Source organism: Carassius auratus, unplaced genomic scaffold (assembly GCF_003368295.1).
Source record: "Carassius auratus strain Wakin unplaced genomic scaffold, ASM336829v1 scaf_tig00008237, whole genome shotgun sequence".
Taxonomy (NCBI): Eukaryota; Metazoa; Chordata; class Actinopteri; order Cypriniformes; family Cyprinidae; genus Carassius; species Carassius auratus.
Genome location: NW_020523922.1, coordinates 62297 through 129839, shown reverse-complemented (window position 1 = coordinate 129839; position 67543 = coordinate 62297). Strand labels below are relative to the sequence as shown.

At 38.8% G+C, this 67543-nt stretch overlaps 1 protein-coding gene across 1 annotated transcript; it reads left to right on the top strand.

Annotated features, from left to right (window-relative positions):
- Positions 1–7121: 7121 nt before the first annotated feature.
- Positions 7122–32542, top strand: LOC113071828 (uncharacterized protein C14orf132-like). Its single transcript, XM_026245135.1, has 2 exons — positions 7122–7204; positions 32161–32542. The coding sequence occupies exons 1-2, from the start codon at positions 7178–7180 to the stop codon at positions 32389–32391; spliced, it is 258 nt and encodes an 85-aa protein (XP_026100920.1). The 5' UTR covers positions 7122–7177; the 3' UTR covers positions 32392–32542.
- Positions 32543–67543: the final 35001 nt, after the last annotated feature.

Genomic DNA, 67543 nt, shown 5'->3' with positions numbered 1-67543 from the left:
TATACAGTATTGTTCAAAATAATAGCAGTACAATGTGACTAACCAGAAATAATCAAGGTTTTTCGTATATTTTTTTATTGCTACGTGGCAAACAAGTTACCAGTAGGTTCAGCAGATTCTCAGAAAACAAATGAGACCCAGCATTCATGATATGCACGCTCTTAAGGCTGTGCAATTGGGCCAATTAGTTGAATTAGTTGAAAGGGGTGTGTTCAAAAAAATAGCAGTGTGGCATTTCAATCACTGAGGTCATCAATTTTGTGAAGAAACAGGTGTGAATCAGGTGGCCCCTATTTAGGATGAAGCCAACACTTGTTGAACATGCATTTGAAAGCTGAGGAAAATGGGTCGTTCAAGACATTGTTCAGAAGAACAGCGTACTTTTATTAAAAAGTTGATTAGAGAGGGGAAAACCTATAAAGAGGTGCAAAAAATGATAGGCTGTTCAGCTAAAATGATCTCCAATGCCTTAAAATGGAGAGCAAAACCAGAGAGACGTGGAAGAAAACGGAAGACAACCATCAAAATGGATAGAAGAATAACCAGAATGGCAAAGGCTCAGCCAATGATCACCTCCAGGATGATCAAAGACAGTCTGGAGTTACCTGTAAGTACTGTGACAGTTAGAAGACGTCTGTGTGAAGCTAATCTATTTTCAAGATCCTCCGCAAAGTCCCTCTGTTAAAAAAAAGGCATGTGCAGAAGAGGTTACAATTTGCCAAAGAACACATCAACTGGCCCTAAAGAGAAATGGAGGAACATTTTGTGGACTGATGAGAGTAAAATTGTTCTTTTTGGGTCCAAGGGCCACAGGCAGTTTGTGAGACGACCCCCAAACTCTGAATTCAAGCCACAGTACACCGTGAAGACAGTGAAGCATGGAGGTGCAAGCATCATGATATGGGCATGTTTCTCCTACTATGGTGTTGGGCCTATTTATCGCATACCAGGGATCATGGATCAGTTTGCATATGTTAAAATACTTGAAGAGGTCATGTTGCCCTATGCTGAAGAGGACATGCCCTTGAAATGGTTGTTTCAACAAGACAATGACCCAAAACACACTAGTAAACGGGCAAAGTCTTGGTTCCAAACCAACAAAATTAATGTTATGGAGTGGCCAGCCCAATCTCCAGGCCTTAATCCAATTGAGAACTTGTGGGGTGATATCAAAAATGCTGTTTCTGAAGCAAAACCAAGAAATGTGAATGAATTGTGGAATGTTGTTAAAGAATCATGGAGTGGAATAACAGCTGAGAGGTGCCACAAGTTGGTTGACTCCATGCCACACAGATGTCAAGCAGTTTTAAAAAACTGTGGACATACAACTAAATATTAGTTTAGTGATTCACAGGATTGCTAAATCCCAGAAAAAAAAAATGTTTGTACAAAATAGTTTTGAGTTTGTACAGTCAAAGGTAGACACTGCTATTTTTTTGAACACACCCCTTTCAACTAATTGCCCAATTGCACAGCCTTAAGAGCGTGCATATCATGAATGCTGGGTCTTGTTTGTTTTCTGACAATCTACTGAACCTACTTGTAACTTGTTTGCCACGTAGCAATAAAAATATACTAAAAACCTTGATTATTCTGGTAAGTCACATTGTACTGCTATTATTTTAAACAATACTGTATGTGCCATCAAGTCAATGAAATCACTGGAAATTAAGTGTCCCCAACTAAGAAAGCCAGAGGCGACAGCTGCAAGGAACCAACACTCCATCAGAGACAGAATGGAGGAAAAAACCTTGGGAGAAACCAGACTAAACCAGCAGTTCCAGGCTGTAGAAATGTCAGATTGTGCAGAATAATTATCTGTTTCCTGTGGTCTTGTCCTGGTGGGGACATGGGGACAGGGGATCTGTATCTGGGTCATCTAGTTGTCCTGGTCTCCACTGTCTTTCAGGGCTGTAGAGCTTCTTTTTAGGTGCTGATCCACCATCTGGTCTGGATACGTACTGAATCCGGGTGACTGCAGTGACCATCTGATCTGGATACAGACTGTATATGGTGGCTACGGTGACATCGGAATAAAAGAGAAACAGACTAATATTAGCGTAGATGCCATTCTTCTAATTATGTAGCAAGTACAGTGTATGTTATGGTTTTCCTAATTAATGCAGCCTAAAAATCCTTTTGAATATTAGAAATGTGTTATGTGTAAGCCAGGTTAGAGAGGTGGGTCTTTAATCTAGATTTAAACTGACAGACATGTGTCTGTCTCCTGAACAATGGTAGGTTATTCCAGAGTTTGGGAGCTAAGTAGGAAAAGGATCTGCCACCTGAATTTGATTTTGATATTCTTGGTATTATCAAATTGCCAGAGTTTGAGAATGCAGCAGAGGTCTGTTGTTCAATAAGAGCTTGTTCAGATACTGAGGTGCTAAACCATTCAGGGCTTTATAGGTAATAAGCAAGATTTTAAAATCTATACAATGTTTGATAGGAAATCAGTGCAGTGTTGACAGAACCGGGCTAATATGGTCATACTTCCTGGTTGTAGTAAGAACTCTAGCTGTTGCATTTTGGACTAGCGGGAGTTTGTTTATTAAGTGTATAGAAAACAAACCAAATAAAGCATTACAATAATCTAACCTTCAGATCATGAACTTTCTGCATCTGACTTTGAGAGCATAGGTCGTAATTTAGATATATATTTTTGAGATGGTAAAATGTAGTTTTTCAAATGCTAGAAATGTGGCTTTCAAAGGAATACTGCTATCAAATAACACACCTAGGTTCCTAAATGATGACAAAGAATTGACATAGCAGCCATCAAGTCTTAGACAGCGTTCTAGGTTATTACATGCAGAGTTTTTAGGTTCTATGATTTACACCTCTGTTTTTTTCAGAATCTAGTTACTATTACTTTTCATTCAGGTTTTTATATTGACTATGCATTCCATTAATTTTTCAAATTGGTATATTTCTCTGGGCCTCAAAAAAATATAGAGCTGAGCATCCTCACCAGAACAGTGAAAGCTAACACCGTGCTTCCTCATGATATCTCCCAAGGGCAACATGTAAAGCATGAAAAGTAACAGCCCTAGTACTGAGCCTTGAGGTACTCCATTCTGCACTTGTGATCGATATGATACCCCTTCATTAACGGCAATGAACTGATGGTGGTCAGATAATTACTATTTGAACCATGCTAAAGCACTTAATGCCATTAAAGTTTTCTAGTCTATTCAAGAGAAAGTTGTGATCAATAGTGTTGAACAAAGCACTGAGATCCAATGGCCCTAATAGTGACTGGCATCTGTCGCTGCAATGTGAATCAGCCTCAACTAGCTTTAGATAAAAGTGTTGAAAATTTTGGGAAGTAAAATTGCAACTGGGAGACATTAAGCCACATAGCATTGTTTTTTCCATAAATAAATAACTGATAAACAATGTACAGACAGTTTTAAATTGGGTCATGGAGCATTACAAAGGGATGATATATATTCAGGAGTTTAGAAAGGACAAGAGCTCATCTCCATTGTTTCTAACTATGCATCATCTGGTCAGCATCATAATGGCTTTTGTTATATGGGCTGAGAATAGGTTTTATCAGCTGTCTGGGAAAGGGATTACACTTCACAAAATAGGGCCATGATTAATTTAAAAGTACATTTGGAATTATATAAAGTATCAAATAAATCAGAATGAATCAAGCAATCAGACTGTGCATAAATATTCACATTTATATGTACGTGTATATAAAATGTGTTAGAAAACTGGCACACAAATAGGTAGTCACTATTCCTATAGCCTGAGGAGTCTGTTTAGCATGATTTTTTATTTGTCTAAGCACTCACTTCATTGTGCTTTGTTTTTCACACTTAATAGTCATCATGAACATCAAGAACTGCATGACCTACACCACAATCACACCAAATGGCTGGAGGGTGAATAGTCGACATATTAAAAACACTGGATCTCATTACCCAGAAACAAGGATGCAGTCAAAGTCATATTTGTTTCCTTTGTTAGTGGTTTATATTTTGCTAGGTTCTATTTTATAATATAATATAATATAATATAATATAATATAATATAATATAATATAATATAATATAATATAATATAATATAATCCAGTTTTCAGGCTTACATTAACATCTACTCACCTCAGATAACACTAATGAGCAGCATCGTCTCTAAATACTTCTTTCTTGGAGGTCTGCTGCTATGAAATAAACATTTAAACAGTAAATGTGGCCTAACCTTTATCGATGGCTTAAGGGATTTCCGGTTTAGACATTAATAATTGATGTGCTGTGACCTGTTGTTCTGAGGACAGTTGCTGTGGGCGTTATGCGCCTGATTCTCAGCTCAAATGTTTCAGCTCAAGAATGTATTTCTTCAAAAAGATACACCTACCTCTTCTTTTCCGCAGTTGCACTTCAGGGCACATTATGTAACTGTTTTGCAAGTGAATCCATGTATTATTTTTTTTTCTTGCATTCTGTTCTGACAGAGTTTGTTTGAGAGTTCAACAACTGTCTGCTTTGATGAACCTTCTCCATCTCAATGTGATTGTTTGTTTGTGTATATTGTAGTGTAGTGCTAAACAAAAATTCCTCTGGAGGATTTAACATCCATCAATATTTGTTGTCATAATATAGAAAACTGCTTTTGCATCTAATGGTGTTTTTGTATTAAATAAAGATAAAGGGTGAAACTGATTTTTTTTTAACACACTTTCTCCTCAGCCATATTTCAGACATTTGAGTATAATTACCATTCTGATATCAAATGTGGACCTATTACTGTATGTTATTATATGCATTCAACGACAAGACACTCTTGTGAAACAAATAATAAACTTTAGCACCTCATAATGCTAAAAATCCACCTTCTTGTTTGTTTGTTTATTTAATCCCCATAAATGATAAGCAGTGTCTCAGAACAAGCCATTCACAGAATCCATAAAATGTGATGTCACATTTTAAAGGCACCACCCACCACTGACACTATCGCATTAGCAGAGACCTTAGTGAGCCACATACAACCTGTCATGTTTATCTTCACGCTAGAGCATTTAAAAGCAGCATTCAATTAAAAAAAAAAAAATATATATATATATATATATATATATATATATATATATATATATATATATATATATATATATATATATATATATATATATTCTTATTAAAGCTGTAGACATTATTCAGTCCAGAGCAGTGAGTGATTGTCTGCCTTTATTTTATTGTTCGGGACATATTTTTTTAGTATAGACAGCTGTATACTGTATATTATGTTGCTGTCACTTAATAAGCAGATTACATGTTAATGTTAACATTAACATGATTTCTTTCCCAACTATTTACCTTCACAGAAATGACCAATTGTGTTTATGTTTTCACATAAACTTGTTTTTATTTGACAGTTTAGGTGCAATAAGATATGAAATTGAATTTAGATTTAGTTTAGTACTTGCCGAATTATAGCAGCTTTCTTATCTTCTCCTATGTATTTCTTTTTTTTTATTTTGTTTTCACAAATATTCTTCAAAATATCTTCTTCTTCAACAGAAGAAAGAGACTCATGCAGGCTTGGAAGTGGTAGCTGAGTAAACAATGGCAGAATTTATATTTTTCATAAGCAAGCACATCTAAATGTGTGTTTGCTTATCACATGTCAATGCATTGTTAAAAGGTAATGCTAAACGCATTCCGAACTCTGTGGTCAAATGTGCGAGGGTTAATCAAAAGTACAGCGATTCTGTCCTCTAAACCCCATTAACCTGCCAGTAAAGTGGCATTTTTGTGCTCACAGACTAGAATGGCGATTACCTTTCGCATTTGCAATTCAGATTATTGTCATGCACAAAAGAGAAAGTGTGGCAGCTCAATAATCTTCCATTAACAGATTGTGGATATGTGTGTCAAGTATCGACTCTGTTTCACCTCGACACCATCCTCTTCAAAAGTATTTGTGGTTAGAATTGTGAATCACATAGAGAGTTGTTTATTTATGTGACATCTCATAAATTATGTGACACACACACACACACACACACACACACACACACACACACACACACACATATATATATATATATATATATATATATATATATATATATATATATATATATATATATATATATATATATATATATATATATATAATCAGCTTGGATCCATATTGCCTTATTAACTATCAGTGATGGTGCAAGACAGACAAGCAAAAACTAGGCTTTTTCCTAGACAATTTCCTCAAACATGATGCCAGATTAGTATCCCATAACAGCAGCAATATCTCACCCTTGCTGATTATTTGCAAACCTTTTGGAGGTTTTGACACATTATATTTTATGGCAGCCTATTATTCATAACATAATGGATCTGGATACATTAAATATTTGTCACATTCTGACTCCCTTATTAATTATAAAAGGTTTTACCGCATTTGGCTTCATATTATTCAAGTCTCGTTCCTGAGCACTCCATCATGGACAGCAAGCCTTATACGTTTTCCTTTATACAAGTATGTCTTCCTTTATCTCAATTATATTAATATGTTAACATGCTTGTTTACCTATTCAGTGTTTTATTATACATATATACGTTTTTTATGCAAAAAAATACTGTATACATTTTTTTTTTTTTTTTTTTTTTTGCAAATCCATAAGTACGTTATCACGAATATATATTTTATTCTTATTCTTCTTCTTCTTATTATTATTATTATTATTATTATTATTATTATTATTATTTTCTTTCTGGATTGCTTTTATTTATGGCTATGGAAATAAACATATTTTTGGTGTCGATAAATGGGACAAAAGTGGCTTTTAAAGAGCATTTCCTAGCAAATATTTCGAGCTCATGTGGCGCATCTAAAAAAGCTTTGTATAAAAATCTTTCCGAGACGTTCTCCAGGTCGGCGTCACAAAAACAAATGAATATGAATAAGACAGGCACGCTCTCTCTCTCTCTCTCTCTCTCTCTCGTGTCCTCTCTTCTGGTCCGTCTCATCCTCCTCTCGCTGTTGATCCGTAAAATGATCGCAGACGCTCATCAGATGTTGAGGATTCATGTACCTGTAGGCTGGAGCTGAACTCGACGATGTCATTTCGATGTAAATAGGTTACCTTGGTGGACTGAGACGACACAGACATCTAGCTTACCTGACCTTCCCGAAGCTTTAGTTATTGTTCTTATAAGCACATCGTCATGGATCTGTCATTTATGGCCGCGCAGGTAAGGCATTTAACGTTTTTTGTCTTGACTATCGCGCTATAGAGATACATAGAGTCATAAAGTCAGCTTGAACTTCACATGGAACTCAGCTTGTTGAAGTCAGAATGTACGAACTTCAGCTTAATCATATCAGCAAACAATTTTACATAGGCAGGCTAGTCTACTATATAAACTTTTGATTCAAAAAGTCTAAATTCAAAACTCTGCAGATGACAATTAAAATACTGGAATTAATTGTATATAGGAAACTTATGTTTCTGCACATATAAGGTTACTAATCAAATATTTTATGCACAATTGTATGATGAACAGCTTTGTACAAAATGTTGTGTGTTCTTTTTTCCATTGAAGCACAAGATGCTCTTTGTGACATTTTCAAATCATGCTGGAGAACATGTATCAACAGTTTTTTTTTTCTTCACAAACTTGTGGATTCCACGATAAGGCAAATTAGATATTCTTCTTATATCCACCCTTTAAAAAAATCAACCTGTATGCATGTTACAGCTATTGATTGATTCAACTATATTTTACTTCAAAATATTTTACTTACTCGGAATAAGTGAAGCAATCAGCAAGCAACTATCAGCTTTCTGGATGCAGATTGTGACAACCAGTAGAAATTAAATCAGTCCTAATCACATGTATTTGCAATTTTAATAGTCTTAAAATAATCAATAATTATTTGCATGTATTAGACTTTGAGACTGTTTGTGCAGCCTGCATGATTCAGAGAGTAATACAATTAAGAAATGATAGGAACAACTGCAGCCTTTGTAATGAGCTGTAGAGCAATTATTGGTGGAAGGCTAATGGGAGAGAACAGCAGTGCTCAAGCTTTATAGCGATGTTCATTTCCTTTTGTTTCATTAACTTGGCAGAAAAAAATAACAAAAATCAAAAGTGTAAAGTGTTTCAACACTGCAGCAGAAGAAACTGAAAAGGAAAATAATAATTTCTGCCTATGGCAACCACTTTGCTGTAGTTTGATTAAAAAAAAAGAAAAATGCTCTTTTATTTGCCAAAACTTGTGCTTGTTTTGAATGGGGATTTTCTTGTAGGCAGACGAGCAAGATGAGTTCTGCTTGGAGCGACGTCAGAAAATTGCACTGACAGAGTAATTTAAAAGGATGTAGCTAAGTGAAGTGAACAACGTCATTGCAACATCAGCCGGGGTGCAACTAAACAGCCTTTCCCTCTTACTGGATGAGCTATAGAAATAACTTTAGGTGTGTGTCACAGACTAGATTTTGCTCCGTATGGATTTGATCCAAGGACAGACAGAGATAGGTTACAGGGCGTCAAAGAGTGATCTCTCCATTAGTGCTGTGTCTTCTCTCGATGTCATTTATCTTGACAGCCAAGAGGCAGAAGCTTTGATTTTAGACCTAACTTAGAGCCAAGTCAGGGTTCAAACTATAGCCTGTCAGCACAGTGCTGTTCCCAAAGAATAGACATTACCCTCATAAAGTCAAGTCTGATAGGTAAGTTTTGGTTTGACTGATTTCTGATGCCAACTCTGATCTATTTCAGAATGGTCGAACTGGACTGAGTTCTTAATTTCTATATGCTTGGGATTCTCGGTGGAGAGTTTTAGAGTCAAACCAGATCGTAATAAGTGGCAGTTCAAGTCTAAATTATTATTATTATAATTATTATTATTTTATTATTATTATTATTAATATTTTTTTTTGGTTTCATCCCTCATTTGTGCCCTTAATGCAATTGACTCTTTTGCTTCATGTGTTTCGACAGGTGCTAAAAGATGGCCATGGTTTCTCACCATGGCCCTGATTGCTGGCAAGATTTTCATTAATTCTCCAACTTCCCTCATTAATCTCATATAGTGTTGGCTCTCTGGATTTAATTGAATTGCTCCAATCTGTTCAAATGGTGCAGAATAGTGAGCTTTACAAGATAATCATATGAGTGAAGTTGCAAAAAAGTTAGGAAACTTTTTAGAATACAATTGTAAGGGAAACAGGTCAATTTAGCTCAAAGGGAATCATTTAAGAATTTAAAGGGAATTTGAACAGAATCACTGTTTCACAGCTGACCACTAAGGTGCCCTGCGATTCACTGAACGAGCAGTTTAACATCAAATCTGCACTGGATATTAATATCCAAAATATAGTGAAAACACTATCAATTAGCACAGTAACAAGATCGGCAGTTTAAGACATTAACTTGTAAGCACAAAAAACAAAATATGTGAAACAGCATTGACATGAACAGCCATCAATCACTTAATTAACCCTTGCATTGAGTTCCTTAATGAGGTCAAAATTATATTAGATACACCAGTACAAATATCTGGGGGAGTTACTTACGTCTCCTGTGTAAAGAGGGTTCCCTTTATTGTTATTGAAAGGGGGTTTCCCGATGTCGCTGATTGGATGGAAGTTCAGTAGTTGCTGAAGTGACGTCTTGGGAAGCCCGTGGTTGGGCGTTGGCTGAAAATGTGGAGTTGTGGGATGACTGAAGTTGAACGGGCACTCGAGGTCAGACTCGGAGACACAGCGTTACAAGACTTAACTCAGAACATGAAACTCTCAAAGCAAAAGAAACTAAAGTAAAAGAGCAGAAGTAAAGTTTGACGAGACTAGGTGGTGTTTCTTCTCATCGTGGCTAAGTAGCAGCAGGCGTGCAGGCCAATGCATGCTGGAACCGCACTCAAAGAACGCTTACAGTGATGAATAAAAACATGGCTAAAAGCAAAAGCTAGGAAGCAAAGCTACAAGCTAAAAGCAAACTAAAAGCATACTAAAAGCAGGCTAAAAAGCAAGATTTTATGGTGTCCTAAGTATTTAAACTGGCCTGTTGGCCGCACCTCAAATGTTGTCTTGACCAATTAGATATTGTCTTTGCTCAGGGTATCATAAATCATATGTTATCTTATCAAGCATGTGGTCCGAATTTTTTTTTCTTGCAGGGTCAAATTTTGGACATGATTCCTATAACAAGAATATGATACATTTGACAAATAACTGATGGACAGGACTGTTTCAAGCTAACAGATTCAAACATGTACATACTAAACATGAATATGTATCCTTAAGCTATCTAATAGTTATTAAAAGGCATACACAATAAGTGATTATAAACATGATAGTCAAATGTGTGGGTTACATATAAATGAATACGGAGTAAAGCAGTGGACTGATATCCATTTATAAGTCTTTTTGAGTTCATTAAAAGACAGTTCTTGTGCCATTCTCTGACAAAAGATGTTCTGTCTCTGGTAATGTTTGTTTATGGTTCAGTGAGGCTTTGCAACCCCTTTATATGGGTAATTAATCCTGGTATCACTTACAGTACATAAAGAGCTTTTTAACTTGTGTGATGCACCCTAATTATCTCTTCTCTCTCATGCTTGGTCTTTCACAAACACAGTAAAGTTAGGCTGGTTATCACCACCATCCATGGAAATACCATGAATACACCATCTTCCTGCAAAAAATCATTGTTGGTCTCAACACTCCGAAACACTTTAATGTGCAACATCCAGATGTTGTTTTTATAGACTGTGACAAAGTGTACACTTTTACAGTCATTATTATCTACACTCAGCTTTGGGATTGTTTCCCCATCATCTAAATCCTTTCTGCATTGTCAAAAATCTAATTGTGACTGTGCACCATTTCGTCACCCTTTGAACCTCATCACATGCATATTAGCTTATTTTATTTCCCCACTGGCTCATGGCTGCTTTTTGATTCTTTACCTGTTTGTGTGAAGGCTTTGCCGAGATCTTTTCTTGGGTCTAACTGTAGACTCTCCAATTTTCTCTCGTGAATCCCTAATGTACACTAAAGGATTGTGGGCAGTTCTCCTGTGGGACAATTCTGTCCTAGCAATACTCTACAGTGATAATAAATGCTTTAGCTTTTTCACCTGGCTCTGATTATTTTTTATTGATTTATTCCAGTTTCATGTGTGTTTCCTTGATGGTGTTTAGTGTTTGTGTGAATGAGACTGTGCACCTTCTATAGTATATATTATACTAACTATCTGTTTGTATTTAAAGGCTGCTTGTGATAGGCTTTGGTTCATCATGTGACTTTCTCATCACCACCTGCATTTGGTGGTTATCAGTGTATTACAAAAGGTACAAAACAGATTTCAGTACTTCAATAGATTTGTATATTAACATTATTTTAGTTAATGAAATTAATGAATCACCGCTTGGCATAAGCTTCTTCTGGCCGGAGGCCTCAGTGCACCGTGGAGGAAACATGTAATCAGAGGGTGTTTGCCCACTGACTGGCCACCAAGAGGGGTGTGGTAGGCCACAATGGCTGCCAAGTAGACATTCAGAGTGGAGTGGGTCAACCCTGCAGAGAGAAAGGACTGCAGAAACTCCACAACTGTACCAACTGGGCAGTTAACTTAGTCAAGCTGGCAGTCTCCTCACTAGGAGGTGAAAAGTTTCCACCTCAAAACATACAGTTTCCTCGTGGAGGGAGCTCTGGATTGGAGGATGGTCTCAACAACCTCGGTTGAGAGACCGGAAGCTACGAGGTTCCCCATTAGGGGGGAACCCATAACTTCCTACTCCGAGCGGGAGCACACCCTCCGTCTTTGAGAGGAGGTCCCTCCTGATGGGAATCTACCCTGGAGAGCCAACTAGGAGGGAAATCAGGTCCGAGAACCATACTCTGCTGGCCTGATCGGGGCTACTAACAGCAGATGGACCCCATCCCGGCGCACTCTTTCCAGAACTCCCGGGAGCAGAGCAATCATAGGAAAGGCATACACACAAAGCCTCGGCCATGTCTGTAACATGGAGCTGGATGAGTCAGAAAGAGAACCAGAGGAGACCCGAGTCACAAACAGGTCCACCTGAGCCTGTCCAAAAATTCTCCATATCTGCTTCACCTTTTCGGGGAAAAGCATGCGTTCCCTGGCCACTAATGATTGCAGCCCAACCGTTGAGGGACACATCCATCGCTAGTGTTACCAGGCGATAAGGAGCACCCAACACCATGCCCTGAGACAAGGTGACTGATGCACCATGGAAAACCGGCAGGGTTGGCAGTTTGATCTCCTGAGGGCACTGAGGAGAGGTGGGCACTATGTAATGCGGTGTACACCGCTCCTCCCCAGAGGGAGCTGGCCCTCAAACAGTCCTAGGCCTTTGGCGTCAAGATGTTTACAATGAAGACTATCCAATGAGAATTATTGTCCTTTAACTAGAAGCCTTCAGCCTGGGAGCACCACTCTTACTCTAGACTCTGCAGAGTATGAGAGGTTATACCCCCAGAATGAGGGGCAGGAACAAGGTAGGTTGGGACTGCTCCCATGTAGCAACCCTTTCTGACCACCTCAACCTAGGACGAGAGGTAAACACATTATCTTACTAACGAGTTTTTATTTTTTAAGAGCCCCTGTATATCTAACTTCTCATAGTCAGATAAATATGTCATTTTATTCCTCAGAATTAAATGTAGTCACACAACCTGACATGAACCAATCTTTCCTCCACATGTCTAAGGCATGTAGGCACCTCTGCATGACCTTGAGCATGCAAAGTGGTTTTCCCTTTGGGGAGAACCCCTTGGTCTTGAGCCACCACTGTAGGGGTCTCATGAACAGTAGGTCAAGAGTTATCATGTTGGACGGAGTCTGGAACTGCTTGACAGTGAGTGTCCTGCCTTCTTTGATTCTTGTGACTGCTGTGAGGATCGACTTGATCCGAGCAGGAGACATATGTGCCCACATCGTGGTCAGATCCCACACCACACCCAGATAAGTGATTCTCTGTACTGTAGAAAGCACAATTTTCTTGGCTTTAAACCGATATCTAGATGTTGAAATGCCATCTGCTCTAATTGAGCTAATATCAACAAATCATCAATCAGGTTGAGTCGTGAAAGTGTGGGGTGAAAGTGCAAGGCCAAAGGAAGAACCAGTATCAGTAAGCTTTTGCCCCCAAAAACAAACCTCAGGAACTGCCCATTATGAAAAAGGATGGAGATATTTGCATCTTTTAGATCGATAATGACACATCAGTCCTCTGAAACGTTTTTGAGTATGAGCATGCTGAACATCAGTCCCCTGACTGAGTGGTTCAAAAGAAGCAGATCTAAAATAGGACGCAACCCTTCCTCAGAACTGTGAAGTACTGACTGTAGGATCTGGTCTCTGCTATGCAAGGACGTACCACCTCGATGGCCTCCATCTTCAGATAGTGTCTACTTCTGTTCCATTACCAGAACTTCAGAATTGAGATGGAGGAGAACCAAACTGGATTCTGTGGCCTATCACTTCAGTGTGAAAGACCCACTGAGACATGTTTGGCAGTAGTTTTCATGCTGCCAGATAGTCTACTAAGGGAATCAGCCTCTCGAGACTTATCTCTGTTGTCATCAGAGCAGTTAGCTCGGTGCCCTGAAGCGGCACACCAGCAGGAGATGGTCGAACTAGATGCTTTGGAAACCTCTGTGGAGTTCGCAAACCTCTTAGCACCGCTGTGTTTCCAGACAGTAAATGAGAGAAGCACTCACCAAAGATCGCTGCACCCTGGAACACCGTTAGGGTTGGTAGATTGACCTCCTGAGGGCACTAAGAAGAGCCAGGCACCTTGTAATGTGGTGTACACCGCTCTTCCCAAGAGGGAGCTGTCCCTTAAACAGTCCTAGCCCTTTGGCGTCAGGATGTCTACAATGAAAACTCTACAACGAGAACGACGGACCTTCCACTAGAAGCATTTAACCTAGAAGCACCATTCTGACTCTAGACTATGCAGATTATGAGAGGTTATACCCCCAGAATGAGGGGCTGGAACAAGGTAGGTTGGGACTGCTCCCATCCAGCAACCCATGCTGAACACCTCAACCTCCTCAGAGGAAGAGAGGTAAACACGTTCTCTCACTAACAAGTTTTTTTTTTTTTTTAAGAGCCCCTATATCAGGGTTCTTCAAATTTTACCCTGGAGGGCCAATGCACTGCAGAGTTTGGCTCCAACCCTAATAAAACTCACCTACCTCTGATCTTCTTATGATCCTGAAGACATTGATTAGCATGCTCAGGTGTGTTTGATTAGTATCAGAGCTAAACTCTGCAGGAAAGTGGATCTCGTGGATCAGATTTGAGGATCCCTGCCCTGTATATTTAACTTCTCATACTACAGAGGTAGGCAAGTGCAGTCCTAGAGAGCCGCACTCCTGCACAGTTCAGCTCCAACCCTGAAAAAAAAAAAAAAACTAACCTGCATGTACCTTAATAATCCTGAGTGGCTTGATAAGCTTGTTCAGGTGTGTTTGATTAGGGTTGAAGCTGAACTTTGCAGGTCTGTGGCTCTCTAGGACCGAAGTTGCCTACCCCTGTCATAGTCAGATAAATATTTAATTTTATTCCTTAGAATTAAATGTAGTCAAACAACCTAATGAGAAAACATGGTCTGGTGTAGGAAGATTCACATCAAAAACCAAAATTATATAATATACACATTGCCTCAGTAGCACGCGAGATGCTCAGTCACACAAACAACATCAGTCTCCTCAGAGAAAGATGGCCGCAGCAGCGAGCTCTCACTCAGAGGGGGAAGAAACTGCAGTGCGGACTTCTAAGCCTCAAGAATGAGCTCTAGATCTAGGGAACACGGTCGGGGATAGGAAGCGCTGTCTCCTGCCAGATCATGTGCGATCGCTGCGATCCTTGCAATCTCGCGACCGCAACATAAGGTTCTAATCGCTGAAAATAATATCTATTATCGCTGTCATATCTCATTCTAAAGATACTACTATACTTTTAGCATGACGCAATCGGTCACGAGACACATAAGAGCCTGATGTAATGCTTCTTCTGGCATATTTGTTTTTTATTTGTGCACAGACTGTTTAGGTTAAGGGTTACATGCTCAGAAATGTGTAAATAGTGTAATGTAGCATAATAAAATTGTTGCGACTGTTTAATTTGAAAATCACATCCAAGCATGTACGCAATAGTGATAAAATTGTTACTTCATTTGTAATTTAATAATGACGATAAAATTTTCATTCTCTTTGTGTCTGCATATTGACGCCAATGGTATGTTATTTAAAGCAGCGGAGTACCCTGCATGTGAAAAAATGACCAAGCATCAATATATGTGCCTATAGACTGAACATATGCATGACAGCATTATTTTCACAAATTTTTGATTTTGTAGTATAGAGATGATAACACTGTTGCTTTCAAAAACTTTTAAACTCTTTTTTAAAAGTTTGTATTTTCAGGCCCCAAAAAGTTTGTTACTGTGTAAATGAATGACCAAAACAGATAAAAGTGTTAAATTTGAGTGAAAAACTGTTTTGTGCGGACACCCCTTCCAACCCTGATTAAACACATCTGAACCAACTAGTCAAGAACTACAGACTCACTAGAAACTTTGGTGCAAGTGTGTTGGAACTTGCTGAAGCTACAGTAAACTCTGCAGGATGTTGGCCACATTAAAGTAGTAGTTTTTTCAGGAGTTAGTTAGGATGGCTATTGTGGATTAATAAGGTTTGGGAACCTACACAAACATTTACATTGCTAAGCTCCCAACTAGTCAACAAGAATGATTGCCAAGTCAATCTGAAATATTTCCTTTAGAGAAAGTTACAAAAGCAGCTTGCCAAAGTTAAGATATTTTTATAATGATGAATCATATAGCTTCAATTGAATCAAATATATTGTCATATTTTGAGTTTCCATTTGTTGCAGTAAGCACCCCAAACATTTCCCTCTGTGTGACGCAAGCAGATTAAAAAACAAAACAAAACTTATTTTTTGTGTTTTGTTGTAATATGAAAATGTCTTTACCTACATTCGCAAGCTGCACATGCAGGTGTTGAACCTAATAAAGACCCTGCTACTATTTATGCAGAGTGAGAAAACACTCAAAACAAATCGGTGTGTGAGTGACCTATCAGAATGATTCAGTTTGATTTGTTAATCAGTTTACTAGATAGGGCTGACTAAATGATAATTTATTAATTTGGCTTTGCTTTAGTTGTGATTCTAATCAGCTAACAGAACATATATTCATATGGTGTGTCATATATTTTCAAGGAAAACTATAGTTTGTGTCAATACTACCCAGCTACTTAATCAATAAAATAGCTTCACTACTGAAAAGGACTCGTCCACCTCAACACTGAGAAAGGCATATTGGCTGTTTGAGGTGAAGCTACTGCAGAACCCTGCAAGAGATATTATTTTAATTAAGGTCAATTCAGGTTATTTAACAAGAACAGTCTGCGACTCTATAACTGTGAGCCAAAATAAGTTCACAAATTGCTGATGGGGAAGTTCACAGCATTTCAGCCAGCTGAACAGACGCCACATCACAATCCGGATCCTCCCCCTTAGAGACGCGAGTGTCATTCCCCGCTAACTGAGGACAGCAATGCCTGGATGGATAAATATGTGACCATAAGGACAATGAAGGCAGCGGGACAAGGGCTGGAAGCTTGTTCAGCACTGCGGTGAATGGAAATAGCACTTCAGTATAGATAATGCCCTTTAGTTCATTAGACACTGATTCATTTGCTCTAGCCAGAGGATACCTGTCTCAGAGGTACAAGCTGATGGCTCACATAAGGTATTTTTCTTCCATCTGTTTCGTGAGCAGCTCTCCTACATGTGGTTATACTCTTATGCAAGACGTCACAGTTATGAGTGAATTTTATTTGAGCTCAGTTTTTTAACTGGGCTTATTTTGGATTCATCGCAACTTATGTGAGAATAAATTTCAAACACATGTTGGTTGTGCTGTAATATCCTTTATACTTTGTACTGTTATTTGTATGGACCCCAAGAGACACATAAGAAGCTCATAAAACAAAGAGAAACATAAAGCAGTAATAATGTTGTCTATAATGACACTAAACACTTTAAAGGATAGTTCACCAAAGAATTTAAATTCTGTCATTAATTACTCACCCTCATGTCATTTCAAACACGTAAGACCTTTGTTCATCTGTAGGACACCAATTACAATATTTTTGATGAAATCCAAGAGCTTTCTGACACTGCATAGACAGCAACACAATTGAAACTTTTTATGGCTCAGAAAGGTATAAGGACAATTTTTGTGTGCAAAGAAAAACTAATTCTTCTCTCCCAGGTCAGTCTCCACTCCCATTCACTAGAGTACCACAACGAATGTGTTTGCAACTTCCTCTGCATGTAAATAGGGAACATCACATCTGGGTTCAACATCAGAACGCCGGCTCCTGCATCAGCAGCATCACAAGCATGTGTCATGATTCTCTTGTGAACACGCAGCAGAGACTGACATGGAAGAGTAGTAATTGTCGAATAAAGTTGATATTTTTGTTTTCTTTGCACACAACAAAATATTCTCGTAGTTTCATAAAATTAAGGCTAATGTCACATGGATTATTTGAATGATGTTCTTACTATGTTTCTGGGCTTTGAATGTGTCAGTTAATGTTGCTTTCTATGGAGGGTCAGAAATCTCTCAGATTTAATTAATTTGTGTTCCAAAGTTGGAATGACACGAGGGTGATTAATTAATTACCACATTTTCCTTTTTGGGTCAACTATACCTTTAATTATACTAAAAAATAATTACAATTAAAAAATGAATTTTTGATGAAAAAAAAAAATTATGAATTGTGTCCCTTGGTCATTTATTTTATTGTGAATACCTAACGTGTCAGTGATAAAAATAAAATAAAAAATAAATTGTGGAGGAAGAAAGTATAATAAAAAAATAAAAATAAAAAAAAAACACCATCATCATTTCAGCCATGATTGCATATCATGAACTAATGAATATCAATTAAATGTTAATGGTTATATTAATGCAGAGCCACACTCTTACAATTTATAAAATATTAATATATTCACTGGCATGCAGATCATGTGGAAAAAAAAATTTCATGAGGCAAACAATTATAAATATAAATGTACATAATATATTTTTTTTCTACAGCACACAGAGAACAAAACATTAAACAAAAGGCTATTTTTTTGAGTTCTAGGAAAACTTTGTGAAGCTTAAACTAATGCATTGTCTAGTGTATAAATGTGTCCATCCCTGTTGTTTTTCAGTTTTATATAAATCTGCACTAATTGTGGGCCTTTCGCTGTTTTTACATTTAAAAGTACATCTAGAAGACCTTTTTTTTTCTACACATGTTTACTGAAACATTAAAAACTCAAAGTTAACTCAAATGTTTTTATTTTGTTTTTGCAAGCATTTGTCACATTATCAGACCGCCTACACAAAAATGCTACAATTATTTTGTCAGGAAACCTACAGGCACCTTTTAATCAGAAATGACTGCTAAAAAATATGATTTAGTTTGAAGTTATCTTTATTTTGTCAGAATTATTTGATTATCTACCACCCCTTAAACCACAAGTCACATTAGATGAAATAATTCCTTGATATATATATATATAATTTTTTTTTTTTACCTTTTTGTTCAGCTACAAATGTACATTTCTAAAATTTCTGTTAAAGAGCACTTCATCTAAAAGAGGATCTTGTGTACAAACATCTGATTAATATCTAAAAAGCAGGTTCATGTACTTTCTAAATTAAAATATGTCTGTCATTTAAGCTAATATGCAAAATACGTCCATCAAACCTAAATATGTCAACAAAGACCATTCATTGCCATTCAGTTCCTACCAAATCCCAAGAGACAAACCGAGTCATGTTGCATAACTTAGTCTGGTCAAGTCACTGATAGCTTGAATACATTATCAGACTGAGAATGATGAATTATGAATCATAATTTGCATTAAAACAGATCAAACTTAGCAAAGCAGACTCTGATGTTGGCCAATCTTTTCATCTTTCTAAAAAATATCATTACAAAGCTATTTAGTGGTTCCTTTATCTCTGCATTTCTCATTTTTTATCTTGATGCTATGTGTAACAGACACTTGTGGCAAATGCTTTTATCTATTCACGACATAGAGGCTATCAGCCTCTGAAAAGATTTCATTTCTACCATGCAGAAACTCATTAGTCAGCATCAATGCATGTTATCTTTGCTCGGCTGAATGACTGAGGTCCTTCTTTCAGTTTTAGATCTCTTCCCAATTTAACTGTGATGCTTAAGTTGACAGAGTCAACTGGTCACACCTCATTCCATCTCCAACAACCAAATTTTCATGTCTGCTTTTTTTGAGTAAGTGGGTTATTATAGTGTATATGAATATTGTCAGCTTGAATATATTAACATCAAATACTTATCTTCAAAATTGCCTTTCTTTTCAGTGTTCCCTTAAGATTCAGGGCTTACGTAATTTGAAAGCTCCCCTTTGTCTCCAGAATTAACTAAATATGATATCAGTCCAAACCAACACTAGGTCCTCTGGAAATTGGCCCAGCCTTTTCTTAATTTTGCAGTCCTTTCTCTGGAAGATGAAGAGTAATTGTTATTCTGTGATAGAAGAGCTTTGGTTTGACAGCATGACCCTTGGCATAGATAGATGAGGACTGTGTTGTGTCTTACAACATAATGTAAAACAACTTTTAGAAGTTACAGTAACACAAGGCTGAATTAGTTTCTGTCCTTCTATATGATTTATAGTAATATAGCGTGAAAGGCTGCAAGCTGTATCATAAGACAGATTTTAACTATTAAATGGATATCCACGATGTTCTTTTCCTGGACTTACTGAACTCATAAAAGTTAAGTGTATGTGGAATAATAAAATTCAACATGCTAGATACATGTTTAAATATCATTTAAAATTTTATTTTCTGTAAATGAACATGGAAATTAAGTAGACATACTTTAAAACCTTTTGAAAGTTTATTTCAATAAATTTTACATTTTAACAAACTGTGCCAGAATTGGTGATAATAAAAGCTGCAAAATAACCACTATTATTTATAGTTTTGGGCCAAATGTTGATATTCTAAACTTATAGAACTACTATTCAAATAACTATACAGTATTGTTCAAAATAATAGCAGTACAATGTGACTAACCAGAATAATCAAGGTTTTTAGTATATTTTTTATTGCTACGTGGCAAACAAGTTACCAGTAGGTTCAGTAGATTCTCAGAAAACAAACAAGACCCAGCATTCATGATATGCACGCTCTTAAGGCTGTGCAATTGGGCAATTAGTTGAAAGGGGTGTGTTAAAAAAAATAGCAGTGTCTACCTTTGACTGTACAAACTCAAAACTATTTTGTACAAACATTTTTTTTTTCTGGGATTTAGCAATCCTGTGAATCACTAAACTAATATTTAGTTGTATGACCACAGTTTTTTAAAACTGCTTGACATCTGTGTGGCATGGAGTCAACCAACTTGTGGCACCTCTCAGCTGTTATTCCACTCCATGATTCTTTAACAACATTCCACAATTCATTCACATTTATTGGTTTTGCTTCAGAAACAGCATTTTTGATATCACCCCACAAGTTCTCAATTGGATTGAGGTCTGGAGATTGGGCTGGCCACTCCATAACATTAATTTTGTTGGTTTGGAACCAAGACTTTGCCCGTTTACTAGTGTGTTTTGGGTCATTGTCTTGTTGAAACAACCATTTCAAGGGCATGTCCTCTTCAGCATAGGGCAACATGACCTCTTCAAGTATTTTAACATATGCAAACTGATCCATGATCCCTGGTATGCGATAAATAGGCCCAACACCATAGTAGGAGAAACATGCCCATATCATGATGCTTGCACCTCCATGCTTCACTGTCTTCACGGTGTACTGTGGCTTGAATTCAGAGTTTGGGGGTCGTCTCACAAACTGCCTGTGGCCCTTGGACCCAAAAAGAACAATTTTACTCTCATCAGTCCACAAAATGTTCCTCCATTTCTCTTTAGGCCAGTTGATGTGTTCTTTGGCAAATTGTAACCTCTTCTGCACATGTCTTTTTTTAACAGAGGGACTTTGCGGGGGATTCTTGAAAATAGATTAGCTTCACACAGACGTCTTCTAACTGTCACAGTACTTACAGGTAACTCCAGACTGTCTTTGATCATCCTGGAGGTGATCATTGGCTGAGCCTTTGCCATTCTGGTTATTCTTCTATCCATTTTGATGGTTGTCTTCCGTTTTCTTCCACGTCTCTCTGGTTTTGCTCTCCATTTTAAGGCATTGGAGATCATTTTAGCTGAACAGCCTATCATTTTTTGCACCTCTTTATAGGTTTTCCCCTCTCTAATCAACTTTTTAATCAAAGTACGCTGTTCTTCTGAACAATGTCTTGAACGACCCATTTTCCCCAGCTTTCAAATGCATGTTCAACAAGTGTTGGCTTCATCTTTAAATAGGGGCCACCTGATTCACACCTGTTTCTTCACAAAATTGATGACCTCAGTGATTGAATGCCACACTGCTATTTTTTTGAACACACCCCTTTCAACTAATTCAACTAATTGCCCAATTGCACAGCCTTAAGAGCGTGCATATCATGAATGCTGGGTCTCATTTGTTTTCTGAGAATCTACTGAACCTACTGGTAACTTGTTTGCCACGTAGCAATAAAAAAATATACGAAAAACCTTGATTATTCTGGTTAGTCACATTGTACTGCTATTATTTTGAACAATACTGTATATGAGATATATTTAAAATATATGATTTATTTTGGTAACACTTTACCATCAGGTCAATTAGTTAATGCTAATTAATGTGTTAACTAATATTAACTAACAATGAGCAATATATTTGTTACAGTATTTACAGTATTATTAGTCATTCAAAGCTAAATTTCATGGCCCTGACAGAGACCTGGATCAAACCAGAGGACACTGCTACACCTGCAGCACTCTCAAATAATTTCTCATTTTCCCACTCCCCCCTTTTGACTAGAAGAGGTGTAGGTACTGGTCTGCTTATCTCTAATGATTGGAAATGTAATGCTTTAACATCTTTGGGAATCAACAGCTCCTTTGAATCTCATTCAGTTACTATTACCTACCCTCTTAAAATCCATTTTGATTGGATTTTGTCATCCACCAGGACCACTAGGTAATTTTTGGATGACTTAGATGTGCTGCTCTCAATCTTTCCTGAGGATGGTACTCTTCTAGTTATACTTGGACACTTCAACATCCACCTAGATTACACCAACATTCCACATTCTGCTTGCCTCTTTTGATCTCAACTGAGTGTCAACTATGGCTGCTCACAAATCAGGCAATCAACTGGACCTTTTTTACACATGACACTGCTACACTGGTCATGTACTGGTTACTCCACTAGACACTTCGGATCACTTCCTCCTCACTATTAACCTCAACATGACTCCTGCCACAACACATACCCCTCCACATGTCATATTTTATGTAATATGATTTAATGTATTTTATGTTTAACCCTCCCGGCTATCTATCATGGTTTCATCTTCGCTTCCTTCCCCTAAACTGTTAGCATCTTTTGATGCTAACTGTGCTACTGATACTTTCTGCTCCACTTTTAAATCTTGTTTAGACACTGTTTGCCCCTTGTCTTCCAGGCCAGGCCGTACCACCCCTTCTGCCCCTTGGTTATCTGATGTTCTCCGCGAACATTGTTCTAAGTTCAGAGCTGCTGAAAGGATGTGACACAAATACAAAAATACTACTGACCTTAATGTGTATCAGTCACTCCTCTCTTTCTTCTCTGCTAATGTCTCTACTGCTTAAAGGACATACTACCTGTGACGAGTGGGGCGGGGCCGAGAGACGTGGGCACGAGGAGTGAGGCCAGGTGTAGTGATTGGAGATGCGCTGCACCTGCGCCCCACCACCTGTCACCTGCCGCTGCCCAAAATCGGAGGAGCCGTCGCCGTCCATCGGGCGGCGGAGGAGTGTCGTGCCGTCCGCCGAGGGCCGTCCAGTGCCACCGCCAGGCACCGCAGAGGAGATCACCCAGCTGGTGGAGGGTCGAGCAGCAGTGTGTCTGGGAACCGGATTTTTTTTTTTTTCCTCTCTCCCCTCTCTCGTCCCTGTCGCTCCTCCTTCCATCTCCTTTTCTCTCGCCTCGTCTGTCCTACCCCCAGGTTCCTGCAGGTCCCCGTGAGCGCCCCCCCCCCGGAGAGAAGGGGGGGGGGGAGTAGAGCGCAGTCTCGAGGGTACCCCCCGGCCTGCGAGGGGCGATGGGGGTATGTGACGAGTGGGGCGGGGCCGAGAGACGTGGGCACGAGGAGTGAGGCCAGGTGTAGTGATTGGAGATGCGCTGCACCTGCGCCCCACCACCTGTCTCGAGTCCCACGTAGGAGATGGAAGGATATAAAACTGGAGCGACTATAGTGAAGGACGAGAGAGGACCAGGCCTGGGACATTATTTTATGTTTTGCTTTTTATTTATGCTCACCAGTCGGCCGTGAGGGGCTGGTGCGCTAGTTTGTGTTTATTTTGTTATTATTAAAATGTTTTGATTGTGCGCCGGTTCCCGCCTCCTTCTTCCCGGTGATTATGGAGTTGATTTATTACACTACCATAACAAAATTAACAATTTGTTGAACTCTCCTTGGTCCTCCATCCCCCCCTCCCCCGCATCAACTCTAATAGCTGACGACTTTGCCATGTTTTTCGTTAATATCAGTGCACAATTTTCCACACTACAATCTGTCTAGCAAACATCTTATCTTAACATCAGTCTCCAAAATTGTCCTTCCTCCTACTACTTGTCTGCTTGATCCTATTCCATCTCATGTCCTTCAATCCATATCTCCTGCAGTTGTACCTGCACTCACTCACATCATTAACATATGCCTCCACACTGGTGTTTTCCACTCAACATTTAGGCAGGCTCGTATAATCCCACTACTTAAGAAACCCACCCTCAACCCATCTCTTTTAGAGAACTACAGACCAGTTTCCCTTCTTCCTTTCATTACAAAATCACTTGAACGAGCTGTGTTCAACCAAGTCTCTGCCTTTCTCAAACAGAACATCCTCCTTGACAGCAACCAATCTGGCTTCAGAAGTGGACATTCAACCGAGATTGCCTTGCTCTCAGTTGTTGAAGCCCTAAGAATGGCAAGTGCTGAATCCAAATCTAAAACACTTATCTTGCTTGCTCTGTCTGCTGCTTGTGACACGGTTAACCACCAGATCCTCCTGTCAACCCTGTCGTAACAGCTAACTACTGAGGTGCCTCAGGGTTCAGTTCTTGGACAATTTTTCTTCTCTGTCTACATGGCATCATTAGGTTCTGTCATTCAGCAACATGGCTTTTCATACCACTGCTATGCTGATGGTACTCAACTCTATCTCTCATTCCATCCTGATGACCCAACGATAGCTGCTGGCATTTCAGCTTGTCTAACAGACATTTCTTGCTAGGTGAAGGACCATCACCTTCAACTCAACCTTGTCTTGCATAGTTAAATATTATGTTTTTGGTATTGAAATTGCTTTGAAATCACATAAATAAATTCACAGAAATTTAACAGTTTATGTTAAAAGTGAGTACAAAATTCTGTAATTTGTAAAATCCAAAAGAAATCCAAATATCTCATATATCCAATCATTAGTTTAAAGGAAACGTCCTTTCTTGCCCCATCCTAGAATGGTGCTTTATCATTCTGAACTTTCATTCAAAGTTTGAATGCATATTTGGATAAATAAATAACCTTGGCAATTAGTCATTGGTAGTGATGGATTGCCACTCTTAATCAAATCTCACACTCTGCCAGTAGTTTGGAATTCAACTGGATAGTTTTCTGGCAGGCAAAAGCACTTCAGAAGATACTATATATCACCACAGTGAGTCAATCCAAAACTATGACACAAAAAAATAAATAAAAATAAAAATCATCCATTGTCCTCTGGCTCTGGAAATTTATGAAGTCAGATCTTTTCCTGAACCCTATATTCTCCTGCTCGACTAGGATTCGCTATTCTCTCTATCTTTCTTTAATTTGTGGGTGCCTTGAAGGCCAAAGTGCCAGTGAAACACTGACTGCACCTCAACTAATAATAAAGTAGAGGTTCATAAAGAAGTTGCTGAAGGAGGTTTTCTAAGACTGGAATCAAGAACAAAGAGCTGTGGCTGTGAACAGAAAAGAGGATTTTGTCTTAAAATTGTGACATTTGAATGGAAGAAGGGGGCAAAAATAGCTGTGAGGCCTGCTGTACAGAGAGCGCTCTGTCTTTGGCACAGCGATAACACCCGTCTGCATGGGCAACCAAGCTTCATCATACTGACAATGATCCGTTCTCAGTACAATAATCCCCTATCAGTGTAGTGAGGCATTGATATTGTCATACCTTACATTATTCAGAAACTGAGAATAGTCTAGGGAATCTAAATTGTTATTTTACCCAACTAAGGGGGAGCATGGTAAGCTTTTTTATTTTTTATTTTTTTCCTTCAGTCAGTGAACAATGACAAATGATGATGAAGGAAAACTTTTCTACACACATACAGCTATAGGAACATGAAATGCAGAAATGCATATTGCCAAATGATATTTAGGCCTAAATAAGATTTATATCTGAATTGCATATCAAATTGTCTTCCATTTGAATTATTTAGTTTTAATATAAACTAATAAACTCCTATTTGCAGCTATTAAACATTATTTATCACAAAAACAAATAAAAATCCACAGAAAACCGGGAAGTCTTTGGGTAAGCATGACCTTATCGTCAGGTTCCTTAGAGGGGCAGGGAGGTTAAATCCTTCCCGGCCCCCCTCTATACCCTCTTGGGACCTGACTCTAGTGCTTAAATCACTACAGCAGGGCCCATTCCAGAAGGTGAGTCCCGTCTCTAAGCAGAGGATGGCCCACTGGATTGTGGATGCCATAGCCCTGGCTTATCAGGCTCAAGGTGAGCCCTGCCTGTTCAGGTTGCTAGTTCACTCACTAGAAGTGTTTTATCCTCCTGGGCACTGGCTCGTGGCACCTCGCTGTCAGATATGTGTAGAGCTGCGGGCTGGGTGACCCCTAACATGTTAGCAAGGTTCTATAGCCTCCGTGCAGAGCCGGTATCTTCCTGTGTTCTCACCTCAAATGGGTAGTGGCACTGAGAGGCCCCGGTTAGTGTCGGCTTGCTTAAACTGCTCCAGAGTGTCCGTACTGTAGAGCCTGTTGAGATCCTCCATCCCCCTTGGCAGCTGGACGCAGTGGAACGTCCGGCACCAGGCCTTCATGATGAATCCGTGAGAACCATGGAAGGATGGGTTCCATATTGAGACCTAAGCAGTACTCGCATGTGTATAGTCCACAGTATAGCCTTTAGAGCCCGTGTTTCCCCGGCAGACTTCTGCCTTCCCAAGAGGGTTTTAATCACCTCAAATTTCTCCATATACTCCTAAACGGATACTATCTGTGTATTTGCCCCCCGAGACCTCCTACTTGAAGGATGGAGCTTCCGCAGCGTCCCTGTTCCAAACGGAACGGGTAAGTTTTCCCAGTGTTATCCAATCTCAACCAGTGAGGTAGTGTCATGACAATGGTCAGTGGAACTACTTGTTCTGAGCCCCGGCCTTCAACTAATAGGGGCGCAGGCGGCTCGCACAGGGCACTGGAAGAGTAGAGTAGATCCCATTTTGCGTCGGTCACCGACGTGGCGTCTCGGTTACGTATGGTTACCCTCGTTCCCTGAAGGAGGGAACGGAGACACCATGTCCCATCGCCATGGTTGCTGTACCGCCACTGAGCTGCCGGGTCTCCAGCTCGGCTCCTCAGCGAAAACCTGGTATGCATTGCACCTGCTGCCTTCTTATACTCACGCTATGATCAGCGGCAGCTGGATACAATAATTGCATGGCAATATGCATTGGCTCGTTTAGTTTACACTTAAAGTAGATTGGTCTACCGATGCGATATCCCATTTTGCGTCAGTCACCGAAGTGGCGTCTTCATTCCCTCCTTCAGTAAACGAGGGTTACCATACTTGACCGAGAGTTTTTTTTTTTTTTTTTTCATGCGACCAAGATTGCATGAGAAAGCTTGGACATCTACAGATATTATACTGTTGAAGTATGTATACATTTGTATGAATTTGTTATCTCATTTTTATTAGGTGTCCCAAAGTGCCTATTCACTAGTACTGTGAGTCATTGGGCTCTTAGCAGTTGTTCCTTCATATTTGAGCTCAGAGTTGAGGCAACAAGAAGCATGGGAATCATTAAGACTTAATGCAGATCTCTGAATGGTATTAAGCTCCAGGCAACTCATTTCAACCGCTGCCCATGCGATGAACAGATACTGAGTTCATTTGACAGTTGCATTGCATGAAAGCATTTGTCTTGAATTAAGGGTTGATATTGTTATAGTGTTTCTGTTTCTCTGAATATTTGTATTTATTTATTTATTTTTATGTAAATCCATCCATCAGTGATTGCTATTAAAAGTTAAAAACCAGGTCATGAGAATGTTGAGAACCTTTGAATGCGACTGATTTGAACAGCTTCATTTGACAGTGAAGAGCTCTGGTTTAGAGTTATTAGGAATCAGGGTTTAATCTATTCAAATATTACTTTTGAGAGATGTTACTTGGGAATTGTGAAGGAGAATATTTCAGAAAAACTAAATATGTAAATATTTTAATTATATTTCAATCCAAAAAGTAAAAACCTAACAACAAAGCTGAATTTGAACTGAAGCTGGAAAAGGTTGAAAAGCACAATCATAAATGTAGTCCATATGATAATCCGTGCACTATATTCCAAGGTCTTTCAAACTATAGCAATATGTGTGACAAACAAAATTCACTGACACTGTTTTAATATTGTAAAAGGTTTAAGTATGATTTTTTTTTTTTTTGCCAAATTAGTCTGATTAATTCCCAAATCATTCAGGCTGGTTTTATGCATTGAGCAACTTATTCATTGAAAATAATAAATTCAGAATAACAGTGTGTTCACAAATCAGATAAAGCTTTTTCTAATTGAACACACCAGGGGAATGAGAAGGTTAATATCATATTGTCATATTGCTTCAGAAAGTGTTAATGACTTATTTTATTAATCTTTTATATATAATTTGTACATTTTGGTTGAACTTTACCTTTAATCCACACACTTATTATTAAAGAATGTGACTTTAAACATTCACTCTTGATCACATGCATTACATTGATTTATAAGGTACATTTTTGCCATGTTATTCCTTAAGAAAGATAACTGTTGAGAAAAATCTCTGCACTCAGGAAATACTCAGTTTAGTGTAAATGGTTGAGCTGGTTTATTTAGCAGCTCTGTTATTTATGTGAATGTCTGTTTTTATGTTTCAAAAAGATAAGAGAAGGTTTTCCTCTCTAAAGATTGATGGAGTTATTCTGTCCGAGAGGAGCAGCAGGTGCAGTGCTGTATCGATTGATGATGAGTTGCCTCTGTGTTACACAGTCTTCAATAATCAGCCAATCACTGACCTCTGAGCCGTAAATCAACATAACATCTTAAAATAGTTCTGAAATGACATAATTTTAAGTAATATGAAAAAGCTCACATTCTGCTCTGCTTCCACGGTCTTAATGTAAGCCTGGCAGTCTGGCCATAACTCAAATGTTCAAGTGTGTTGCTGCCTTTAGCGAAATGGAAAACATTGCTATCAAAAATTCACAGCAGCATGGCATACTGAATTATTAATTGTGTATGCTAAATATAAATAGGGATTTGATTTAAAATATATTGCCATACAAAATTTTACATATACATTTGTATTATTATTATTATTAATTTATTTATATTTTTTTGTGGTAGAACACTGAAAAAAAAAATTAAAACAGTTTTCACTCAGAACTTGTAATGAAAACACAAATAATTGTGTGTGGGCGCCTCATACCAGCAGAACAGATTACCCCAAAATTAAAATGTACTCACCCTCAGGCCATCCAAGATATAGATGAGTTCTTCATTGGAACACATTTGGAGGAATTTAGGATTACATCACTTGTTCACCAATGGATTTTCTGCAGTAAATGGGTGCCATCAGAATCCAAACAGCTGATAAAAACATCACAGTGACCCACAAGTAATCCACACCACTCCAGTCCATCAATTTAGTCTTGTGAAGTAAAAAGCTGCCTGTTTGTCAGAAACAAATTCATCATTAAGATGTTTATTAAATTCAAACCATTGATTCTTGCTAAAGTACATGTCCTCTGTCCAAAATATAACTTTTTCCATTGAAAATATTAAGTGGTGTGGATTCCTTGTGGATTATTGAGATGTTTTTATCAGCTGTCTGGACTCTCATTCTGACGGTACCCATTCTTTGCACATGATCCATATGTGAGCAAGTGATGTAATGCTACATGCTCAAAAAATCTGTCCTGATAAAGAAATACATCAACATTTTGGACGGCCTCAGGAGGACTACATTTTTTTCTTTTTCTTTTTTCTATTTTTATATTCCTTTAAACTTGAAATATTGAAGTACAGCAGTTTGTGCTTCCTGACAATCCTTTGAATATGTAGTAGATGCAGATTAAAAAGTGTTTAATCATGAGTGAAATGACAAACTATAAACAATTAAACTCTGAGATGGATGATTCAGATGCTGCTTTCTGATTTGCTTTCTGTTTTTTTTTTTTTTTTTTTTTTATCTGCTCATGATGGTTCACTGGTAGCCGCTCATACACGGTTAAGTTTGTCATTCTTCTTCATTCCCAGCATCCCTGCCTCCATCATTCCTTGTTCTCTTCTGTCAACAGCTGCCATAGTGAAACAGAACAAGAATCCGTCTTTGTATGTGTGAAGCGTGCAGCTTATAAAGGTGCAACACCTCAAACCACAGCATGTCAGACTGAATAGAGAGGAGAGGAATTGGCCATCTCTGGGTTCTTTGTGATATTTTTACACCAGTGGTGAGAGTCTTTTCATCTCGGCTCAGTGGAGGCTGTCAGACTCTTTACTGCCCCATGCAGGTTTCAATCAGCCCTGAAACAGATCAGACACGTCTCTGGAAAGAGCTGGAATTGATATTCACTGTTGTTCGTGTTCTCACTTTAATCGTCAACATGCAACTTGTTAGACACTTTGTTGTTAAGGTTATGCAAATGACAGCTCTGCTTTGTGAATTACTAAAAAGCAAAATGATTAGGGCCAGTGGCCATTAGACACGGTTGTGCACTGTAAAGTATTTTCATTGAATAGTCATACTTGATTTATTAACACGTGTGAATATATATATATATATTTTTATGCACATTTGTTTACATGGTTTATGTCTCAAATTTTCCTAAATAAAGAAGTAGAAACCCCCTGGGATGCCTGTGTTTGCTAGCTATAGGAAGATGGTTTAGAGGTATTGTTTTTGTTTTTGGTGTGAAAATTTGTGGGTTGAAAATTCACTTGCCAATCAATTTAATAATCATATTAATAATATAATAAAGTAAATAGTGAATGAAATAATAGTGAAATTAAATAGTGAATAAAATAATTAAAGGTACGGTTCACCCAAAAATAAAAATTACCTAACCTCAAGCCATCCTAGTTGTATTCAACTTGCTTCTTTCAGACAAATACAATCAGAGTTCTATTAAATTGTCCTGGCTCTTCCTGGCTTTATATTGGCACTGAATGGTGGTCAAGATTTTGAAGCCCAAAAAAGTGCAACATCCATCATAAAAAGTGCTTCACAGAGTTCTGGGGGCTTAATAAAGACCTTCTGAAGTTATTTGTTTGTGTAAGAATAATATCCATATTTAAACTTTGTAAACTGTAATCTTTAGCTAACATTAACTGTTGTATGAATGTTCACTTGATAGTGGCGTTCCATCAGATGACACAGACATAGTGGAAGGCCTTTATTCATTATATATATATATAGCTCCGATTGTATTCGTCTAAAACAAGAAAGTCATTTACACCTAGGATGGCTTGAGGGTGAGTAAATCATGGTACAATTTTCATTTTTGGGTGAACTATCCCTTTAAATGTCAGAAAATGTTTTATATGTTTGTTTGTTTGATTGTTTATAATTATTTAGGATACAATCCATAGTTGTTTAAATAGCATAATTCTAAATATTTCACCTGTTTAACACAACTTATTTTGATTCAAAGGTTTGAGGTTAAATACTAATACATTTTTTATGAATGAATGAAAATTCTTTGTATTTTTACTTTGTAATTACACATTTTCCCCCAAATATATATATATATATATATATATATATATATATATATATATATATATATATATATATATATATATATATCAGCCATGAAAACTCTAAACGGCGCAGGCTGGAGGTTTTTTTTGGGTAACTGATGATATTCAGAGTGTTAAATAACTTGGCACAAGCTGATTGGTTCATACTGCATATGCAGCCAATGAGCTTTGCATTTATATGGCTGGATAACATTCACTTGAAATTCCTGCAGCAGGCTTTTGTATTTCTCTGAAACCCTCCACCTTCCCCAGCTCCACCTGTATAGATCGGCTGTGGGTTATTATATGCTTTTTGTGCAGCAGCACAATGTCCTAAATACTCACAGCACTGTAATTCTGTATGCATTGTAAGTAGCAAGCTCCCGAACTTGCTCGCAGCAGCAGCAATAACCAAAAGCAGGAACAATTTAGCAGCTGCATAGCAGATATGTTCCACCAAGACCAAGTACATTAACAATTTCATATCCATCATGTGAAAATCTTCCGAGAGTTGTAATGATTGAAGTAGCTTTATGGAAAGTCATAGTTACATCCAATTGTACATCCGATAAATACATTTCTATTTATTTATTATTATTTTTATTGTGTGTGTGTGTGTGTGTGTGTTATATTATTATTTGCAATAAATCTAATCAAATTAAAATGTATCTGTCCACTGCATGGTTCATGGTTCTTCTCTGGCATGGCTGTGAAAACCTTTTTTTTTTTAACCTTTTATTGGTTAGAGTGCAGACTACGTTTAAAGCAATATTAAGTGCACTCCTTGGTTGTATCTTGAGCTGTAATTGTGCCTAGCGATGATTTCAGTGAGACTTTTGTAAGATGTCTACAAAACCAGACCACAGTGCTACTGATGTAGAAGATGGAATCATTTGGTTGAATGATCATGCGTCTGACCTCTTCTCTTCTCCATCATTAGATCCCCGTGATGACAGGAGCCTTCATGGACTCATCGCCTCATGATGACTACAGCACAGATCATTCTCTCTTCAACTCCTCTGCAAGCGTCCATGCTGCCGCTCTGGCAGCTCACAACCAACAGGAGGAGCAGCAGCCCATGTCCCGGGACGCCATCTGGCTGTGGATCGCTATCACCGCCACCATTGGGAACATCATAGTGGTGGGCGTCGTCTACGCCTTCACGTTCTGACCTCTGAAATGAAACCAGCTGAACTTTGGAGACATATTCGACTTTGAGTCCCCCAAATGTAGGGCACGGGGTTCCTCATCAGACGAACAGTGTGTGCAATCTTTCAAGAAAAAAAAGTACACTGTATTAGTTGTTTATTTGTTTGTTTTTTACGCAGAGTTGTCCAGAAATTATTTTTGATTCATTGTAATTTTCATGTTGAAAACTTTGTAACTAGATTGTTTAATGCTAAACAAGTGTAACATGAGGAAAAAACACATATTTATTTTTTTTATTATTATTATTATTTTATTTTTTTTGAGTGTCTAATACTGCCGGACTTTCGCCAAACAATTTGTACATTTCTGCTTTTAGTGTGTAATTACAAATGCTGTTATTAAGCTTTAAATGTCTAGAGGGGAAACACTACTCTGAAAGTCATCCAACTACATTTTTAAAGCAGTGATTAGAAAGTTGAAATGAATCCCAAAGCTAATTTGAAAAAAAGTAACCATAAAATAATTTAAATAGAGCAAGTGCAGAGTGCTCTATTGACCCTTTGTGCTATTAAGTGCCCAGAACAGAAAAAAAAAAAAAAAACTTTTTTATTAAAGTATTGGTCACCTTGGTTAGAAACAGATCAAGATAATAAGCGATAAAAGCACTTAAAATTGCCTTGATTCATGGGGCATTTTTAAACATTGGTTGACTTTTTTTTTTTTTTTTTTTTTTTTTTTGCCAGGATCTCAATTTGGAGACAATGTCTTATCTTAAATCATCAGTTGGTAAAACCACCACTTTAGTTGATGAAAGGTTCAGTTTAACGTTTAAATGCATTACAATGATTTGAATTCAAACCTGCATACTAGTAAATGATTTTATGCTGATAAATCATGCCATCCCCTTAGTTGAGGGTGACAGGTCTAGCTTGTATTTGGTAGAGGTCAAAGCTTTGCTTTTAATGAGCTTACCATAAAAGGTAGGGTTGCTATGGCGACTGTTTCATGCTGTCTGGGAGACCATGGCTGTGGCTTCTTATCCCACCATCACGACCCTGCAAAAATCTTTACTGTCCACTGGTGCAAAGCAACTGTCCAAACAAACATGCATATTATTATATTTATTTCATGCACATTTCTTTATGTATTTATTTTATTTTATTTTTTAATTGTGTGTTTTTTGAGTGTTTCAAAGCAAATCTTCTTAAGCAGATTGATGAGAACACCGGCTTACCATCAGTTGTTACTCCTGATCTTTTTCCACACATACACTTTTGTTTTAATTCCAATCATGCAACTGCCAAACATTTTCTGATGTCCATAAAGGTCTATGACCAAAAAGAAAAAAAACTATTAAAATTTACAAACCAGTTAAGTATTTTCACTATAAAACTTAAGGGAGAGTTAGTAATTGAGTCGTTATGAACCAGACAGTTTTCAGACTGTGACGGTCACTGTATTGATCTGATCAATGGACTTTGGACCTTATTTATAAGGCTGACCAAAATTTAATGGTTTTAAATACGGTTCAGTGGGATGAAATGGACTGGGACAAAGCCAAGATGATCATCTATCATCTTTCTGCAGTGGATTGCACTAGGATATGGTGTTAAATATATGCTGGACAGGAAAATGGCCTTTACTTTATCAATGACTTTGATTTATGGACTGGAAGTTCTCACGTCGGTATATAAAATTACTTCACAGATAAACTCTAACTGCCACAGTGAAGTTTGATGAAGAGCTGATTGTTAATTATGGAGCATAATACACTCTAATTGGAAAGACTGTTGAAATGTCCTTCAAAGTCCCTTTTGCTGGTACCATTGCAGTTCCTAAGAGAGGAAGATCTGCAATTTAGACCAGCTCAAATCACATTCTTCAAACCACAGTAAAACGTAATTTAGAAATGTGCTGGAAAGTAAGAATTTTCTGCTTAGCAAACAATGTAGACGATTTTTTGTAAAAGTCCTGTCTGTTGATGTTGAAGGGCCTTTATATAGAGGCCTGATGTCTAGTTTAGCAAATGGACACTGGTGTGTTCAGTCTGCTTCATCTGCATTGCAACATGTTTCTTTTTGTATTGAAAAAAAAGTTGAATTAAACGACTCATTGAACACCAGATGTGCAACTAATACATTTATGATAAAAAATCTTTTTTTTTGGTGACACTGAACAAAGCAAAACCTTGATTTTCTTTACACTATAGATAACTTATACTGTACAACAAATCTTTTGCTTGGAGTTTGAAAACCCTATATAAGCACCACTAAAACATTTTAGAGTATGTTAAATATTGTTAAAAAGTATTGTTTCATACAAACAAGAACACATGGAAAATAAGGTTAATTAGTTTAGTGCATATACTGTATATGTCCAGTCTTGAGTATCTCCATAAAAGTCAACATTTCATTTAAAAATGTAATTTTCAGTTCTAAACATGTTGGCTTATTGGCCTATGATATTTGAAAATATGTGAAACCAAATATGAACAACTTCAAATTCTGCAAAAAGTAATTTTGCAAATCATTTGATATTTGTGTTCAGATAAAAGTTAAATGAGCCAATGAATAAAAATTGATTGTCATATGAAACAAAAATTAAAATTTTCAAAACTATTTAACCCAAAGCAGCATTTACAGAAAATGAGTTGCAAAAAAGTCTCACCTTGAAATTGTCAGACTCTGTTACTTGTTGTGTATGTGTTTTGTTCCCTATGTGCCTTTCTTGCCTTTATTTGGTCCTTTCTTTTCCTGTCCCCATTTAGTGACATCATGGGGCTTTTCCACTGTGTGGTACCAGTCGGCTTGGCACAGTTTGCATTTCCACTGCAGTTCAGTACCGCTTTAGAGGGGACGGGATTATTCATGTCTTTATAGTTGCGTCGCCTCTACTGCCACAACTCCTAAAAAAAAAGTGTTTTCATTCCCCGTCGCTGCATCAAGCTCTCACTGGAGCCACTCCTCTGCTATCAACGAGAGGAACGTCTGTACTTCCGCAAAAGACAACAAAATGTTTTGGTTGTTCAAAAAAGGTGCACTCATTCAAAACAGTTGCGATTGATCCTTCACTGACTGTGCCGACTCTGCTGCAATCTTCCGGTGTATAGTTTTCCCCTGAGCGAGCTGTTCTTAAATGTTTCTGACTTTGAAGGCTGAAGAAGTAAAGGAACATCCCAAGCCTAGTCGTCCACTAACTCTGGAACATACTGCATTTCCCTAGCTCACCCCATGATGAGAACCCCACACATACCTCTCTAACGTCTCCTACTGGCTGCTCAAGCCCAAATTCCCTGCTGACCTACAAAGCTCCACCCTAGACATAAGACCACCAGCCACCGCTGACTCAAGCCCGCCAGCTGCCAAATTAACTCCAACCATAAGAGGGGGATGTGGAGGAAAAGACTGCTAGCAGCCATCATCTTCTCCTCTAAATCAGCTCCAGTTCCAGAGCTCACTCCAGTGTTGGCTCCAGCCCCAGAGCTCGCTCAAGTGTTGGTTCCAGCCCCCGAATCTGGCCAAGTCAAGTCTCCTGTCCCTGAGTTTAGCCCGGTCAAGGGCTCTTGTCCCTGAGTTTAGGCTGGTGAGGGCTCCTGTTCCTGAGTTTAGCCCGGTGAGGGATCTTGTTCCTGAGTTTAGTCTAGTGAGGGCTCCTGTACCTGAGTTTAGCCCACGGATGGCTCATGTTCCCCAGTTTAGCCCACAGAGGACTCATGTTCCTATGTATAGACCAGGGCGGACCTGTTACTTTCCCCAAGTATTTTTTAGGGGGAGTAGTAGGACTCTACCCACAGAGGCCGGGGCATGGGCTGGGGCCACTGCCACTGCCTCGGAGGGGGCTTTGCCATGGCTTCCTAGTCTGCCTGCTCCGCAAAGGCCTCCTGGACTGTATGATCCGCCATGGCCCCCTGAACTACCAGATTCGCCATGGGTCCTGGAACGGGCATCGCCGTGTAGTCCTTCTGTCATAAACCCTGCCCCTAGAAGCCACCAGGGGGAGGAGTAATGTCAGACTCTGTTACTTGTTTTGTGTGTGTTGCTCCCCATGAGCCTTCCTTGCCCTTATTTGGTCTTTCCTGTCCCCATTTAGTTCCAATATTTCCAGGTGTTCCCAGTTATTAATTCTTCTACTCACCTGTCTAACTCTTGTTATCTCCCCTTTTTGAGTTCTAGCCCGTTGTGTTCTCCCTTATCTGGAATTGTGAATGCCAACCTCCTCAACTAAGTGTTTTGTTTCTTGTTCCCTTGATTTCATTAAAATTTCTTGATTGATGTACTCCTTGTCTACTTCATTCCTCGCTCCTTGCTCCTGCACGTACTTAATCGTGACAGAAATATAGTTGTGATGAATAGGATTAATATATTGACGTGAATGCATGTTTACATTCAGTAATCAATTAGTATTTTGGATTCAGCAACTTAATTCAGTCCACACACAAACTGTAAAGAATATAAGGAGAACTGATATAAAGATATATTAACAGAATGATTTGGTGTCCATTAGTCTATTTTACTTCTCGACAATTTAACTTAACACTTAACAAAATAATCTCAAGAGACACAGGAGAAAAAAACAACCAAACAAACAAAACCCCTTGATTTAGAGACACTGTTGTGGGTGTAGGGTTATCTTTACCTACCTAATTTTAGATGGAATCCTTTCTCCAGAAAATCATTTTACTTTGAAACTGTTATTATAGTTTTCATTCCATATTGCCAGATAATGTGTAATTTGTCTAGTTTCAATTGTGTAGTATAATGTGAGAGAATATGATTTTTGTGGAGTTTTACAAACATTAAAATTTTACAGTTAGCCTATTTACTTTTTTAATAACCTGATTAATTATGCATCAGTTGAATTCAGAAGATTTTCTGTTAATTGATATCTGCCAATAACATATATTTTTTGACAAACAATTTTGAATTTCAGCTTTTCTAACTCTTTAAATCGAACATGTGCGAATCAACCAATGGGAACACGGAACAATGGCAACGCATTATAGCAACAGAGTGTAGAAGGGAAAACTATTGTGGATCCGCACGTCCGAATCACTCTGGCACTGCAGCAGACTGCAGAAAACAAATGAATAATTTAAGGACAATGACGTACATATCTGCACATTTTACTATGTTACTATGTTTTAATTTAGACCTCAAATGACAAGAACATTTTTGTTAATATTTGTAAGTAAATCCCTGCACTGATTCACTCCAATATGCAGAATATTACATGCCTTTGCTAAACAGTTAAGCATTGTGGTGTAAATGTTAAGAACTAGCTGCATTTCCTCCTCTGTGCCTGGATGACTACACATCATTAAAGGAACCATGAATTCTGAAGTAAAGTTCTGGAAGAGTGGGCAAAAATCCCCCAAAACAGATGTCAGAGGCTGATAAGTGGCTATGGAAGATGTTTATACCACATTATTACCGCTAATGGAGGAAATCACAAGCTGTTTACTTATGTGCATATTTTTGCACACATTATATCTGAATGTAAAAAATAAAAATAAATAAAATTATTGGGTATTGTAGGTTAAATATGACTGTGTTTTCATCTGTTTTACTTGTATTAGTAGTTTGTGCCTAGCGTCATTACAATATCAGTTACTGAGTGTTACGTGCTGCGTTTGTTTCTTCTCTTGTGTCTATTTCTGTTCTCCACCTATTATTTCTGCCAGGTCTCCGCTGATTGGAAGAGGCGACTGCCAATCTTAATCAGTGACATCAATCAACTGACAGCCAATCAACTGCTGCCCTGCTGATTTAAAAGCCTCCCAGTTTACCTTGATTAGGGGGCTTAGTGTGTGTGGTTTTGGAGTTTTGAGTTTGTTGTGAACTTTTGTTTCACCTTTGTATGTGATTTGTATTCGTGATTCTAGCATTTTGCTTCGTGATGATAACCCTAAGGCAAGGGCTGTTATGAGTTACTGTTCACTTTATCCTTTTGGGGACAAGGAACAGGGAAGCATGTCGTGCGACCTACATATCGCCCGTAGCTACGAATGTTAGAAACATTAGGTAAGCGGTGAGTGCCACTTTTGTATTTTTGGTTTATCAGTTAGCATAGTTTAGTCGGGGCGCCAGATGCGCTGAAGATTTCGGGTTTCATTTTCACATTTTGTTTTGGTTAGTTAGTTTAGAGGGTTTTGGGAATTTAGTTTACGGACTGTTTTGTTTTATTCCTTTCTTTAATTTGGCGCCACCTTTGTTCGTTGATCCCCATTGGGTCTTGTTGTTTATCTTTTTCTTCTCTTTATTTAACACTGTAAATAGTACACACACCATTTAAGGGCTTTGGCTTTTAGTAACAATAAATCACGTGAACTGCAATTGTGTTTGACCTGATCTTTTCTACTGCTCACTCCTAAGCAATATTCTCAATGTTACTTCCTATCTTAGACAACTAAAGGGTCGTAACATTTAATGGGGGCTCATCCGGGATAATACAATTTCCCGTAAATAAATATTGCTGGAGTGTAAAGTGGAAAGACCATGTCTTTTTGGTAGCTGATTGTAGTAGGGCGTGGCTGATTGAACAGGTGGTAATATTTATCATTGCTTCGTGATGGCAGATTTCAATCTGGATAGTTTTGTTAAAGCGCCGTCTTTTGAACAGCTAGAGAAATGTAGGAAGGATGATCTACTGCTCATCGCTGCTCATTTCAAAATTGTGGTTACGAAGCAACAGCTTAAGAGAGAGGTGAAAAGTGCTGTGTTGCAAAGATTAGTGGAACTGGGTGTTTTGGTGTTGCCTGGAGTAGAGGAGGATTCTCTTGGTGCTGATGTTCACTCAAATGTGTCTGGTGATGAGGAGCATGGTGAAACTGCTGAGGTGGAGGGGTCTGAGACCAAAGCTGTTTTGCCGCCCTTTGAACCATTTTCTCCGACCTCTGTTAGGTCTGGAGGTGATGCCCAGTTGAAGGTTCGCTTGGCGCGAGTCCAAATGGAAGCACACGAACGAGCAGAGAGTCGTCGGACTGAGATGAATTTTCGCCTTGAAATTCGCAGGCTAGAAATTGAGGCTGAAACGCAGATTAAACTGCGTGAATTGGAATTAAATGCAACTAAAAGTGCAAATACCCCAGTTGTTCCACCAGTGCAATCTGCTAGCACTTCATCAGGGGCTGAATTGGCAGTAACCACCTTTGACGTAAGTAAACAAATTTCTCTCGTACCACAATTTCGAGAAGCAGAAGTCGATTCTTACTTTGGCGTGTTTGAACGAATTGCGTCCGCATTAAATTGGTCTAAGGAAGTTTGGCCTTTACTTTTGCAATGTAAGTTAACAGGCAAAGCTCAGGAGGTCTGTGCAACTTTATCCTTAGAGGATAGCTTGAATTATGATATCATGAAAGTTGCAATCTTGCGTGCCTATGAGTTAGTGCCAGAAGCATACAGACAACGGTTTAGGGGTCATAAAAAAACCCCTAGCCAATCGTTTGTTGAGTTCGCCAGAGAAAAAGGCGTTTTGTTTGATAAATGGTGTGCTTCGAGTAAGGTAACAGATTTTAAAACCTTGCGAGAGTTACTTCTTGTGGAGGAATTTAAAAACTGTGTTCCTGAACGTGTTGTTGTTTATTTAAACGAACAAAAAGTGAGTTCTTTATCTCAAGCGTCTGTCTGTGCTGATGAATTTGCGCTGACACACAAGAATGTTTTTACCACCGTCCGTTCTGATAAAACTGCATCTGTCCCTTTGGTTAATCAGTCACGATCTAAAACAACTTTTCCGAAACCAAAGGAAGACAGAGAATGTTTTTATTGTCATAAGTTTGGTCATTTAATTGCCGATTGTCATGTGTTGAAACGAAAGCAACAGAGTTCTGTGACAAAAAGCGTTGGTTTCGTGAAAGCTGTTAACGGTGATAATGTTGAGTGTGAGTATAAGCTAGATGCTAGCTATGAACCGTTCGTGACAGAAGGGTTAATTTCTATTATGGGTAAGTCTGCAGAACAGATCAAAATTAAGATACTCCGTGACACTGGCACTACCCAGTCTTTTGTAGTTGCAGGTGTACTGCCATTTTCTGAGCAAACCTTTTGTGGCAGTAATGTGTTGGTACAGGGAATCGAGATGGGTTGCGTTAAAGTTCCGTTACATCAGGTGCATTTGCAGTCTGATTTATGTACAGGATTGGTTAAAGTAGGTGTTCGCGAATGTTTGCCTGTGAAAGGGGTAGATTTTATTCTCGGCAATGATCTGGCTGGAGGAAAGGTTTTTCCTGTTTTGGAGGTTTTTGATAACCCTGTGATTGATCAGGCCGATGAGTTAACTGAAAGATACCCAGAAATCTTTCCGGTTTGTGCTGTTACCAGAGCTCAAGCTAAGAAAGAAGTGTTTGATTTGTCAAACTCTTTTATTGCACCTATATTTACCACCAACGTTTTACCATCAATCGAAGGTAAAGCTATTGACGAATCCTCTCCTGTCAGTTTGCACTGTCTAAAACTACCTGTGACACGTGAGAAAATATTTTCTGCACAAAAAGCTGATTCGACTTTACAAAAATGTTTCTCTGCAGTTGTTTCCCTGGAGGAAGCACAGAAAAGAAAATCTGCATATTTTGTTGACAAGGACTTACTAATGCGTAATTGGTGTCCTAATATTAAGGATGATTCTGAATGGAGCGTGGTGTATCAGGTTGTCGTTCCGTTGAATTACCGACAACATGTTTTATCACTAGCTCATGATCACGACTTGTCTGGACATCTTGGGATTACGAAAACGTATAATCGCATTTTGAGGCATTTCTTTTGGCCGCGGCTGAAAACTGATGTCGTTCATTTCTGTCGTACTTGTCACACTTGTCAGATCTCTGGAAAGCCGAATCAAGTAATTCCACCTGCGCCACTTATTCCTATTCCAGTGGTAGGAGAACCGTTTGAGCATGTTATTATTGATTGCGTAGGACCTTTACCTCGAACGAAAAATGGTAATCAGTTTCTCTTGACGATTATGTGTAGTGCTACGCGTTTCCCTGAAGCGATTCCATTGAGAAAGATTACAGCACCAGTGGTTATTAAAGCACTTGTGAAATTTTTCTCCACCTTTGGCTTGCCAAAGATTGTGCAAAGCGATCAAGGCAGTAATTTTCTATCAAAGCTTTTTTCACAAGTCATGACTACTTTGAATATTTCTCACAGGGTTGCGAGTGCTTACCATCCAGAGAGTCAAGGTGCCCTTGAACGTTTCCATCAAACCTTGAAGGCAATGCTTAAAAAGTATTGTTTGGATACGAGTAAAGATTGGGACGAAGGGGTACCATTAGTTCTATTTGCTGCTAGAGAGGCTGTGCAGGAAAGTCTTGGATTTAGTCCAGCCGAGCTTGTATTCGGACATGCTGTCCGAGGTCCTCTCAAGATGCTCAAGGAGAAAATTCTGTCCACTGAATTGAGTTCTAAGACGAACGTGTTGGATTATGTTAGTAAATTTCGTGAGCGCTTACATAAAGCATGTTCTGTGGCGAGAGAATCACTAGCTAGCGCACAAGAACATATGAAGCATCACTTTGATCGAAAATCCGTACAGCGCTATTTTCAAGAAGGAGATCAAGTGTTGGTTTTACTCCCTGTTGTAGGCTCTTCTCTATCTGCACGATTCTCAGGTCCCTACAACGTTCTGAGGAAGTTGAGTGACACTGACTATGTCGTTTGTACGCCTGACAGAAAGAGAAAGTCTCGTGTGTGCCATGTGAATATGTTGAAGGCATATCACAAGAGAGAGTCACCTCATGTAGAAGTTCCAGCTGTTTCAACCTCTGTTCCAGATACTTTAGCTACCGTCTGTAGTGGAGTGACTACTCCCTGTGCTGATGTTGAGGATGATGGTGTAGTGTTCCGTCATACCCATCAACAATGCGATAGACTAAAGAATTCTGAGGTATTGAGTGAATTATCAGCTCACTTAAGTCACTTATCCGATGAACAACGAGATGACATTATGCATTTGATTAACAACTTCCCGAATCTGTTTAATGATGTTCCTTCCTGTACCACAGTTTTGGAGCATGATATTAATGTGGGGGATGCCACCCCATTAAAACAACATGCGTACCGGGTGAATGCAACCAAGAGAGCTGTCATGAGAGATGAGGTTGACTATTTGCTTAAGTATGGTTTTGCGAAATACAGTTATAGTCCTTGGAGTTCACCATGTTTATTAGTTCCAAAAAGTGACGGCACAGTTCGGTTTTGTACTGACTACCGAAAGGTTAATGCAGTTACAATTGCAGATTGCTTCCCATTGCCGCGCATGGAAGATTGCGTTGACAATCTTGGTACTGCTCGTTATGTCAGCAAGTTAGATCTTTTAAAGGGTTACTGGCAAGTGCCCCTTACTTCTCGTGCTTCTGACATATCAGCATTTGTGACTCCCGACAATTTCGCACAATATTCCGTTATGGCTTTTGGTATGCGCAATGCTCCTGCTACTTTTCAGCGGCTCATTAGCATCGTTCTTTCAGGTATTCCGAATTGCAATGCGTATTTAGATGATCTAGTTGTGTACTCTACAGACTGGTCAGAACATGTGTCACTGTTAAACACCGTATTCGAGCGCCTCGCTAAAGCATCACTGACCCTGAATTTGGCCAAATGTGAATTTGCTCAAGCGACTATCACATATCTCGGTAAGGAGGTTGGTCAAGGTCAAGTGCGTCCGATAGACGCGAAAGTAACTGCCATATCAGAGTTCCCCATTCCAACTACTCGACGAGAACTTCGTAGGTTTTTAGGCATGGCTGGTTACTACCGCAGTTTTTGTAAGAACTTTTCTGTCATTGCACAACCTTTGACATCTCTACTTAGCCCATCTTGTCAGTTTCGGTGGTCTGACGAATGCCAGCATGCATTTGTCTCGATTAAAGCTCTTTTGTGTAGCGCTCCTGTTTTGAGGGCACCTGACCTGTCTTCTGAGTTCAAGCTAGAGGTGGATGCTAGTGCGGTTGGCGCTGGAGCTGTACTCTTGCAGGAGGATGAAAACGGAGTTGATCATCCCGTTTGCTATTTTTCACGTAAGTTTAATAAGCATCAACTTAACTATTCAACAATTGAGAAGGAGGCATTAGCATTGCTGATGGCACTTCAAAATTTTGATGTTTATGTTGGCTCTAGTTACTATCCCGTTATTGTGTTCACAGATCATAATCCGTTGGTTTTTCTATCACGCATGTACAATCAAAATCAACGCTTAATGCGTTGGTCTTTAATTGCACAAAACTACAATTTAGTGATTAAACATAAGAAAGGTGTGGAGAACGTGTTCGCAGATGCTCTTTCTAGAGGGTAATTGTAATATTCTACCATGAGACAAATATATGTAATTTCATGTAGTTTGTTTTTAAGGGTGGGAGTGTTACGTGCTGCGTTTGTTTCTTCTCTTGTGTCTATTTCTGTTCTCCACCTATTATTTCTGCCAGGTCTCCGCTGATTGGAAGAGGCGACTGCCAATCTTAATCAGTGACATCAATCAACTGACAGCCAATCAACTGCTGCCCTGCTGATTTAAAAGCCTCCCAGTTTACCTTGATTAGGGGGCTTAGTGTGTGTGGTTTTGGAGTTTTGAGTTTGTTGTGAACTTTTGTTTCACCTTTGTATGTGATTTGTATTCGTGATTCTAGCATTTTGCTTCGTGATGATAACCCTAAGGCAAGGGCTGTTATGAGTTACTGTTCACTTTATCCTTTTGGGGACAAGGAACAGGGAAGCATGTCGTGCGACCTACATATCGCCCGTAGCTACGAATGTTAGAAACATTAGGTAAGCGGTGAGTGCCACTTTTGTATTTTTGGTTTATCAGTTAGCATAGTTTAGTCGGGGCGCCGGATGCGCTGAAGATTTCGGGTTTCATTTTCACATTTTGTTTTGGTTAGTTAGTTTAGAGGGTTTTGGGAATTTAGTTTACGGACTGTTTTGTTTTATTCCTTTCTTTAATTTGGCGCCACCTTTGTTCGTTGATCCCCATTGGGTCTTGTTGTTTATCTTTTTCTTCTCTTTATTTAACACTGTAAATAGTACACACACCATTTAAGGGCTTTGGCTTTTAGTAACAATAAATCACGTGAACTGCAATTGTGTTTGACCTGATCTTTTCTACTGCTCACTCCTAAGCAATATTCTCAATGTTACTTCCTATCTTAGACAACTAAAGGGTCGTAACACTGAGTTAGAATTATGAGTGGGGTGGAAATGTATGCATATACACAGGGGTTGGATAAAATAATGTGAACAACTTGGGAAATAAGCAATATCACATTATTAAGGTGGTTTACCACCATTTGCCTTTAATACTGCTTCCAACCTTCTTAGAATAGATTTCATACAACTTCTGAATAGTCTCCAAATGAATTTTGTCTATAAAAACATCTGCCAGTTGCTTCAGAGATGTTGGAGGAGGGAACTGCTCTCCAAAACTGCATGTCCACAGTGGTTTGATAATATTCAAGTCAGGTGGTTTGTTTGTTTGTTTGGCCAGTCCAGATGTTAAAGACCTTGGTACTCCATGTAACTGTCAAAGTTTTATGAACATTTTTTTTTTTTTAGCATTGGCATCTATACTAAATGTTTTAACAATTGCATCTCTCTTTTGTCCTCTGTGGCCAGGTTTTTTTTTTTTTTTTGTGGATAGGTTTTCTGTAACTTTTGCTCCAGCATTTGTGTTGTTTTGACAAAATCCTTCTTAGTGTTTGACAGTGCCATCATTCACTTTTCACCCACAATTTTTCACTGCTGATGAATTCTTGCCATGCTTTGTCTACACATAATCGGACTGACTAATAAAACAGCAAACAAGTGGCCTGTTAAGGTTACAGATGTTCCTTAATTTGTTTTAGTTTTTTCACTCACGAGTCAACTTACACTAAATCTGCTGTACACAACTACTAATGCATACTAAAGAACCTAGAAAATATAGACAATAAAAATACACACACACACATATATATGTATGTGTATATATATATATATATATATATATATATATATATTTATATATATATATTGTATCGACATCATCCTTCACATCGGCTGACAGCACAGGGAGGCGGGGGTCACGCTGAATGCAACAGATTGTACAACTGAGCAGTGTAACTTTTTACATGTTTCTTTAGCTGTATTTTATTTTGATAATGAACAGGCTGCAATGTTGCAAAATATGTTGTGTCTGTGTTTGCGTGTGATGACCGCGATATGGTCATACCAACACTGGTTGGTTATACAGTTAGAAGCAAAACTTTCAAAATCAAGATTTGCAAAATAAAACTGTAAAATAAATAAAAATGTAAATCTTTTGCAAAATGGAGAAAACTTGAACAAACTCTTATCTTATGCTATCCTCAGATAAACTCTAACTTACCTATGATGAGTTCACAGCTGAGCACGGTCAGGCATTTCACTTGCTGGATGCATCAATGTCACATTTGCACAGGTTATACTATTTAAAGTGAAGTGAAAGTGACACACAGCCAAGTATGGTGACCCATACTCAGAATTTGCGCTCTGCATTTAACCCATCCAAAGTGCACACACACCCAGAGCAGTGGGCAGCCATTTATGCTGCGGCGCCCAGGGAACAATTGGGGGTTCGATGCCTTGCTCAAGGGCACCTAAGTCATGGTATTGCCAGCCCGAGACAAGAACCCACAACCCTAGAGTAAGGAGTTAAACTCTCTAACCACAAGGCCACAACTTCCCCTTTGAATTAATCGGTTAATGGCCATTTCAAATTTTCGGTTCTTTTCCGAAACTGTAAAATTAGATTTAGTTTCTGGTTTTGCTCCTGTCAAAATTTCGTTTTCGTTTTTGTTCCTTGAACAGGTTCAGAGCCATGCTCAAACTTCTAACTAACAACTAGCTGAGTGAAATTTTCAAACCAGAGCTTTTTTGTTGATGGGCCTGGAAAATCAAATGGAAGATCATTACAGATTGATTCCCTCAGATCAAAGTATGATGATGAGGCCCATTTCTCCCATTAATCCCAATAAACACCCTTCTGCTAGTCAATAATTAGAGATGAATTGACAAAAACAAGTTCTGTGCCATATACAGAATGATTTAACACATATCAAAAGCTTCATGGAGCAACAGGAATTAAATTATTCTGGAGACCACACGTATGGGCATATTTTTTGTTTGCTTCTCTGGAGAAAGCTGTGATCCTGCAAAATCCCAGTATCCAACCTGTTCCCTTTGATTTGATACATATTCTATGAGCCTCTCAGCCTAGCTGTACCTACAAACCCTGGTCTTTGTTGACTTGGACTGAGGCAGTTTCCCCAGAGACATCTGCTGTTTCAGAGCTCATGCTTTACAGATGCCTCAGTGCTGCTCAGAGCGACACTTAACATAACTCTCACGTCTCTCACGATGTCTCCCACAGACACTCAGTTCTGATTTCAGCCGACCCAAATATGACTACCCAAGAGCTTTAATTCATGCTTTTAGTCTTTCTTTTTAACATTCTCCATCTAATCTCTCTTAATATATATTGTTGTTGTTGTTGTTGTTGTTGTTCAAAGCAATGCGACTCCTGCAATAAGGAAACTGAACAGTAATCAGGTGTCACAATATATATTAACATTATTTGATTATAACATAAATATTGTGCTGCATAAATCTGCATTTAAATGCATGTAGTCTTGTGGTTATGGGACTAAACATTTGGCTTTTCTGAACTCAATTACAATAAGTAATACATTTTAATTGTGCAAACAAAAAGTAAACATCTTGTACATTCAATTTTTGTATTATGAAGTAGGGACATAAAAAAGCATGGAGCACTAGAACAATACAATGCTTTTAGAGCAGTTTGGACTCCATGGGGATTCATTTCTGCCTACGCCTCTGCAAGCTTGTGAAGAAGGTTGACAGTGAAAATAACAGTGTCTGGGAGGTTTACAGCAAGGATGGACAGAAGCACAAGGACATTAGTTGTGGACTATTAGCAATGTGTGCCATGTAGATCAATTAGATAACACAAGCATGCAAATAATTTAAATAAGGAATAAAGTACAGCAAGTGATTATCACAAAATAAACCATATCAGGACAGGTTTTGTTTTATCCTAAAGGGATTTACTTTGCATTATTGGCCAGATAACAATACGATATCCCACTTATTACTTATACTTACGTGTATTGTTTCTCTGCAAGTTTTTATATGCACTACTTAGCTAACATGATTAGCTACAATTAATGATATTGCAAGATGGTGCCAATTAGATATAGGTTGCATTGTTATAAAAATAGAAGGACTGTAATGCAAATCTGAGAAAAAATGTGCCAATAGGTTGCCATGAACAACCATTTTAAAAGTAAAGGTTGTATATTTTTATGTATGACCACATTATGAACTTTAAACATCAATGGAATCTTTCCATTCCACAAAATGTTATTTATAGTTGAAAAAAAGTCTTTGATTATTAAAATGTTCTTTACCCAAAATGGTTCTTCTATGGCATTACTTCAAACTCTTTTTTGTAACCATTTCTTTTTAAGAGTGAATAGTGAGATGTAAGGTATTGCTGAATGACCCTTGCCGATTTATATTATCATGTATAAATGATAGTCAGAGATACAGCCTGTGGCTGATACCTTTAACAAAATTAAGATGATGTTGATGATGATGATGATTATTATTATTATTATAATTAGGCTAGAATTATTATCAATTATGGGCTTATTTGTACCATCATATTTCTTTTTACGTGTTTTCCAATGTTGCACATTGTAAAAAAACACACACAATTCTGTTGAGTTTACGAATGCTATGGCCAATCACAGGCATTCAGATGAGTCATCTAATCTGCTCTAAATCTCGCTTGCAGTCTTCCTATAAATCCACACTTTCATAATGTAATGCTGCTTTGATTGTTGGGTAAAAGTCTGCTGCGGAGCTTGCCTTAGTACTTAGTCAGCACTCGCTGATGGAATTTGTTCTCTCGTGAACTCTCTTGTCATAAACAACAAAGTTCAGATGACCAGTAGTAGCACTAAGTACCAACTCTACCATAACTGTGGGAATTGCCCCTAGGACACCTTGATGGCTGTCAGTGGCATTATCCCCTCCAGCCAAGGGCCTGAGCTGCATACCCTAAACAACTTACCAGATAAGGGCTGGGCTGGGAAGCCCAAGCCTAGGGCAGAGCTCAAAGGCTTGGAATCAGAAGAAAGAGATTCCTTTGGGCGGATACAGCCAGGTGTCTTAAAAAACAAACCAGACCCTGGACTGTCACCCAGGGGGCTACTGCCAGCTTGCTCAAAGAACTGGCTTGACAGATCTTTGGTAGCAACACCCTGCTCAGAAATGTATCAACAGGGATAAATAAATTGAATGGAACCCAAGGTGAAAACTGGGGTCTAAACATGCAGGAACCCTACATGGCTGTGGCACGCTCAAGGAGTGGCAATTAATTTAGTGAGAGGCCATGTGCTCAGAGTGCATGTGGATTGAAAAGGCGTATCTCACTGAAAAACCCTCCAAGTGAAGGGACTATCGCCAACTTAACCATTCTCACTACTCTCTGAAGCCTAAACTTATCCCTCTGAGTAGCAGAGCTGTACCAAACAGTAAACGAAGAACACAGGAGTGATTAAATCATAGCCCTGTAGAATTTGTACATAGTTACACTAGATAGATTATACTTTTTTAACTGACAGAGGAAGTACATCCTCCACTGTGATTTCTTAATCACATGCATAACCTTGTTCTCCAACTTGAGATCACTACAGATGGTAGTGCCAAGAAACGTTTAAGAAACAGTGGTGCTCACTATACAACCATTAATGTTTAATGAAGCAAAGCAGGTAGAATTCTATGTATAATTGCTAATGTTTAAATGCAAGTTATTATAACCTCACCACGAGACAATCTGATCCACCTGCTGCATATATGCTGACTCATCTTCATCAAGATTAAGGCCAATGATTGTAGTGTGATTAGCAAATTTTAAAAGCTTGACCGTACAATCTGAGGAAGTATTAATATAAATAGAAAATAACAGCAGAAACAGCACGCACCCTTGATGGGCACCTATAATGAGGGTGCACCTTCTAGATGTAAATACCATCAGTTTTACTTGCTGAACTATGTCTGTGAGAAAATCAAGAAGCAGAGAACCTGATGAGAGGTGACCTCAAACACTTAGGAACCCCTCTTATGTGAGGGGAGCACTGCTAAGCTCAACCAACAAAGAGAATAGCCTAACAGCAAGGCAGAGAGAGGCCTAACCACCTGAGGCTGCTGCTCAATGGCGCTCCTAAAGCGAGAGGAGGCCTCAGACGCTCGACTGGGAGCGGCATACTCAAAGGTAACCCTCAGAAGTGAGGGGAGCACTGCTAGGCTGAACCAAATGGGGCAACTAATCAGGGAGGCAGCAAGCAGCCAAACCATCTGATGTCACTGTCACAGAGCTCAAAGATCGTAGGACTCTTAGCTAAGAGAGAGGAACCCAGCTCGACCAAAGCGATCAATAGCCCAGGGGCAAATTTCCTAGCTCTCAAGTAGAGAGAAGGACTCACATAATCTGCCCAGGACCAGCGAGCTCAAGACCCTCCCACAGTGAGGGGCAGAGTCGTAGCTGGGGTTTGCAGGGCCCCAGAGCAGGTTGTACCAGTGGGCCCTGTTTGAAACATTTAATTTGTTTAATTTGTATGTTCGTTCTATTTATTTATTTGTGCTATTTACAGAATGCTTAAGTTTTATCAGGTTTGTAGGTATCCAGGTACAGAAACCGAATAATCAAATGTAAAATAGCACAGCATTGTCTTCAGTGTAAAAATTAAATATACAGCCAAAACAAAATGTATTCAGACACCTTCAACATTTCTCACATTATCACAGTTTATTTGCTACACTTTAGATAATGGTAACTAAATATGACATGAAGAGTTAACAAATTCATCTTGATAATGTCAGGTAACTTTGACAGAAAGGTATTTAATGGATTACAATCAACCAAAAATTCAGACAACTGTTAGTATTCAGGTGTCTGAATAATTTTTGGATCCAATTTTTTTTTTCTTCCCATTTTGCTGGTAGACCACTGAATGAAGAATTTTGGGGTATAATATGTCACAGTTCTCACTTACATAAATAAACTATAGTGCCCTGCACCCACTAGTAAAAGTAAAATCTGGTGTCTGAATAATTTTTGGTTTGACTGTTGAATAATTCTTGTTAAAACTACAAAGTAATTCATTCAAGACCAGTGAGTGATTTTCTTTCATTCATTTTTTGGATTAACATTAAGGACACTGACAGCAGATAGTAAATTACTTACACTGTTTACTTTCACTGAAGACATAACCGACAGTTTTTTTTTTTTTTTTTTTTTTGAGAATACTCTCCAAGACGGGTATTTTGACATAATTTGTATGCATTTGTCGGTACAAGAGCAAGAAGAGGCCAATTTCGGTGTTGAAGTGCTTTGAGACCCATCTTTCTGCGTGCGCCCTGTGAACATAGAACACCTCGCGCGACTGCTGAAGCGGGATCTTTCACATCTTTTTCTATTTGCATGTTTAAAATGTGATTTCTACCTTTCACCCCACTAGTGACCGCCCTGGTGTGGGGAGCAACAGCAACATGCAGCATGTATTCAGCTCCCACGAGAGAACATGCACTCCTAGTCATGCTTAGCTTATTGTTAACATAAGAAAGCGGTCAGTGAAGATGACGAAAAGGATGACGTGTTCTCCCGGTGCCCTTTTATACTGTGATCGCGCCAGGAAAGGACATCATAGGCTGTTACCAGCCAATCTTATTGTCGTGTTTAGATTTATGCTCCAGACACCGGTAACACTGAAGGCATTTCAAATAGCAACCTCTAGAGGACGCAGTTCGAAGTTCCCTTGGAAGGGAACTGATACTTCCTTTTCCCAAAATATGATTTTTAATTACAGAGTTTACCTTTGCTTTATGTTCACATGGTTACTTGCAGAATATTATGTTATGACTTCAAAACTATTTTAACATCGTGATGTGTCTGTTGCTTCCCTTTTCTTTCTTTTTTTTTCTTTTTTTTTGGATTGATGTTGTTTTGTTGAATTAAAAATAAAAACGTTGATAACAGGTTAGGGTTAGGGTTAGGGCTATTTATTTATTTAAAAAAATAAATAAATAAATGTAACATCCTGTGCGATTTGAAAACTGATACTTTGAACGTTGTAGCCACATATACAGCTTTATATGCATTAGTTTTCTAACTCAGTAGGTTTGCTTGGTAGCTCACGCAATACAGCGTTGCACTTTAGTGATGAAGATCTCTGGTACGCCATGAAAATGTGCTTCGACAAAACACCTCAAATCTACATAAGGCAGTTAAAATAGCATAGCTGCATCAACAAATTCATTTTTATAAAGCTTTTGCATTTTTAACACTATCGGGTAAGCCTGACATAGTATGGTATAGCATTAACTTTAAGTGACAGTCCCCGGATATTTAAATTCTGAACAGCCACAATAATGCAAAAAAAAAAAAAAAAAAAAAAAAAAAGCAGCAAAACATGTCTGTACCAATGTAATTAATCTGAACGTGTTTGAGTGCCACTCTCTGTACATTTCACTTAGAAAATGACATGAAACGTGCGGTAAGATACATAACTACAGTGTTGCAGGAATGTATATAGAGGCAAATATTTTCATGAACACTGGGCTGCTTTTTGCCTTTCCCTGAAGTTGGTTCACTTTCCGGCTAGTAAACTAAGTTAGTAAATAAATAAAAAAAAACTGTAGGATGATATTGTGTATTAGCAATCTCACAGGCTGACGATAGGACAGTATGATTATGTAGCACATAGCCCAACACTAGTGACATGTATAGTTCAGCAGTGATCATACAAAACTTTGAACCCCATTGAATGTCACAAATAACAAAATCAGAAGCGCGGTGTAGTAATTAAAAGCAGTGGGTTGTGACAGGTCGGCCCATTTCATCCATGTTTATTGATCAGTCCTTCTGACATCACTGATGGATTACTTAATACTTCAGTAATGTGAAAGTGAATGCTTTAGTTGGAGGTGAAAAATTACTGTTTTCAACCTCCACATCAGCGCTTGATTTGTTCACTATTATTGATGGGTTGTTCCAAACAGAGATTTGTAGCTCGTGCTGTGTTTGACCGCCAACAAGCCCCGTTTTTCTCCACCTCAGGCTGTTGTAACACAAATTCACATACGTGAAGGCTGAGTGCTTAGAATCCTATAACCACTCATTTTATGAAGGTCACTAATGTTTGTCATCAATCTATTTCGAGAGTGCATCGGTTTAGATTTTCTGATGTTCCCGTAAAGCTCTTCACTGCTTGCGTTCGGCCTTAAACCAGACAGATGATGATTCCTGCTATGTTATGAGATATGAAATTAGATATTCCTTCCAGCCCAGGGGTCAGACTAAGGTAAACTGATATTACAGCTTTCCATCTCATGCACGCACATTTGCGCCGAAACCCAATCAGGATTCATTGGCTCTGTTAAGATGAATAGCTTTGTGTCGGATTGTGTTTTGTTGAGAATGCATGTTGAAAACGCTTATGTGAAGCTCTCCCACAAATGTGTGCAGACTAGTTGCAAATTACCGGTGGAAACTCTGTTGCTATGGCAGCATCACCATGGCGACAGTAATTTAACAGTTTTTGAGGATTAAGCAGGCAGCGACCCTGCAGCTGGAGTTTGGGACCAAAAAGATCTCAGAGAAAGGAAATTCACACCGATGTCGTCCATCTCCTCCGTGACAGATTTAGATACATTCTTTCTGATTAATCCTGTGACTGCAAATCCCGCAGCGCGTCATGTCCATCAATCTCCCACATACTGTCTGCGTGGGATTAATGGCTCATTGCCAGGTTGTAAAAGAGAGAACTGGAGGAGTATGACTCCAATTATAAGCCAAATCTCAAAACAGCTGCATGTTGATGAAAGGTTCCCACCTGTCAAATTCTGTTTGACATCACCGGGCAGGTAAACTCCTTTAGCAAAAGCAAACAGTTGATGCGATGTGCCTGTGGGTCTCTGTTCGTTCATCTTGATATGTTGGTAATCGTCTCTTTTTTTGCCATATCCAATAATGGGAACCTACTAACATTTAGGGTAAGTACTTTCCTGGATGAGGCCTGTATCTGGAGAAAATTAGTGTCACTGCTGAATCTAGGATGAAAACAGTCATTTGTTAGGGTTATGTTTAGAAGAAGTCAAAAAGAAAAAAGAAACAGTGTCTTCTGTTGAATTAATCGCTGTGACTTTTAATAGCAATTATAAACAATACTAACCACAAAAATTGAGTATTTGGCACTGTTAGTTTGATGGAATGAAAAAAAAAGACACATGATAAATGCAGCTGGATGATTTAGTGTTTTGGTATTTTTCAATAATTGCACATCAATATTTATTTTAAAAGATTATCAGGAGCGTTTTATCATATATTGCGAGCTGGTCAAAACTATGATATATTTAATCACCAGTTACAGTTGACCATTGACCTTTAAAAAGAGTTTATGAACAGATGTACAATACTGTCTGGAAGCCACAAATAGTAGCAAACACTTGTATAAACAATAAACTATGAGCTCAGACCCTCTATTAAATTGCAGCTCGTGTTTCATCTGCAGTAACAATCGATGGGAACAAGAAACAAATTAAATTACAAAATCCGGTAGCCACAAAGCAAACAATCACTTCCGCACTTTAGATTTCATGGCAAATGGCATACCATCGATACAATACCTCACAGCTGGTCTATTATAATTGTCATTGTAAAATATGGAAAATAATAAAAAAATAAAAAACACTTATTGTACATTGAAATATATTAATATTACATATACACTTACATATTTAGATTTAGCATATATACATTTCTAAAGTAATGTTTTCAGCTAATTGTTTTGTGGACTGTATGCAAACATCTGTTACATGTAATAGCTTGTACAGAAAATAATTGTATCTATAATGATTCTATACATGCTGTTCTATGTATATCATTATTGAACTATGCTAACAGACTCTATTATAAATTATTTTAATAAGTACAGTAACTATAGTAAACCATACTATTATAATAATAGTATGTAAAATATTATATAATGTGTATTTGTAACATTCTCAAAAAAACAAAAAACAAAACAAAAAAATAAAAAAATAAAAATATATATATATATATATATATATGTATATATATATATATATATATATATATGTATATATATATATATATATATATATATATATATATATATATATATATATTGTTTCACCCCCCCCCCCATTTCATTATCCTCACATGGAAAGTTATGATAAATATTTATAAACATCCTGATATTATGACTAATCATAAACAACTATTTCCCTTTTGTTATTAATTTATATTATTTTAGTTTCAATATTATCTGAAAACACAGTCCCCTGATCAGACTAAAATCCGTACATTATAAATAATTTTCTTTGCAGTGACTATTTTTGTAAAAATTGCAGTGCCCTTTGAACAAACCTCATCTTGCTCTGAACTTTGACCTTTTACTTTGCACAATTTGAATGTAGAACCACACTTGACAAATTTAAACAATTAAATAATAATAATAAAAAAATTATAATAATCCTTTCATATTACTTAATGAACTGTTATGAAGTGGTGAATTTTATAAAATGTATTATTATTACTTTTGTCAGTGTCTTTCACTGTGTGTACTTTAATGATAAAGATCCACTTTCCATATGTAGATGGGAAAAGGCTATATTACTGGAACTCTGCATTATTATTGGAACTTTACCCTAGGATAGAGTTTATGGAAATAACTATGCAACCGTTCTAATTTTAAATTCATAAATGCACTTTAATGGTCAGTGTTTGCAGAATCACTTTTTTCTATCAACACACCCCAGAAGAAAATACTGGCAGGCGTGTGGACTTTGTATAAACAACATTTTTGAGTCCATCTGCACCTTCCGTGACAAAACGCTGCAGTCAGATATCGCAGCTGGAACACTCTACTTCCTTTAGGTGTTGTATACCCTTGGATGCGTCAACACAAGCCTCGTCACTTTGATGCTCACCAAGAGCAACATCTGTGAGTCCACAGCTGCAGAGACAGGAAACTAGAGGGGCTGCTCATGCAGTGGCTCTCCTGTGTGGCTGTTACCATAGAGACACTCAGATGGCAATTCATCCGCATCTAATTACCTTCAACTTCAAAATGGTCCAGATACTCCCTCAAGCAAACTGGTGAGAGAAGAATCTCTGGAGTCTCAAGGGTCAAAACACCCACCTCTTGGAGCTCTAATGGACTTTGGGGTCAGGATAAATTTGTTTTTGGCCTCATGCCTTCACAGTGAGAACAGCTAGCACATCACAGCTGTTGGAGAAATGAGATGTGACACTTTCACAACCCTAAAAATAAAACTAGTGAAAAGAAAGCTTTGAGAAATTACAGGAACAGATGACGTAAAATTGCTCATCCTAATGCCATCCAAGATGTAGATGAGTTAGATGTTCTTCATCAGAACAGATTTGAAGGAATTTAGCATTACATCACTTGCTCACCAATAGGATCAACGCCTGTTTCTACATCGCTGTTTAGCCCCGCCCACCGATTCACATAGTTTGAATTTACGAGAGAGGTGAACGCACAGGACTGTGCAGAAACTAAAGAATAAAGATGGCTCTGAAGACAAAAAGATGCTGTAAAGTGTCAAGTTTTGGAAAAAGTGTTGGCATTTCCTTCATTTTCTGATGGCTACTTTAGGAAAGAGTGAATGAACTTTATTTTTAATAAAGATCCAGATTCTGTCATTATGAACTCGGTCCTTTGATCACTTCATTTATACTGCAGATTTGTTTACAAACAAGGCACAATTTGATGTGGGATTTTAAAAAAGATTAAAACATGATGAGTAAAAGATGAAGAAAAACGTACTCGGTTACGAACCTAACCTTGGTTCCCTCAGATACGGAACGAGTACTGTGTATGGGAAAAGCTCAGTTTTTCCTCGATACTGAAGCCTTTTTTTCAGTAACGCAGTGCAACTGCACTGCCATTGGTTTAATCTGTAAACTTTTTTAAACCAATGACAGCGCAGCGTAGCTGCGCGAGCCTGTGGCGATGCAGCGCGCCAAAGCCCGCCAGAATGAGCGGAGCGAATGGCTATATAAGCAGGCAATTGCCAGAGGAAATCAGGTCATACGACTGAAGCGACGACACTGAACCCGCAGCCTCGTGGCACGGCATATAACGCAGTACTCATTCCATATCTCAGAGAACCGAGGTTACGTTCGTAACCGAGTACATTCCCTTTCGATACTTCACTCATACTGCGTATGGGGAACAAATTCAACCGCACCGTGCCAGGGTAGGGAACGACAAGACTTATTTTGAACACCCTGGGGTCCAGAGGATAAGTGAGAGTGCCAGAGCCGTCGAACCCTTGACGCTACACTGCTAAGAGGGAGCTAGCTCCCTGGAGGTGGTATGATGATGGAGTCTGCTAGAGGCCGCCGTATCAAACGGAAAGAACCCGAGCATGTAAGGTCGGGATATGCAAGTTATAGAATCTGACAAAAGTGGACGGCGAGGACCAGCCGGCCGCCTCACAGATGTCCTTGATAGAGACACCACTAGACCAGGCCCATGAAAAGCCATCCCTCTAGTAGAGTGGGCTCTTACTCCTATGGGGCACTCAAGGCCCATAGAGGAGTAACATAGAGCGATAGCTTCAACTATCCAACGCTAGAGGCGATGCTTTGAGACCGAAGACCCCTTGGTGCGGCCACCAAAGCAGACAAAAAGCTGGTCAGATTGCCTGAACAGCTGTGACTGCTCAATGTATATCGTCAAAGCACTCACTGGGCAGAGTAAATCCAGCTCTCGCTCACCTGACAATGGAGGCAGAGCTGAGAGGGAAATTACCTGTGCTCTGAATGGCGTCGAGAGCACTTTAGGGACGTAGCCATGCCTGGGTTTTAAAATGACCTTCGAGTCATTGGGCCCAAACTCAAGGCATGCAGGGCTCACTGAGAGGGCCTGCAAATCGCCAACATGCTTGACCGATGCTAGAGTAAGTAGCAGAGCAGTTTTGTTAGGGCCGAAGGTCAGCTGACCGCAGCGGTTCAAAGGGAGGTCCTTTGAGTAGAGCTGTAGTCAAGTCCAGCTTTGTCGAGTCCAAGTCAAGTCCAAGTCCAGGACTAGTCGAGACCGAGTCAAGACCGAGTCCAAAGAGGTTCGAGTTCAAGTCAAGTCCAAGTCCAAAAGTTTCGAGTCCAAGTGAAGTCCGAGTCCAGGATAATGGCTTAAAAAAACGAATAACGGACAAGGAATTATTCTGCCTGAATACTCGGCTGAAGCTGACACAGTCTGGTGTTTGCTAGATAACAGGTGAGCTAGGGGATCAGCGCCAGAAGTGAATGAATGTAAACTTTCAAACAACAAATTGTTGTCAAACAACGCATTGTTGTCGCCTCTCTGTGCATCTCTCAGAAATCAGAGCGTTGGAAGAGTAATTTTACCTATAATAATACATCACACATGTTATAGTATTTGTATATATTTAAAAGGCAATGATTTAAAGCTTAGGCTACGATATGATACGAATAAATGGAATAAGCACAGCGCGCTCACCAATCAAACAGCTGCGTTGCGCGTCTCAGTCTCTCAAAAACCAAACCAGTTCTCTCTCAAGAGTAGGCTAATAATCAGCTTAGATACGGATACATTGTCTACTTGTCCTACATGTTTGCATCTTTACCTTTTGCTGGTTTGCTCGGCACACACACACATCTGTTTAGTGAAGTTCATTAACATTAAGAATCGCTCAAGTGTTCTGTTCTGCGTAATGAAAATGTGCGCGTTGAATGGATTCAGTCGTGTTCAAAATGATCACTAAACTTTTGTCATGACATCTCTCTGCTTGCATTATAAATATTATTTTAGAAATTAATAATTATTTTAGTTTAACACGACATACTTGTTCAGTGATAACTACAAAAAAAAATATAAAAAGTCATAACGGTCTTAGCAAGTAACTGTACGATGTTGTATCCGAATGCAGATAGGAAAAATGTTGTGATTGTTACAGATACAAATACTGGCTGTTACATGACAATTTAAATATGTAATGTCATAATTGTAAAGTTTTTAAAATTTACATATGTAACTGTTGCATAAGGCTATACATTAATAAGCGTTTATCCATAAAAAAAAAAAAAAAAAGATTTAGTGTTTTCATTTGCAATAGCATGAACCACGAGTCGAGTAACTCAAGCATTTTTTAATAAAAAAATCGACTAGTAGACATCAGTAGTCTTGCAACCCCTATACTGACTAACAATAATTAGTATTTCATTATTGTAAAGGGGACGTTTGAGGCGATCTAGGTGTAGACGTAAACAAGGTAGAAAATTAAATTAGAAACATCTAAACTTTTCAGGTCGCAGCAAGTGCACCTCTGTTCATGCACATCCTTTCCCGGAACAATACTTAAAGCTAAGATGGAGAAACAGATGATCATAGCTGTACAAGGATAGCCATTTTTTAAATGAATCTATTATCAGAGCTACTGAAAGGGATGTTTAGTGCTGGAAATCCATATATTCTTTGCTTAAACTTTGTCTTCATGGAGAGCGGGTCATGGTTGCCCAGCAACAGCAGACGCCACTGGAGCACAGAGTGCTTTGGAAATAAGGAGAGCGGCACGCCTAGCGTTTTCCACACGTTTTCAGTCGCGACATCATGCAAATGTGGTTTTGTTTTGAAGGATACATTTTTTATTTTATTTTTTTTGCTGGACTCGGTCGAGACCAACTAGAAGACTTGGCGAGTCCAATGGCCAAGTCCGAGACAAGTCAGAGTGCAAATGCAACGAGTCCGAGACAAGTCCGAGACGACAGAAAAAATGTCTCGAGACCAGACTCGAGTACTACAGCCCTACCTTTGAGTGCTCCAAGGACCGTGTGAAGGTCCCAGGTGGGAACGGTGAGAGGACGTGGGGGCTTCAACCACCTAGAACCTCTCAGGAAACGCACAATGAGACTGTTTCGGCCCACATGATTGACCAGCAATAGGAGCATGAAATGCTGCGATGGCTGCTACGTAAACCTTGAGCGTGGAAGGGGTGAGACACTTGTCTAGACACTATTGGAGAAATGACAGTATCGGAGATACATCACACTCAACAGGGTCTTCGTTTTGTGCTGATCACCAGTCAACGAAGACTGACCATTTCTGGGCATAGAGGCGTCTTGTAGACGGGGCTCTGAAAATAAGTCGGGCAATGAGAGTTGCTTTCTGAGGCGAAGAGGTCGACCTCTGCCTTCGTGAAAATCTCCCAGATTTTGAGAACCATCTGGGGATGGAGCATCCACTTGTCCGAGGAGACATTGCTCCGCGAAAGCATGTCTGCTCCCAGATTCGTCTTGCCAGGTATGTGTGTCGCCTTGAGCGATCGTAAACTGGGTAATGCCCATTCCAAGAGGCGCTTTGCCAGTGCGCAGAGGCGGCTGGACGAAAGGCCGCCTTGGTGATTTATGTAGGACACCACTGTCATGCTGTCCGACTGGACTAGGATGTGGCGCCCTTCCAGGATCGCCTGAAAGGATTGAAGGGCTCGTTCTACTGCCAGCATCTCGAGGTAGTTGGTATGGAGATGGCTTTCCTCGTGCGACCACGAGCCGAAGGCTGGTCTGCCCTCGCACAGAGCACCCCAACCCAGGTTGGATGCATCTGTTGAGAGCACCGTCCTTCTGGAAACCTCCTGTAGGGGTACTCCATGACTGATGGAGTCCTGGTCCTCTCTCGTCCTTCACTGTCGTCGCTCCAGTTTTATATCCTTCCATCTCCTAAGTGGGACTCGAGACAGGTGGGTCGAACAGGTGTCGCTCATCTCCAATCACTCTAGAGGCCTCGCTCCTCGATCCCATGGCCCTCAGCCCCGCCCCACTCATCACACTGTAATTATTTTTCCGCCCGCTAGAGGGCGCTTAACTGTAATAAGGTGCTTGCACAAACAACCTTTATGGTCGTTTTTTGTTGGAGGATAGGCTCCTGCAGTCCACTATTTTAGCTTATTATATCACATAGATTTTTACATCAAAAAGCATCATAATTTAGAGGTAAAAGGCCAGTTTTAACCCCCATTATCAGAACACTCTTTTTGAATAGTGGTGAATTTTAAACTTGGAAGTAAATGCCCACTGCTATGATTTGCTAATAGATGAGTATGTTTGACATATAACATTCCTCATAGGTGGATGCTGCTGTAATTCTGGTCAAACATGCATACAATACGCATCTAACGATCTGTAAGAAGAGACAAAGCAATAGTGACCACATAATAAAATCAGCTACTCACAATTGTGTTCCAGTATAGCCGGCACAGCATCTTCTTAGTTTCAATGTTTTTGAAAATCCTGCTTCGAATTTAGTCTCATTTGTAAACCAATCTGTGCTAAAATGAAGTGAACATATGACCAAGTCCTTACTGACACAGTCTGGATCATCATTAAAAATAAAGTTAACTAATTTGGGGATTAGAAGGAAGGCAATGCAAACACTGTTTATCCACATCTTGGCAATACACATAATCTTCTTGTAGACACTACACACACACACACACACACACACACACAAATGAACACAGAAGTGAATCTCAACACAATATGCGGATGAATGCTTGCTCTATTTATGTTTTGTGTGCATAAGTCACTGGTCAGTTCTTATACTTAAAAAGCCAGAAGGATTATTGTTGAAAATGTGTTTGTGTGTGTAACTCAGTTTTCAGTGTCAAGGGCCTCAGGGGACGATGTGGCTACGTAATGAGGAATTTCCACAGATAAAAAATAAAAAAAAAAACACATGAGTACACTTGCACCCTGAAGCTCACAAAAACAAACATGAATATGTCAGAGAAAAGAATTACTCAACCATCTATAATTATTTAGAAATGAATTAATATGTGAAGAATGACAGAGGCATATCAGTTTTTTAACTTAAAGTTAGAGTTATATGAAAAGTTGTGATTTCTTTTCATCATCTTGTTTATGTTTCACCTCAGTGCTGGGTCAGACTATCTTTAATTTGTCCTGCTTTAGATCACCTTGGAGATGCAATTATCTAATATAAAAGGGCATTAAAGTGAATGTGTCCAAAGAGAGAAGTGAAGCAGAAATGGGCATGCTGTCCTCTTTGTGCTGGTGATCTGGGGCAGTGGATTGTGACCTAAGTCTCATGGGCAGTATAGCCTTTATTAGCATCAGGTGCACCTCATCACACATTGATAGCTGTTCTCAAAAAGCACACACTTCCACTGGGAATCTGGGCTGGTGGAGGGAAAGAAGAGGGCTGGAGCGGTATTGAGTCCTACAAAAAAGGAGGAGATTTTTTAAGGGTAATCCAAATTCAGAATCCAACAAGCAGGGGGCCAAAACCAAAAATCCAAACAAACAAACAAACAGGGATAGGAACAGGAATAGGAACTTGAAACTCGGAAGGCCAGGAAACTGGGTGACGGAAAGAAATTACTCCATGAAAACAAACAGAAACAGACAGGTTAATATAGGCAGGGCCGGCCCGCGGCATAGGCGGTATTGAGAATGAGAAGTTGTCGTAATAGCACAAAGCCCCTCCCTCGATATCACGGTCTCCGCCATGTTGAAATCAGAATCAGAATCAGAATGAGCTTTATTGCCAGGTATGTTTACACATACGAGGAATTTGTTTTCGTGACAGATGCTCTGCAGTACAACAGAATGACAGCGACAGCGAAGGATACCGGCGGCGAAACAGGATTGTTTAAATGTGTTGTTAAAAGGAGGTTCTCGCAATTCTGCACTGTTTTACCATGCCTGGAAGTTACTGCTGCATTAAAAACTGCTGCAGTACCTCATACGATACATATGGAAAACATAGGAACAATGGAATACAGTTTTTTTAGGTTACACCAAGCGCAAAACAGCGGTATTTGGAGAAGCTCTCAAGCGGCACAGAGACCTGGACCGTTTACCTCCATGCACACATATGGACAATGGGAATTAAATTGTTGTTGGTTTAAGTTACTACACAATGCAGGAGTTTCAAAGCCACAAGTCTTTGGAAAGTTACGAGGCTTTCTGCTGTGGCTGGGTCCATCTACAGGAGGTGAAGAAAACAGTGTGTTTTTTTTGTTGGGGGCTGCAAAGTGGACAAACCAGTTCTGGGTTAGCCAGGGTAGTTAAATGTGTGATTGCGAGATGTAAATGTCCGGGTTAGATTAAAGCCATTAACAGCGTGAATGCAAAGTAACTTACATTGTAAACAATATAATTCCCAATGTCCATATGTGTGCACTGAGGTAAATTGTGCAGGTCTCTGTGCCGCTGCAGGGAGCTGCCTGAGAGCTTCTCCAAACACCGCTGTTTTGCGCGTGGTGTGAGCTTGTTCCTGTAAGGTCCCCTTCTTTCGCCTTATGTTTTTGCATTGCTTTACTTTGTTCCTTTTCTTTCGCGTATTCGTAGATCCGTCTCGATCTGTTCCGCCGACAAAATAAATGCGCAAAAATGAAAGCGCTCTGAAATGTTTAGTCACGCCTCTGTGAAGTTCTGAAGGCATTGCCCCTGGCAACAGCTAGCATATCCATCAGGGCCGACCGGCTCAGACCCCTCCCAAATCAACCCAAATCGGCACGTGACTCCTCAATCTCAATAAGCAAATGCTAAGGGCGCCACTCATCCATAGGGGCGCCAGAATGAGTGAACGAGTGAATTTTTTTTTTTTTTTTTTTTTTTTTTACTATTTAAAAACCATTCATTCGAAATACTGCCAAATAAAGCAAAACAAAATATTGTGATATATTATTACAATTTCAAATAATTAGTTTTCAATTTATCATACTTTAAATTATCATTTATTTCTGTGATGCAAAGCTGAATTTTCAGCATCATTACTCCATTCTTCAGTGTCACATGTGACATCCAGTCTATCACATGATCCTTTAAAAATCATTCTAATATGATTATTATGAGTGTTGTAAACAGTTATGCTGTAATGTGTGTGTGTGTGTGTTTGTGTGTATATATATATATATATGCTAAATCATGAACACAATGACAGGGTGAAATGGGCTGTGATTCATGGGGCGCCACGTAAAATCTTGCCTAGGGCAGCAAATTGGTCAGGGCCGGCCCTGAATATAGGCAGGGTAATGACTATCAAGTGAAAACACCTGAGTGCAATTAACAGGAGTACAATTACTGTGATGAAGGGACAAGGCTTTGTGGGAATTGTAGTGCCGGCGGTGAGGTGCCTATGGGGAAGTGAGACCACTAGTGGAGACCCAGGGAAACAGAGACCAGACACAGTGACAGCCGTGTCATACTGTGGGACCACATCCTGTCAGACTGCACAAGAGCCAAAACTTCCATAAAACCTTCATTGAACCATATTGAACGATGGCCACTGGGATGTTGCATGAACCACATGCAACATTGACATATTGGCTAGTAAACATACGTAGCATAACATTAATTTTGATCATGGCTTTTTGTGAAAAAAAACAAAAAAAAAAAACAAACAAAGATAATGTGTGTGGAGCAATGGCATGTGTCTGTGTTCTTAATGGTTTTTGACAGCTGTCATAAGAGAAGACACACTGCAGGACTGTGTCTCAAAACTTCTGATACTGGCAGAATTTCCTGTGAGGTAAAATGATAAAATGGGAATATGATGATATTAGGATTCAAAATCATATAATTAGATATGCCACAACCCACCTGGGTCTCCTTTATTTGTTTTCCAGACATTTTCCAGACATTTTCAACTTTGCAGATGCATAAAATGTCATGTTATGTGCTGCTTTGCCATGTTTTCCATGTTCTGGAGAGTAAATGTTGATGATTAGTAGTAGGTTAATTCTACTGATTGGTCCCTTGTGTAATAACTGAACGGATATTACTGGTCTGTGTCCGATATTATGTCACATCAGATTACAGTGTTCATATACACACGTGGTCATAATTATTGGTACCCTTGGGAAATATGATCAAAGAAGGCTGTTAAAATAAACCTGCATTATTAATCCTTTTGATCTTTTATTAAAAATAAAATAAAATAAAAAAACAATCACAAAAATCTAACCTTTCTTTGAACTAAAACAATTGAAATTCGGGGTAAAATGCATTATGAAATAAAGTTTTTTTTTTTTTAATACATTGCACTCACTCACTAGACTTTCTCATTCCCTTCAGTCAATAAAGACTTGGATTTGTAGTAGCCTCTGTACGTGACAGTGGTGTAATGCTTGACACAGTTGCTGCTTTCCTGATGTTATATAAAATGCTCTTTTAATGGTGTTTGAAGTCTCCAATAAGATCGTTGAAGTCCAAGTTTATTATTTGTATCTTTTCTTGACAGTCTATTGTAGATTTCTAAAATATTACAATAATCTATATAAACATGCAGCTGAAGCAAAACTGAAGCATCTCAGTGCTGTTAGACACCAATTATCTTTTAAAATCATTAGGCCAGTCAAATTGGAACTAGCAGTTATATAATACTATAACGTTACCATAGTGATACTGATTTGCAAAACACAGCCTTTCTGTGGGCCTCTTGCTACCAAGGCTCACTATTTCCTGTTGTATGACGCAGCTGTGATATCCACATACCAGACATTACGCAGAAACTCTCCAGAGGTTTGTTTACAGCAACAGGAAACTTACACAGCTGGAGGAGTTTTGTCTGCTCTTTTTGCATTCCTTCATAAATTGTTTAAAACTATGATTTACGGTAATAGTTACGACCTAGATTGTCGATGGCAATAGTTCAGTATGTTTTAGTAAAGCTTTTGCTCTCTGATTGTCTTTCTGTTTCTGTCTTTATCCTCTACTCAAACAGTGAATGTTTCAGGGCTTTAGCAGAGGCTGTATCATCAAATACAGATTTTTCATCAAGAGTCTAGATGACATTAACAATCTAAACAGAGTTGAAACTCCTGCTCCTCTTCCATTTACTTCAAATGCACAATGTGTCGATGCCAGAAAAGCATAATTTCACAAGGATTTACAAGAAATAAACTGTGGCGACTGGCTTGATGAGGGATCCAGATAACAGATTTAGATGGTTTCCTGCCTCCCCCCTATCCATGACCTCCTCTGAGCCTCCCACCCAAGTGTTGCCGCCACCAGCTTTAATTAAGCAATCCATCTCAGGTGAGAGCTGGATGTGCTGATTACGGCACGGACCGTCTGCGTGACCTGCTTTTATGGAAAGTAGAGAGGAAAAAGTAACCCCGCCATTCTGCTGAGCATTGATAAATCAATAAATAGCTGTTGTTGTTGTTATTATCATCATCAAATTAAAGTACTATAAAACTGTGTACAGAACATTTGAACAAAACATTAAAGAAAAAATAATCAAGATACTAGTGTAGTATACAGTGCACTAAAATTGAACAGTTTTAATTAAACAGTATTTAATTAACAATTCATGATAATTTACTCACCTTCAGGTCATGTAGATTATTTATTTTTTTCTTCAGTAAAACATTAAAGTCAGGAAAGGAAAATAGTGTGTCAATAATGCAAAATGACAATAGCCTAAAACTACATTTTCAGTTAAAGGCAGTTCATCAGTTAATTCAGTGATGTCATCATCCAACTAAATTCAGTTTATATAGTATCTGTGCAATCAAGTCGATGATATCGCCGGATATTAAGTGTCCCCAACTAAACAAGCCAGGGGTGACAGAGGCAAGGAACCAAAACTCCATCGTGACAAAATGGAGAAAAAACCTTGGGAGAAAACAGGCTCAGTCGGGGTGCCAATTCTCTTCTGGCCAAACGAAACCAGCATCCCTCCTCTGCAGCGAAGTCATATTGTGCAGAGGACTCATCTGGTTCCTATGGCCTTGTCCCAGTGACCGTCTACGAGACAATGTCTTCACTGGGGATAAAGAGTATTTTTTTTCTGAAACTGCCACTTTAAGAATCATAAAAAGGCTAAATGATTACCCGTGGCTCCTGATGAATTATTGAGGTCCTGTGAAGTGAATCGATTGGTCTGTTCAAGTAACTGAACATTATTTACAACATTATTTGCCTATACCGGTAATCAAGAGCCTCTGGCAAACAATCCGGAGTGATGTTTGGTTCGAAAAATAAATCAATCTACAAATACAAGTTACTTAATCAAAACACATTTTTGGACATGCACTCGAACTCGTGAGGCAATATACTGGTGTAAATGATCCTATGGAGCTGTTTTTTTTTTTTTCAGCTTTGTTTTTTTTTCTCAAGTTCCTTCAACAATCAATGAAATGAGGAACCAGTTCCAACTCCAGCTGAAGACCGATGCATTTGAATGAAGGGGTGAAATTATGTTTTTCAGTCACTACACTAATACGTTAACAAACCTGTTTACACTATATGTACAGTGGACATTAGCATTGAGGGGAATTGTGTAGACATTGGTACCATTTTTACACTCAACACACAAATCTAAAAGCTGTTTCTATAGGTCAATAAGTATTTCTCTCTATTTTGGAGGGGTGGGGGGGGGGGGTTAGCAGAAAGAATTCCATAAATGTTCATTTTACAAATTAATTCTATAAAGTCATGCATTTGAGAAGTCATTTGAAAATACAACTAAATCATTCTAGAATATCCCTTTAATATCTGGCTTATCTAGAGCTGCTGTGTCATGAGCTGAAGATTTGTTGAAAAGGCAGCATCACGCTTGATTCATAACGTTTATCTTCATATTATCTTCATAACAGTGCAAGTGTTTTACTCAGGCGAAAGACAGCCAGAGCATGACAAACGGAAAGCGAGAACAGATCCAGGCTTCCAGTGACGACAGCCTCATTATGCGTTTATAAGAGCGCCTGTCTGATCTCACCAGCATTTAGCTGGAGAAGATTCGACCAGACAACACTTCGGAAGTGAACAGATACTGACTCTGTATCTACAATCTGGAGCTGCCACAGGTAGGTGAATTGCTAAAAAGTCAATAATAATGGTTATTTTAAAACAGTACAAGTTACATGACTATAACAGTAACAGATTATGTTAATATAAAAAAAAGGTTACTTCCATTTAATGTTACTAAATAATTTAATTCCCAAATGGAACATTATACTTTCCTGTAGCTCCATAGAGCATGGTCCTACCACGGCCACAGTTTTGGGTTTGATTACCAGGGAAAACAGATAAAATCATCAGCAAAA

Bases quoted from the DNA above. Each gene is read 5' to 3' on its own strand.
- LOC113071828 (XM_026245135.1), top strand. From the start codon at position 7,178: ATGGATCTGTCATTTATGGCCGCGCAG. The intron at 7,205-32,160 runs GTAAGGCATTTA...CTCCATCATTAG, and splicing joins TGTCATTTATGGCCGCGCAG to ATCCCCGTGATGACAGGAGC.